The sequence below is a fragment of the Mauremys reevesii genome, linkage group 4, assembly GCF_016161935.1.
Source record: "Mauremys reevesii isolate NIE-2019 linkage group 4, ASM1616193v1, whole genome shotgun sequence".
Taxonomy (NCBI): Eukaryota; Metazoa; Chordata; order Testudines; family Geoemydidae; genus Mauremys; species Mauremys reevesii.
This window is the reverse complement of record NC_052626.1, coordinates 13,503,644-13,575,732: the sequence shown is the minus strand read 5'-3', so window position 1 is coordinate 13,575,732 and position 72,089 is coordinate 13,503,644. Positions and strand designations below refer to the sequence as shown.

The window sequence follows — 72,089 nt, the reverse complement described above, 5'->3', positions numbered from 1 at the left end:
GTGGGGGGATGGAGGAGGATGGAGCGGGGGAGGCGAAGAACAAGCCGCTGTTCAGATGCTGCAGGAGAAGCCTGGCTTGCTATTGGACCGGGCAGATTGGCTCCCCGGTTTCCATGGAGGGGGCTGCCACTCACTGTCAGCCTCTGCCAATCAAGGCGGGAGGCCGCGCGCCGGAGAGATTTCAGCACCTCCCAGGACTCGACAGCGCCCAGCGCCCTTCGGAGAAGAGTTTGACTTTCAAAGGTATTTGCAAAAGCAGGAGGACACGCACCCACCCACCCACCGGGCCGGCGAAGGACTCACGCAGGCAGAGACGTGGGGGGGATATTGTCTGCAGCTTGCCCCAGCAGCCCGCTGCTCATCAGTCCTCGCGTGCCGAGAGCTAGGAGACCTTTCCCAAATGGCAGCCTGAAGCAAACCAATCCCCGCCTCCTTCCAGCCCCACAGGCACGCGTGGGAAGGCTTTCTTGCGTGGAGAGGGCACCCTAACAAGGCCGCGAAAAGGAAAATAAACAGGGCACTTTGTGGAGCGGACGCTATCGAATTGCACAGGAGACTTGGAGTGAAGCATGCCAATGTGACCACACACACACACACACACACACACACACACACACACACACACACACACACACACACACACACACACACACACACACACACACACACACACACACACACACACACTCTGAGAGAGCTGTGCAGGCTGCTGCTGGGTTCCAGTGAACCAGGGTTCTTCTCTAGCTTCTTTCGAAGACTGCTGCTCCCACCCCTGTCTCCTATAGAGCCATCCAGTCCAGGAGTGAGCCTTGCACTGCCTCCCAGACTGCTCTGCAGTCTATTGCCAAGGAAAAGATGAGATCAGGTCCAACCAAGAAATCAGAGAATAAATGAAGCAAGCAAGCAACCATAATGGAATATTGTCAGAAGCACTCAATGGGCAGCCGATAATCGACAGATCAACCTCTCCATCTCCCTCCCAATAATTAGGGTGAGGGATTCATTTCGGGGAGTCCAGCTCCCTCCTTTGCCCAAATAAAGCTTTATATGTTTGCATTTACAACCTAATTGGTTTCGGTTGAGTGGCCCTGAGTAAACACCGAGAATAGCCATGGAGAGTGAGAAGTCATTTGTAGGTCAGGGCAGCAACTTAAAGCAGATTTTAGGAATCTTTTACAATATTGATCATCTTCTAATAATCAGCTCCGACTGTTCCTAAACTGAGGCTGATGAGTCTAGTCCTGGAAGAGAAGCGATTTTATTAATATCCCTTCCACTCCTCCCCAAATAAATAAAGAGATGTATGATGATCATGGCTGACAGGAAAAAAATGAAACCACTGTTAGGATCCGTTGTGTTTTCTGGAGGGGGAGGGAAAAAAAGAAGCAGCCAAGCTTAATTCTAGATGGGGCTGCTCAGAGGCAATTTCTTTGTGGGAACATTAGGAGCCAGGCTAGAAAAGGCAGCATATATTGGGAATTAAACTCAAGATGTTCTCTTACGCTCTGTGCAATGCAATTTTTTCCCCCCTGGAACAGTCGTCAAAAGAAATGCCTTCCTAATCTGATTTTCTTGCGTTGTTGTTTCTTAAAACAAAACAAAACAGAGGGGATCCTTTGCCAGTTGCCTATAGCCTGAAATTAACCAGATTTACATTATCTCCCATCATCTCTCCGCAGAAAGGCACCGGACCGGAGCTCGCCGTCTTTTCTTTAGTATCAAGTACAATTTGTCTTTTGCTTGTGAAGCTTTGGTAAATCAGAAGGCGGATAGATAGCGCAGATGGTTGGAGGTGTCGGGTCAGATTATGGCATGCCTCAATACAGTGCTAAGTTCATTCTGACGGAAACCCCTGATATTATTTTCACAGATCTACACAGTTCACTTGAAAAAAAAAACAACCTCGGAGCCATTTACATCATTTATGTGAGGCTCACAGCTAGCGGGATGGAAAGGCTTTCAATATTGCTCATTTTCATAAAAACCGACATGGCTTGGGGGCGGGGGAGGGAAAAATAAGAAAAGAAGAAGGAGAAAGAAGGAGGAGAAGCCAAGCATGCACATAAACTCCCGAGCTCCGAAACACGCCCTAGAAACTTTTGAAAGAGAAGACTTCTAGGCTTCACCGTTTACACCAGTGTTTAATTTGCGATCCCCCTGAGGATGTGTATAAGGACAGGGCAGCAAGAAGACCCAGCTTGTCAACGCTTCTGAAACTCCGAAATCCAGGAAGAGATTCCCCTCCCCACGCCTCCCCTCCAGCGTTGGGCAGGAGAATTAAAATGCGTGGCACAGTTAAGACAATAAGACTCGGTAAATGAAACAAACAAACAAACAAACAAACAAAAACACCCCCCAGCACAAATCATAATTCAAAAGAGCATCGGAGGGTGTGAAAATATTGCGGAGCAAGCGGGTTACAAGGTGCTCGAGGTTATAGAAGCTGGCAGGTTTCCTGAGATTATTTTCAGGTTCCCCCCACGGTACCTAAAGTGCCGGTAACTCGCCCCAACGATTTCTCTTCCCTGTCTTGCCATTGTACTTTGAACTATCTCCAGACCCTGAGTTCATCTTAAGGTGAACGAGGCAGGTTGTCCTAAGCAGGTATAAGTCACCTTCGAGCCTCATTTACCGGCTGCTGAGACCTTCCTGCTTCGGTGTGGCCGGGGAGTCTGTCTGGTTCACTGTGCTAACGCGGTAGTTCTTTAGGCTGGTCAGATTTTTCAAAACAAAACAAAACGTAGGTGGGTTTTTAATATGCACATGATCTAACAAGGGAGTTACTGAGATGCAGTGTAATAGCCATGAACAGAGTGGAGGCAGTCTAGATAATGGAAGTCAAGACCGTAGGCTAAGGAAATTCGAATTAAGAGATCCGATGCAGCTAGAGAGGACAAGAATCAGTACAATGTTTTGGAAGGCTTCTTCCCCATGCCCCAGTTTTTCTTTCCCAGAGCCTGAGCTGGGTGAGAAAATGCTAGCAGCCCGAAGGGGACGTTCAGCACCTCCCTGAGGGGAAATAAAAGGCATTGTACAGATATAAACCCCAATCGACCAGCTTAAATATGGCACTAGCTTTCAAGAAAAAGTTCGGATCTCCAGGGAAACTTCTGGGCATTCAGTGTCCACCCGCCATGAGTAGTGGGTCTTAAATTACGAGAATTAAATGCAAACCTCTGCGTTTCAATATTGTTACAATTCGAGACAAGCCGACACTGTTCTGAACTCGGTTGTGTCTTTGTAGGAGAGGAGTTAAAGAAGGCGCACCGAGGGACTGCTTTTCTTTCTTTTTTTTTTTGTTTCTTTCTTTTTCCTTTTTCTTTTTCTGTTGTTGGTGGGGCTTGTGTCACAAATGAAACACTACTTTATAAGTGCATTAGTTTATTTTCTAAATAGATAGGACTTCCCCGACCCCTTCGTCTTTTAGGGGATTTTTTTTGGCAACTTTCTGCGAAAGAAAAAATTAAGGACTGAATGGTAAAAGTCTTCATTCTCATGCTGGGAACTTCCACAATATTTGCTATACACCTGTGGGGGCAAAATGTTGCTCTTTGGAAAGAAAACCCTGCATTATAATAGAAGAACAATTCGGGGGGATGTATGTGTGACCAAGGCATTGTAATACAGCGTATTCGCCTGCCTTTAGATTTGGCTGCGGACAGGGTTTCTAAAGCGCACATCTTAGTACCAAATAAAAGGTTTTCATATATGCTTTTTATGTGTACAGTGTGTCTTGTTCGGTTTTCTAGTCTGATCAAGGACACTAGTAATAAATCACCTCGATGTAACAGATAATGGATTCGCGTCTCTACGAGTAGCTTCATATGAAAAACAAACGATCTTTAACTGCATGAAGTCTAAACACCATAGCCATCATATGTATGACCAGGAAATACCATCTCTATATGTACTGTTTGTGATATGTAGGCGTATATATACACAGAGAGAGAGGGAGGGAGACAGGGAGAGGTAAATGATTATTGCATTTATTCATAGTTTTTATATTACATGAATATTCTCATTTTTGTTACTATTACATAACAAGGATAATGATTTAGAGCCCAGTTCTGACTCAGATACACAGGGATGGCTGTGGGGAATTATCCTTGTGTAACTGAACTCAGAATTGGGCCCTACATGAAGGATATTATTGCATATTAGAACTGAAGATTATCATCCCTTTTTATCTTTCACAGATGAACATAATCCAATCATTGGCCTGCGTGGGCAAGACATCCATGAGGAAGTGCCACAAAGCCAAATTATGCTAAGGAGTGCTAGATTTTGATCTTTAAATACCCTCACATGCAGAAACGGTTATATCCCAAGGGCTGTTAATTAGAGTCAGTAGAGATGTATAAGCAGCAAAAAGTCTTGTGGCACCTTATAGACTAACAGATGTTTTGGAGCATGAGCTTTCGTTGGTGAATACCCACTTCGTTGGATGCGGGTTGCATCCAACGAAGTGGGTATTCACCCACGAAAGCTCATGCTCCAAAATGTCTGTTAGTCTATAAGGTGCCACAAGACTTTTTGCTGCTTTTACAGATCCAGACTAACACAGCTACCCCTCTGATACTAGAGATGTATAGAATTTTAGAAAATATATTTTGCCTTTCAATAGGCCAAGATGACAGCAAATGATCGGTATTCTAATAAAAAAAAATTATTGGGGGAGGAATACTCCACTTTCCACTTCAGATTACACAGTATGACTGAGGGGGCATAGATACACTACAGATTGAGAGGTGGAAATTCTTCCAGAGATGCTAAACAATTTTATGTTTACTGTTCTAGAGAAAGGTAATAACATTCCATTGACTATCACAGAAGTTACCATTCTACTGTACCACTTTAGCTGACATACATTCTTTTTAGGAGCAAAACTTTAACTATAGTTAAAAAATAAAACTATATACACCACTCCTGCACCGCACATGGCAATCACATAACAGCAGCAAACAGTTACATAAAATAACACAAAAGTGGCAGAAAAAGAAAGTTATCAGGTAACACATTTTCCACTTTTTCATAATATCTCTGTTCTTTCATGATGAATAAGTAGCAGCAAGCAGTGAAAAAAGAAGAGGAAGGAAAAGGTCCAAGGAGAATCCCTAATGCCAAGAGGACTTTGTGTTATCTAAGGACCACTAACTGAAGCACCTTCTTTCCAAATAGACATCTGCAAAGTCCTTCAGGCCTATCTGATAGTATCTCCTGAATTTAGTGTGTAGGACCACATTCCTGTTTTCCATATCTCCTCTGTGGATGCTGAAGTTCCTTCTGTCCAGGAGGTAGTTGTGGACCTGATGGAATGCCCTCAGAAACTGGTTTGTCTCTCTATTTATAGCAAATAATAAATCTTGATATGGTTGGTTTTGAAGACTTTGTACCTTTACATTTTGGATGGAAGGAAATGAGAAGTACACAGGATCTCCTTATTTGCTTGTATGCTTTACATAAATCTTTACTGCTTTTCAAACTTGAAAGCTTATGCCAAAGCTCCCCTCGAGGGGCATAAGAACGGCCATACTGGGTCAGACCAATGGTCCATCTAGCCCAGGATCCTGTCTCTGCAGTGGCCAGTGCCAGGTGCTTCAGAGGGAATGGACAAAACATGACAACTTTGAGTGATCCATCCCCTGTCCTCCAGTCCCAGCTTCTGGTAATTGGAGGCTTAGGAACACCTGGAACATGGGCTTGAGTCCCTGACCATCTTGGCTAATAGCCATTAGTGAACCTATTCTCCACTAATGTATCTAATTCTTTTTTTAACCCAGATATACTTTTGTCCTTCACAACTTCCCCCGGCAGCGAGTTCCAGAGGTTGACTGTGCATCCTGTGAAGAAATACTTCCCCTTTTTTTTTTAAAACCCACTGCCAATTAATTTCATTGGGTGACCCATTTCTTGTGTTATGTGAAGGGGTAAATAACTCTTTCTCTACACCATTCATAATTTTATAGACTTCGGTCATATCCCTTCTCAATTGTCTCTTTCCCAACCAGAATAGTCCCCGTCTTTTTAATCTCTCCTCATGTGGAAGCTGTTCCATACCCTTAATCATTTTTGTTGTCCTTCTCTCTACCTTTTCCAATTCTAATATCTCTCTTTTAAGAGGGGGAAACCAGAACTGCATGCAGTATTCAAGGTGTGGCAAGTATTCATGGATTTATATAGTGGCATTATGATATCTTCTGTCTTATTATCTATCCCTTTCCTAATGGTTCCTAACATTCCAGTAGCTTTTTTGACTGCTACTGAACACTGAGCAGATGTTTTCAGAGAACTACCCATGATATTCCAAGATTTCTTTCTTGAGTGATAACAGCTAGATCCCTCTAATAATAAAAATAATCCCTCATTTTTGCATGTATAGTTGGGATTATTTTTTCCAATATGCATTACTTGGCACTTATCAACATCGATTTTCATCTGCCATTTTGTTCTTTGGATTTGGACAAAACAAGAGAACAGTTTATGGAGAATTGTGGAATGAAGTGCTACCTTAGAATGAAAGCAAGGGATGTACGAAGACTTTTTTGTCTTTATGAAAAATACAATATGGCTCTTCCATGGATAATACTGAAGTTATTGATATTCCCTTGCTGGAGTTGTGGGCTATAATTAGAAAAACATATTTTAATAGAATATAGGGCTCTGCAGAATTCATAGGCTTAAAGACGGTAGAGATAGTTGAAGAACCAGATTTAAATCCCCTAGGAGAATGTGGTATCTATGTGGTTTTAGCGAGTTTAATTGCTTTCTGCATTCTAAGTATTTGGGACTGTGAAGTCAGGAAGAATAGCAAATTCTTCCCAATGTTAGAATGTTTCTGATTTCCAGATACCCTTTTGGAAGTCAGTAGGATTACATACATGAGGTCATGTATATATCCTGTTTCACATAGAATCCCCATTTCTGTTTCCATACAGTTAGATCCAGGGAGAATGGTGCAGAATGGAGCTCTGGGATAGGAGAGTTGATCTGTGAGGCAGAAGAATATGCCAACTAGGGCATCTTATTAAATCTGAATACCAAGGTCTTCTTGGCCAGGCTGGAGTGATTAATATGATTGATGCTTTTTCTGTTTGTTGTTGTTTGCAATTTGGGAATTAAAGGTATGGGAAGGAATGCACACATGGGATTTTGGCTATTGATGAAATAGGACATCTACCGATATAGACTTCTGGGATTATTCTCTTTGTTACTGCTTTATTATAAAGGAGGATATGTAATAATGGAAATCCCCTTCTGAAGGAATCACCATTTCCTCAGACAATGTGACTGCTGTGTCTATTTTTGGGATAAAAACTGTGGAGCTAAGGGGTGCCTTAAGTTTGTAGAATTGCAATGCCTGGTAGCTTAGCTTCTTTCCATTATCTGGGCATTCTCATTCTGATTTAATTACATCCTCAAAAGAGGAGAACAGAGGCATGCAGGATTCTGATTTGGATTTAGAAGGAAGTTATTTGTCTGGGACATTTTTACTTACCTCTTGTTTCTTTAGCTGCATGCCTATGGTGTTAGCTCCCTTGTCAGCATATAATTTTTAAACACGCTGGGGGAAATAAAGTTTCTATTTGTCATGGTATGATTGTTTAGTTTGAGAGTCTAATAATTCTTCCTCTTCAGGAGGAGAAATAGGGGAGGACTAAGAACAGAAGAAAGATGATGCTTCCTTGCTTTCTTATAGGATTTAGATTAAATTTTCTTGGTCTTTTTTAGTTATTTTTTTTAATCTTTTTAGACTTTTTGAGAGTATCATTGACCTAAAGACTTCCTCAGAAATAAATTTCCTATTACACTGGGATTGCACTGGATTTGGTTTTGTGTTTCCTGATCATCTCCACTATCTTGAGTGGAAAGGAAATGAAGATCTGAAGGCAGCTTTCCAGAGGACAGCTTGCTGAGGAGATAAATATATGTATGTACTGCAAAATGAGAGGAAAAAGAGCATGAGTAATGAAGAAAAGAAAGTTTAAAGAGTGGGGTGTATTAGAACTGTCTGGTATCAGAGGCAGAACTTCTGGTCATTTGCCTGATATGTGGGATGGGATCAGGTCCTGAGAACCTTTTCAAAGAACTGAACTGCCCACATCTCTCTTCAGAGGAAGTCAACCTACTCTTTATTGATTAGTGAAGATATTATGAAAAAGAATTAACTCTTGCTTTCCGACTTATAATTGTGTTAGTTATTAATTGCTAAGTAAAGAATGGCATTTAAAAATATCAGCTTAAGATATTACAGTTTTAGAAAAATGTCTATTAGGCTTGCAGTAATGACACCTGGGTCAGGCATTTCCAAGCAATCAGTGAATCCTGGATTAAAGGAACTCTTGGGCCATCAAAAGTTCCAGTAGGGAGTTGATCCAGAAAGTCCTTACTTAGGTCTTTGGACTCTATTCCAAAGTTTATTGAAGTCAATGGTAGTCCAATGACTTCAGGCCCTGGACCATTAACTTCAGAGAAATGCCCTTTCCAGTGGCCACTGTTGCTTACATTCAAAACTAAAAATCACAGAGATGTTCAAACTAGCATTGCTATAATTGAAAGTGCCCTACATTATTTGTATCACAGACTCCTATTTCTAGAAGTTTATAAGATTCCTGTTGACGCTTGAACCAACACTGAACAAACCTGAAGCCATTTTTAGTGGATTTCAGATTCTAAAGCATTTTAGAGCAGTGATGTAAAATTGGAATTACTGATGCTCTACAATCACCTATGGAGCAAAGAGCTCAGAGATGGTCAGGTGTTATGGGCTGCTTAAGCCCTCGTGAGTATGGAGACAAAGTCCTGGCAGGATGCTATAGGCAGCAGTGATTCTTGGAGGTGACTCTGGATTAAATGGTTGGAAAGAGAGAGAGTGCGAGACTCTTAGGTAAGAAACTAAGTTTACTGAAAGTTCTGAATTCCAGATATCAGGGGCGGTGGACGGTAACTCTCTTAGAAAGTTTTTGAATAGATATTTCTTCTAGAAATAAAATGTTTATAGATGTAACTGTCTTCTACTTTGTTTCTCTTTTTTCCCTTCATTTTTGACTGTAGGCCAGGTAAGTCATCCCTTCCCCTTTGCACCTGCATTTCCTGATGCTTGGTTTAGCTTTCCCTGAGTCAGCATCTCCTGTTTGCAATTGACAAGAGGTGCTGTTTATGGCAGAATTAATTCTCTGCCTTTTTCTTCCATCTTAACATCTGCCCTTTTCTTCTTCAATTTTTAGCATCCTTTCTTCTTTTCCTGCTGGTGTGTCTTCTCTCCTCCTATCTGTTTTATTTTTTCTCTTTATGTTCAAGTATTCCCCCATTATTTCTCATTTATTTCCATTATTTCAATCTTGTTTTCAACCCATCTCTGCTCACTCTCTATATGCTTCTACCTTCCTCCACCCTCATTCCATCCATTTCTTCTGTACTCCTTTACTTTCTCTGCTACATCTTTTGAGCACCAATCTCCATATTACCTTGGTGAGTAATTCCCAAAATGCAGTCCATGAACCACTATGATCCACAATGGTCACATGATGCAGGCTCTCCTCTTTATTTAAACTGCTTCTACTACAGGTGTAAAGGATTTTGAGGCCTGATCATGCAGCTTTTGCTCATGTCATTGACTTCAATGGGACTGTTTGCATGAATATGGACTACTCATGTGAATAAGGGCTGCTATATTGCATCTCATGGTTGTCCATACTCATAATACCCCAAACTGCTTTGATTTAATGTAAAATTACTGTTAAGGCACTAGCCCATGATGTAAGCTATAATACTTTAATGTATTTTTTAAAAATCTGTTAAACTGTTTGGGCCAGATCCCTGGGTCTTGCCAAGATGCGCTATTGTGTAGGATCCACTGTTAATGGTGAAGGTGGCCCAATGGAACCTTTCTGCTTCTTTCCTGAGGCTTCTGGGGTGTCATTTGGGACCCTGGTGTAATTAGAGCAGCATATGGCTTGCTCTAATTTAGGCTGGCAAGGGACACAAGGCACTCCAGCCATGCTTCCTGTTCCTATGCTGGGCAGCAGGCTGGGGGAAAGGGAGCTAGGAACAGGTAGCACAGGCTCAACTGCATCAACTTTTTGCTACCAAATCATGCTCATCTATATACAAATTATAGGCCTGAAGATACTTGGCTATTCACTTTATCTATGGAAAATATACTGGGCTTGATTCTCCTCTCATGTATACTCCATTCACTTCTCTAGAGTTACTCCTGATTTACACTGATGGAAGTGACAAGAGAATGAGGCCTTTTGCTGTAAAAGGCCAAAGTACCACCCACAACTAAAAGCCAGGTTATCATATTAGGTAATAGCTTTTACATTTGTTTGCTCAGAAAAGGAGCCCAATCCTGCAACTTTTATCACATGTGTAGTCCCATTGGAACTACTCCAGGAGCAAAGACTACAGGATTGTACAGTCCTGTATGTTTATGTAACATTTAGAAAACAGATTGGATTTCAAGAAAAGATTTGTCATTGTAAATTACTTTAATCCCCTAATTTTACAAATTATCATTATGTTTTGTATAGTGCACCAGCACTTTCTGAATCTTTAATATCAGTCAAACCTTTTTATTATATATGTTACTTTTTCAGAAAAAATATTTTCCTTTAAAAATGACTTTTTATTTTTGCCTTGGTCAAAAATCTTATATAAGTTGCATAAAACACCTAGAATAACTCAAGAACAGCAAATATTAAGGTGCACCATATGGACATTTTTTTGTTTACTTATTGAGTTTTTGTTTTGAGATATATTGCACAACCTCTCCAGTAGATGGAGCATGTTCATTGCTTTTCTTGAAGTGCTTGCAAAGAGAAAACGGTACTCAAGGCAAAATTTATCCCTCCCCCCAAATATTAATCTTTTCCTTGTTAGTTAAGATTCATTGTAAGAAAACAGAATTTCTGTTTTGGGAACTCACAGAAGCTGATCTTTCAGGGTTTCCACAGGCTGGAACCAACGGGCTATGTTGTAGGAGGCCTCATCCTGCATTTTCTTAACTCCAGTTACAATGGGCATACTGTGTCTTCAGTGGGAGCTGGTCTGCTTAAGTAATGCAAGTTCAGGCCTTCTGTTAGTGCAGCCTTCTGTGGATATCTGGACCTTTTTGACTTGCTCATATGAAAAATGTCCTGACTTTTGTTTTCAGTCAGGAGGAGATCTTTCAGAATTCACAACTCAAAGCACAACCCTGTGTTATTGCAACCTTCCCTCTAGCAAGGAGGATTGGAGGCAGCTTCTTCCAGAGCCCGTTAACGCTGCAGTGAAGGGTGACATGGGGTGTTTTGACTCCCTGGGGGCTAACCAGTCAGTAATCAAAGGACCCGAGCTTGGCTTCTGAACCTGAATACCTTAGGTGGCAGCATGCTGCATTGACAATGGATACGATCCCAGTAATTCCAACCCCAAGCATTCAAAACCAGGAGTCAGATCCCCCACAATAAGAAGATTGGCATAAATATCATGAGTTTTAAAATAAAAATCATGTCTTTTGGGTTCTTTTTTATTTACTCTTTTGAAAACGCCCCTCCGAGGCGAGGTACCTTTAGGCCCCATTTTCAAGGCCTTCCTATGCAACCACGAGGCTTAGAAACTTCTTTGAGTGCCAACACAAAAGTCGGAGGGGTCTCAGGTCCCGGCGCGCCTGTAGGGGCGCAGATGTAAAGAACCCGCCACCCAATGTGGCCGGCCGGCAGCCCCGCGGTTCTTGCCATTGCGCCGAGGGCGGGGGTCCCCGGGGAAGAAGCGAGCGGACAAGCAGCGGGCAAACGCCAGCGGTGTCAGGAGGTCGGACCCGGCGGCCGGCAAAGGGCGGGGGCGAGAGAGCGTCGGGCTCGGGCGGGGCTCGCCGGTAGGCAGAGCTGACGGGACGGGTCTGGGGAGCGGGCTCTGTCTGGGCGGTGAATCCCGCCCAAACCTCAGGACTCCCGGGTCTGGATCCTTGCCCTCCCCCCACCGCGTTTGTCTCGCCCTTTGTCCAGACCCCCTGCCCGGCTGCCTCCCTCGGTGCCCCCGTCGGCGGGCAGCCGCCGTCCCGCCTCCTCCCCGCGCTCCGCAGCGGCGGGCCGGGCCTGGAGGCGGCGCTGGGAGCGCTGAGGCGGTGCAGCGGCCTGGAGGGAGCGGCTGGGGGTTTACCGCTCTCAGCCCCCTCTCTCCGCGGTGCCCTGGGGCGGGCGTTCGCCTGCCTGATCCCGCCCTCAGTGTAGTGCCTGGGCTGGGGCAGGCCTGGGTATTTACCCCTGTGACCCCCCATCTCTTCCTCACCGTGCCCCGAGGGGGGAGGGGCTGAGGCAGGCCTATGTATTTACCCCTGTGACCCCCCCCCATCTCTTCCTCACCGTGCCCCGAGGGGGGAGGGGCTGGGGTATTTACTCCTGGGACCCCCTATCTCTTTCTCACCGTGCCCTGAGGGGGGAGGGGCTGGGGTATTTACCCCTGTGACCCCACATCTTTTCCTCACCGTGCCCCGAGGGGAGAGAGGCTGGGGCAGGCCTGCGTATTTACCCCTGTGACCCCCCCATCTCTTCCTCACCGTGCCCTGAGGGGGAAGGGGCTGGGGTATTTACCCCTGTGACCCCCCCATCTGTTCCTCATTGTGCCCTGAGGGGGAAGGGGCTGGGGCAGGCCTGGGTATTTACTCCTGTGACCCCCCCATCTGTTCCTCACTGTGCCCCGAGGGGGGAAGGGCTGGGGTATTTACCTCCGTGATCCCAGCTCACTCCCCATAGTGCCCTGAGGGTCTGGGGCAGGCCTGGGTATTTAACCTGCTTCTCTGTCTTGTTAGCATGCTGGAGGGTGGGGTTTTTTTTTTTTTTGTATTTTATTTTTATTCTCATGGAAGTTGGGGTTTTCTATAGCATCCACAATAGTATCACCACTCCTGGGTCTCTTGTCAGTGCACCTTGGATGAAGGGGCTCTCTATACGTTTATTTTTTAAGGTCATTACTCCCTTTTATTATCACTCTTCATTAAGGCCCAGAGCCCCCATTGTCTCCCCAGGGCTGGACTCAATTCATGGGACTCTAAGCAACAGTATTGTGATGTCACCAGGTAAAAGTGAGGCTTTAAGTTGCTAGAGGTGGAAGATTGTATCTATACATTGTCTCCCTCCCTGGTCTTGCTGACGGGAAGACTGGGGTAATGTGTGTGTTGAGGAGTCTCCCCTAGGTGTCAAACATCTATGTTGCTTCTGCCTAAAGGTAAACCACAAGTGGTGCCTGCTGCTCATGAGCAGCTTTTTGTTCCATCATCTCTTCTGTCTTGTCCTTGAAATCTTTCAGAGCCTGTAAAGTTCTATAGTAGACCATGGCCTGCTGATTTTTCAACACATGGCCTAATAAGTACTCCCCAAAAGTATATACAGCCTTAGCAGTTGCACCTGTAAAATTTTGTGTCTGCAACTGGCATCCAGGCACACATTCTTGGGGGTGCACCTTTTCTACCCTGCTTTGAGAATTTAGCATATGATGGTTAGTATTTTAGTGCTTATCCACAACCAACAAGATGGTCTGCAAGATTTTCTTTTTAATGCTTTTCAGACAGTAGACTCGGTTTTCAGTCCTGGGAAACTTCTTCATCAAAATCCTTCTATTTGGCAAATTTCAGCAGAAACAGAACATGTCGATCAAGTGATCATTCTGATTATGTGAGGATTTTAGGGATATGTTGTGCTGGCAGATATTAATGTAGAAATTGCACATGAATGCAAAGAAAACCTTTGTTAATGAAATACTCCATTTGGAAATATAAACATTACAATTTGGGAAGTTCATCAGTCAAGGTATCCCATGGTAATGGTTGCTCTGCCACATTAATTGTAATTATGAGTAGTCATATGAATACTATGACTATCATTAACTGTAATTAATTGTAATCTGTCAGCAAAAGGACCTATATGTCACTATTGACAGCTCAGTGAAATGATTTGTTTAAGGCATAGTGGTAATAGAAAAAATCCCCACAGGATTCTAGGTTGTATTAAGAAGGAGACAGAGAATAATACTGAAAGTATAATGCAGTTACATAAATATATGCATGGCCCTTACCTTGAATATTGTGTTCAGTCTTATATCAGAAAGTATATGAAATAAGTAGAAAAGGGTTGGAGAATGGCAACAAAAGTTATTAGACATATGAAAAGAAATTGAAAAAAAGATTAGAACTACTACATTTAGAGAGATGTACAACAGAAGATATAAAAGAGTCAGTAATTAACAGCATAGAGTAGGTGATGCTACCATCTCCTATAGCATACAAGAGGAGTTCCAATGAAATTTAAAGGCAGCACAGTTAAAATTGATAAAAAATAAATACTTTTCACAACACATAATCTGTGGAACTCACTACTGCAAGATATTACTGAGGCAAATATTGTAGTTGGATTTTAAAGAATAGAGCATCATATGAATACTATGAGGACTATCCATAGTTACTCTAGCTAGGATAAATATTTGTAAGGGATGTTATTCCTCATAAACCAACCACTAACTGCTAGAGATTAAGAAGAAACTTGTCCCATAGCCATGCTATCTGCTATGGGTATTTTTCACCTTTATCTGAAGCATCTAATATTGTACTGTGCTAATACTTAGTATATAGGGCTACACTATTCATATTTATTATTAGTATTATGGTGGTGCCTAGAGACCCCAGTCAGGCTAGGTGCTACATAAACATACTGTTGGTCTGATCCATTATGCCATTTCCTAAGCATACATTGCAAGTATATGGTGTTTTTATTACTGCTTATCCCGCTAACTGGGGCCTTAACTATGCTACAGCTACTCCGGGAGATGTGTACAGAGCAGGGAGTAGCCTCTTCCCTGTTGGGATGGCCTTTGACAAACTGGCTAAACTGGGGGGAACAGTGGGCTGCGCCTTTTGTACAGGTTTAACAAGGGGCACCATTCCTTGCACTGCCCTAAGCCTCTGAAGGTAAATATGTGTTTCAGAGGTATAATTCCTCCAGACAGCTTTGCTCAGGTGGTGCATTTCCTTCTCTCCTCAACGTGGCGCAGAGTCATAATGGAGCCCATTACCATTTGAATGAAGTACATGTGAGAGTTCTATCAAAACTGTTTAGACAGTTTATTTACAGTGTTTAAAATATTCATTTTCTTTTTAGCTTAAATATCTCTTATTTTGTTGTAATTTTGTCTTGTTTATTCTATTAATATGAGCTTTTGAATTTCTTTCTGTAAATCCTTGTATTGCTTTTTTTCTTTTGCTATAGTCCACACAATGAATGACACTCTCTTAAGCAACTTAGACAAACTTCTGCTAGAGCTTGGTAGGTCACTATATATTATATTGAGAGTTCTGGAATTAAGTAATATTTTATGTAAGGACTAATTTATAATGAAGATTTCAACTTTAAACCATCATTCTGCATTTAAGTAATCAGTTTTTATTTTTGTGTCTATTTTATTCTGTTATGTATGGGGTTTTGTTGGTGCTAGGAGTTAGTTAATACCTGGGCTATTAGTAGGGGGAGATAATGATTATAGGTAGCTCTTGTTAAGGTATAATGTTAAAAAAGATCAAGTTGTGTTGTGAAATGTTAATTGTTTAATCACTCAATTTCTGTTTAGAAAATGATAGTAAATAAAACATGAATATTTTTATTTCAGTTTTCCAGCTTGAACAAACTTCCTATGCTAAGGAATATGTGAAGCACCAGATAAATTGTGAGTAGTCTTACATTTGGCCTGTGATGGGATGATAGATGAGGTGGGATCTGAGTTACCACAGATAATTCTTTCCTGGGTGTCTGGCTGGTGAGTCTTGCCCACATGCTCAGGGTTTAGCTGATCACCATATTTGGGGTCTGGAAGGAATTCTCCAGGGCAGATTGTCAGAGGCCCTGGGAGTGTTTCGCTTTCCTCTGCAGCATGGGGCACGGGTCACTTGCTGGAAGATTCTCTGCACCTTGAAGTATTTAAATCATGATTTGAGGACTTCAATGGCTCAGACATAGGTTTGATACAGGAGTGGGTGGGTGAGATTCTGTGGCCTGTTTTGTGCAGGAGGTCAGACTGGATGATCATAATGGTCCCTTCTGACCTTAAAGTCTATGATTCTATTAGACTTTTTTCAGACATTTGAACACATTGCATTTAACCCATTAGTCCTAGTACATCAGAGCTGTTTTGAGCTCAAAGGGTGGATGAATTAATAATGAAAGTTGCCTGCAGTTACTCTTATTCTTACTCCTCCAGCAGCCTTTGCTTTCTCCTTTCACTATTATCTAGTGGTGCTCAGTTTCTTCTGTACAGCCAGTGGCATGCTGCTCAAGCACCTGCCCCTGCCCTGTTGGCTGGCACACAGATGTAGCTCCTCACATCTGGCTGGCACTCCTTCCACTCAGCTTTTAATATCTCCCATACCTGCATCTCTTGTTTTCTTCAGCCTTTTTGTAGCGCTGGAGAGAATTTTTTTTATTTTGTTTTTTTTTTGGTTGGTTGGAAAATGCTGTTTTGTCAAAATCAAAACTTTTGATATCTGTCAGTTTAGACATAACTTTTGTCAGGAATGTTTCTCCAAAATGGAATTTCTGGTCAAAACCAGAGAGAGAGATACTTACCCTGGAACAGACAATTGCCTGGTTAGGGTGCTCACATGGGATATGAGAGGGTGTGTGTGTGTGTGTGTCCCTTCTCCACACCCCTAAACATATCTGCACAGGGTTCAGGGTAGCTCTTTCTTCTTTTTAAAAAAAGTTCATCCTGATGTGGAATGGGAACATGTTTGAAATCTCAGAATATTTTTTGGAACAGGAAAATTGTTTCTACCCCAGCTCTAGTTTTTGCCGTGTTTGTGTCTCTGTCTTCCTGTTCCTTCTGCCCTCACTGTCTGTGTCAGATGTTTCTTTGGTGTGAGTTCAACTAGGATCAAATTTGGAGATGTAACAAACACTGTAAAAAACAGAACCAAACTGCAAGTGATCTGAAGTATTAGAGCAGTTGTTCTCAAACATCCATACTCAAGGCCCTCCCCAAGACTGCTTTCCCATCTAGCGAAGACCACCTCCCTTTAGCAATTTGTGAAGAGCAGAGGGTTGTGACTGCCTGACACCTGTTTGTGACCCAGTGCTCTAGAGCAGCAAGGACTGCAGGTAACAAAATGTGATTTGGTACTAATAAATGTAAAATCCTGCATGAAAGTATAGGAAATGAACTACACAATACAAAATGTCCAAGCATCTATGCTTATCACATTAAAATGAGGGCTTACATGATAGATTTCAAAGCTCTTATTTATAAAAAGGAATATTGCACATGTCCCATGTTGATCTGATTTTGATCCTCAACTAGCCATTTTTTATAGGAATTATTTGTTTTACATTAGGATGTTTATTATGGAAACATGGCAGCATCAAGGCTTCTTGTGCCTCCAAATGCTCCTCTATTTGCAGACTCATTATTATAGAATGTTTGAATAGTCTGTATTTATTAATTCCTGTCTTTTAATCAGTATCCGAGCTTCCCACTCAGTACCTAACTTGTTCTTCAAGTAAATTCCCTTTTTGTGTGGATTTATTCTGTTGCTGGCTTCTCACTCAGACTTCCTTATGTACCTGTAACAAATTATGCATTTCCTCCTTCCTGTACCCAGCTTCCCCAATCAACACAATTGTACAGCTGGCCTATTTGCAAATATCATCTGATTGGACAGCAATTTATAATTGATTTCCCTCTGCCCCATTTCTAGTAGTATGAAGCCACGTGCTTGCAAGTAATTCTGCAAAATCATAGGTCAGCTCTGACAACAAGTAAAATTACTTTGCCCCCCACCCCACCCAAACAGTCACTCTAGTTTAATAGGCTGAGGTTCAAATGGATTTAGGAACAGCACAAATTAGTATTTTCATATTCTCTGTTTCCAACTCATTGCTTTGACAACATTACATAAAAATTAAAGTATTCACCACTCAACTCAAACTTTTTAACTGTTGGGACTCTGTTGCTGCTTTGCTTAGTGGCAGGCTCCCTGGTCAGCTGGTGTTGCTGAGCTCAAGTGTGCTGGAAGAAATTTTGAATCTTCCCGAATTTAGGCCTTTCCACTTTATATGGACATGTTGATAATGCTTATGCACACAGCTCACGGGCTCCAAGGCTTAAGGAGCTTTGAGTGCATGGCCTCTTATGAAGAATGGAAAGATCCTGTTCCAGGATTTTTGTCCAGTGTTTCTCAGAGAAGAGACTATAAGAGAATATTATTCTTTCAAAGAAAAGCCTAAGATTCTTGATATGATATCCTGTGACACTTTAATTCATAATGGCTCTCTCCATTTATTTTCGACCCTTTCGGAGATCAGAATTTTTAGACTCCTTGCAAGCCCCAGCCTCAGCTGCAGGAAATAGCCTATTCACTGCAATATATAATCATTTATCCAGTCTATCTACAAATACATCAAGTTATTTCTCCACAGCTATCTTTATTAGTAAATTGTGCAAAAAACTTACTGTAAAAGCAGCAAAGAATCCTGTGGCACCTTATAGACTAACAGACATTTTGCAGCATGAGCTTTCGTGGGTGAATACCCACTTCGTCGGATGCAAGAGACTTGCTCATGCTGCAAAACGTCTGTTAGTCTATAAGGTGCCACAGGATTCTTTGCTGCTTTTACAGATCCAGACTAACACGGCTACCCCTCTGATTAAAAAAAAAAATTTACTGTATTTTGCAGAAGGTCAGAATAATACAGATTAAAATGATAGTTAGAATAGACAAAAGTAAAACAATGGAAATATTATAACTACATGAAACCTCTCTTAAAGACCTTCCTCATGTCTTAGAAGACTTTTTTAAAGAACCCCTAATGCATATAGGGGCAGATCCTCAACTGAAGTAAATTGATATAGCTCCTTTGCTCTCAGAGGAGCTACATCAGTTGCCGTCAGCTGAAGAGTACACTTTTCCTGCACCTTTATTCGGAGGCCACCTCCATTAAGCAACTTGTTTTTGTCAGTCCCTTGGGATAGGTTTTGCTATACTATGAATTATGTGACAGCAACTTAAATCTGCATCCCAACTTAAATGTCACACTTTTTCTGAGCATATTTACTTGCTGTTACAAGAAACACTTAAGGCTACTATAACTAACAGATTAGAGTAAAATATTTTACTCATATTTTTCTCTGTTTTTTGTTTGTTTTGCTTTGTTCATTTGTTATTCTTTATAGTCAGTGTCACCGTTTCCCCTGTACAAAGAGAGAATCACATTCCCCTGTTTGTGTGGGTCATTCACACAGCAACAGGGGAAAGAAAAGCATTTTAAAAGAGAGAGAAATGTGAATGGAAACCCATAAATACTGACATGAGAATTCAGAAGGAGCTGTAATATGTGAAACTACTTTTTAGTTACTTTTAAAAACTGTCTAGATTTTAAGTTGATGTAATCCATTTAAATTCTCTGCCAATTTATGTAACCACAGAATAATGGGAATTTCTTATTCATATTACAGTAGCGCCTGGATACCACAATCAGGATTGGGGCCTGATTGTGCTAAGATGATTCCTACCTGAAGAGCTGATTTTATAATTAAATCTTGTGACTATAACATGCAGAAATACTGCAGCCGACAAAACCTCCGTTTATATTTTATTGATCCCTCCCCAAATAAGGGAAGAACAGAAAAAGTAAAAAAATGGGAAATGGGGGAAAGGTAAGGAAGGAAGAGGAGAAGAAGAGCAACATTTCAGGTTCCACCCACTAGGAATTAATCAAAGGTTTCTAAAAGGTTAGACCAAATCTTTTCAGATTTGTCTGATCTCTCTTCTTCAAGACTTTACCCGATCTTTATCTGCCAGGTCAGCCATGTCTTGGTGCCAAGCTTCTGTCTCTGAAGGCAGTTGCTCTTCCATCTAAGCAACATGAGTCATTTGGCTAGATGCACTGCTCTGGAGAATCAACTTGGATGATGAAAGATGGAATATAGTCCAAAATACAATTTTGGGACATAATTTTTAAGGATATATCCATTATCATATTAATTCTCCTGTCTACTTCTAGCCAAAAGGATTGTATCCTGGGAAATTCCCAAAACATGTAAGCCAGTGTAACTCTGGGAGACTCACATCTCCAGAAGCAGTCTGTGGCACTGTAATCTATGTGGGGACCAGTGTGAATGAAATATAATTTTCTGCTAGATCAGCCTAACCTCAAATACTTCCTTGTAATTGTTGGTAATGTCAGTTAGTGTAACATACTATTTCTTCTTTGAGTAGTGTCCCTATGGGTGCTCCATTTCAGGCATGCATGTGCCCTTGTGTCTTTCATAGGAAATTTTTGGTAGCAGTGCCCATTCAACCTGTGCATAAGTCCTACACATACTTGTGCGCTGTACCTAGGATGTATAGGGCTGCATGGGCAAATCGCCCTCTGTTCCTTCGGAACCACCTTCAGCCTGAGATGGAACATCTTGTGTACCCACTTCAGTTTTACCATAGCACAGTTTGGATAGATGGTTTGGTTTAGTTTAGCTTAGTTTTAGTTACTATAGATGGTAGGTTGTTGCTGTTTTTTCTCTTTGTTTGCTCTTTCCTCATTTGAGGGGTTGTTCTGAACTTTTCATTATCTGGGGTATCCTGGGTTACCTGGGCTTTAAACATTGTCTTTCCCGCTGGGAGGCTCTCCCTGTGAGTGATGGATGTTCCTGCTGTCTCCGGTGTTTGGACACACGTATACTTGTTAGATGTATTCAAGAGGAGATCTTGTAAAAACAGGAAGATAAAGTTGAAGCTCTTGATGATGGAGCAAGCCCTATGATCAGCTTCTGATCTAAGCTCTGAGAACCCCCTTATACACCAGCCTTCAAGCACATTTAGTGTCATGTCCACCTCTGGATCCTGGTTGCTGAGAGCCTCAATGGACACCATGGCTGGTACCCCATGCACTTCTGGGTCTTGGTCACCAAAAGCCTTGAAGGATGCAGCATCGTCTGTGCCACAGTACAAAGAGCCCCACATAAATACGTGGATACTGACAAGAGGAGTTGGAATGTTAGATCTCCTTCTAAGAAATCTTGGTCACCAACTCTGAAGAAGGCTCCAGACACCACAGGTCCCAAAGGGAGTAATACTGAAGCTCTGAATTATTCCTCTACTGGGAAGAATCTAAGGCTACTTCTAAGAGCCATGCCCCTACCAAACAAGATTCAGTACCGAAGACCTCTTCTGCTTTGGTTGTTCGTCCCCATATTAGTATGAACTCTACTTCAAAGTAGTCTGCACTATCAGACACCTCAGTATCTATGCTGGTGTTGTCAACTTCTGCATAGGCATTGCTTGAATTTGAGTCTGGATGGAAGCATTTGTTGTCCATAATACTGACACACTGCAGACAGGTACCTACCTCAGTACTGAAGTCAGCCTCCACAGGATCATATTCAGCCCCTGCTTGTGTACCATTGGCACCACAGGAGTTTAAGTATTCAAAAGATCCTGTGGTGTTGAAGGAGCTGGAGTCTCCATTACTTACTGGTACAAGACAGCTCTCTGAATTGAGGTCTTCTGGGATACCAACTCCACACTGAGACCGTAAATGTCTGTGTTTCGAATGAAGGTGACCTTAGACAAATCCAAGAGCTGATGAAGCACATCACTGATAAGTTTCAAATCCCTCTGGAAGAGGTCCAGGACTCTCATCATAAACTCCTGAACATTTTACATATTTCAGCTACTGCATGTGTGATTCTCCCTGTAAATGAGGCTTTACCAGAGGCTGCAAAAAAATCTGCCGACAAAAAATATTATGTTCTGGCCAAGGACTTGGAGATTTTATTTTCACAATCAGAACCCAATTCTCTGATGGTGGAAACAGTGAATGAACACAGAACCGAAGTGACTCAGTCTTTTTGAACACAAGAGTTACTGCTCTGCAACATTGTATTTCAGAATAGCAAACCACCAAGCACTCATGTAAAAATATTACTATCTGAATTACAGTAAATTCAACACCTTTACTGATCAGAGGAACACCATGACAATTTAAGGCCATCATAAATGAAGGTCAGCTCTTAGCGAGGACATCATTACAGGCCTCCTTTGATGCAGCCGATACTACAACCTGTTCCATTTCCACTGCAATTGTGATGCAATGAGCATCTTGGCTCCATTTGTCCAGCGTCCTTATGGAGGTACAGAGTACTACTGTAGACCTTCCCTTTGATGGCCACATGTTGTTTTCATTGTCTGTGGTTGACTTGCTTTGCACCTTGAAGGATTTGAGGGCCATACTTGGATCCCTCAGGTTTTATACACCTGAAAATAAAATAAAATTTAGCAGGTGTCAAACAGCACAGCGATCTCACCCAGTTCTCTTCTATAGTTTCCATAGGCCCTCTGAACCAGCTGCCAAAGAGGCCTAGGTACTCAAAAAGGAAATCAACATTTGCCACATCACAGATACTTCATCCCAGCCATCCACTCCAAATGCCAGTTTTGATCACTTGGTCTAGAGTCCAGACCATCCACTCCACAAGAATCTACTGCTGCACTGTCCATCTTCCTTCCCCCCTGTGGATACTGTATTTTCCATTTCCAACCTGCATGGGTTATGGAGGTCATAACTGATTATTCAGTCCATTTTACCTCCCTCCCACTCTCCTTACCCATCCTCTTTCAGGGAGCCATCTCATGATCAATTGCTGAAACAGGAAGTCACGTTTCTTCATACTCAGGGACTGTAGAACCAGTGTCAGTCCAGCACAGGGGAAAGGGTTTCTATTCCAAGTATTTTTGGTCCCCAAAAAGAATGGGTGATGGAGACTAATATTAGATCTCAGACATCTAAGCATTTATGTAAAACAGCAGAAATTCAGAATAGTGACTCTTATAGCTATAATTCCTTCATTAGATTCCAGGGTTTGGTTTGCAACTCTCAGCCTCCAAGATGTTTTGTCATATCACAATTCACCTCTCTCACAGAGGTTTCTTCATTTTACAGTAAACCATGATTACTTTCAGTACCAGGTTCTTCCTTCTGACCTCTCCTCTGCCCCCAAGGGTATTCTCAAAGATCATGGCAGTCATAGCTGTCCACCTATGTCGATTTAGGATAATTGTCTTCCCTTATCTTGATGACTGACTACTCAGGGCTCGATCTTAACTAGAGGTTCTATTGGCAGTAAAATTACAAGGTCTCTGTTCCACAGTTTAGGCTTACAACTCAATCTCAAAAAGTCCACTTTGACACCTGTAGAGTGGATAGATTTCATAGGAGCTTCTTTGGATGGCATGATAGCCAGGGACCTAAGAACAGGTTTGCATCCCTAAAAATAAAATCTAATTTCAAGGATTCAGCTAAATCATCAAATCTCAGCAAGAAATTGTTTCCAACTATTGGTCATATGGCAGCTTGTACCTTCATAACCCAATATGCCAGATTCCATCTTTGGTGCTTCCAGGGATGGCTGAGGACAATTTATAAACTGAACAAGCACAAGGACAAGCACAGATCTGTTCCCTGTTGGGTTCTGGACTTAACTGGTGGGATGAACAGAACATCTAGTGTCTCACATCATCCGCGTCAATGGACTTCCCAAGAGTGTCATCTTACACCAATCTTTTAGAATTGAGAGCAGTCTGCAGTGCTTGCATTCATTTCTTTCCACTGATCAGAGCCAAGTCTGTCAAGGTCATGACAGACAACATTGGCTGTATGTTCTACATCAATCACCAGGATGGTGCTTGCTCCCCCTTGCTTTGTGGTGAATCAGTAAAACTCTGAAATTGGTGTGTAGCCAACCAGATTGTTATCTCAGCTTCCTACTTCCTCAATGCACAAAGCCCCACAGCTGTCGACCTCCTAGTGAATGGGAGTTAGATTCATGGATCCTCAGCAACATGTTTCTAGCATGGGGTTTTCCAGAAGCGGACCTCTTTGCCTCCACCATCAACACAAAGTTCAAGCAGTTTTTATCTAGAGGGGAACTAGACCTTCAGTCACTAGAGGTTGCCTTCATCATTTCATGGGAAAGGGATCTTCTTTACACATACTCACCAGCATTGTTACTCTTGAAAGTACTGAACAAGATGAAGTAGGTCAAGGTGAGGGTCATTTTAATTGCACCAACTTGGCCGAGACAAGTTTGGTATCCTTATCTCATTCGACTTGCTAGTCATCCACTGATGAAACTTCCAGTCAGTTGCCATCTGTTGTCTCAACATGCTGGTCAGACACTTCACTCCCGTCTGGAAGTTGTGCAATTCAAGGCATGGCTCCTAGATGGTTCTCGGGGATAGAGACTTCCCTTCAGCAAATGTGTAACAGATGTTGTTAAACAGCAGAAAAGCATCTACATGACATGGTTACCTTCAGAAGTGAGGATGTGTACCCATTGACAAATTTTTCTTGTTTGTACTGCTCTTCCCACCATCCTAGACTATCTGTTGAAATAAAAAATTCAGGTCTTACTATGAGTTCCTTCAAGGTTCACTTGGTGGCTATAACAGTCATTCATTCATCTATTGAAGACTTTTTGTTTTTTTGCTCACCCGACGATGTCAAGATTCCTTAGAGGACTAATGGATCTTTTTAGTCCAATATGTGACTTAAACTTTGTTCTTAATTGCCATGTGAAACATCCTTTTGAGCCATTAACTATGTGTTTGTTGCTGCACCTATTCATAGAAACAGATTTCTTGGTGGCCATCACTTTTTGGCTTTTAGTGTCAGAGCACTGGGGGCTTTAATGGCAGATCCCCCATTTACTGTGTTCATCAAGGAAAAGGTTTCATTATGATCACATCCTAAGCTTCTAAGTGTTCTCCAAGTTTCGTATTATCCAGACGATTCATATCTCTTTTTTTTTCCCCCTGAAACCACATCAGACTGGGCAGGAGATTGCCTTCCATACCTTGGATGTCAGAAGAGTTTTAGCCTTCTATCTAGACAGAGTCAAGCCATTCAGAAAGTTTTCCAAACTGTTTCAATTGCAGACAGATCCAAAATGCCCACAGTCTTTACCCCAAAACTCTCAAGGTGGATTTCTGGATGTATTATCTCATGTTGGGAGTCTGTCAACATTCAGCCTCCTTCTAGAGTATTAGTCCATTCTACAAGGCCTCAGTCTACTTCTTTGGCACTACTCAAGCATGTTCCAGTCTCTGAAATTTGCAGAGCTGCAACATGGACCTCAGTACATACTTTCCCTAGACACTATGCTTTGGATCATGCATCTAAATCAGATGCTACAGCTCTGACTTCAGTATTAGATTCTGTGCCAAAGTTCGTTCCTCCCTGTGGGGATATTGCTTGGGAGTCACTTGCAGTTTAGCACCCATAGGGGCACTACTTGAAGAAGGAGAGGTTACTCATCTTGTAGTAACTGGAGTTCTTAGAGGTGTGTCCCCCTATGGGTGCTCCACTAACCGTCCTCCTTCGTCTCTGCTTTAGAGTTTTCTTTGAGGACTTTGTGGTAGAGAAGCAACTGAAAGCAGTTCACCTGTGCAATCCTATATTTCCTTGGTAGGAGGCAGAAGAATGTGTAGGTTGCATGTGCGGGCCAAAAGGGCTGTCTGTGCTACCGAAAATCTTTGATGAAGGTGCAGGGGCACATGCACATTTGAAGTGGAGCATCCATAGAGAGACAAATCTCAAAGAACTCCAGATACTGCACAAGGCCAGATCTTAGTACTATGTACATCCAGTCTATTATTTTGTATCTGTTGTGGGTGATATATAGTAAATAAAATAAACATATTCTTTATTTCAGTATATGCTGCAAGTATTGTGGAAAGAAAGAATGAAGTCTGTAGATTACATGAGAATATAAACAGCAGTAATGATGCAATTGTTTATTTGCACAAGCATAACAAGAGTAGTAAGGACAATTGCAATGTGTAAGTATGATATAAGCTGAAGTTTTTAATTACAGATGGTTGTAATCATAGAACCATAGGGTTAGAAGGGTCATTGAATCTAATGCAGCAAGAAGCTTTACCAAACACTAGTTTAAAAGTGTGTGTGTGAGAGAGATTGGAGAGTAGGTATTAAAAGAATCAAATACAGGTGCTTGATCAGTCTCTTTGGTATAGAGTGCATGATAGAAAGATAGATAGTTTTTTGTCTGTAGTTTTTTCCTGAACTTATTTTTAAGATGTAAAATATAATTGGTCCATCATGTAGCAGTGGTAAAATAAAACAGAGAAACATAAATGACGTGGGAAGTTTTCTGTCAGATATATTTATTAGGGCTTTATTGGAATCAGTAATCATCTGCAGAGTTCACAGATGCCATCTTTGTAGCATTCCCATTTATTCAGTTGGTTAGGTAACCTGTGAACATCATTGTCTTAATTTTACATGTGTCTGAGCCATGGATAGTTTACTGGGAAAAGAGAGTTCAGACATATATTTGGGGATCTTTATGCCAGTTTCCTTAGTTATTTTAAATAGTCTCTTTCTGTGGAAGACATTTTTATATGGGAAGGAACGTTATTCTAGCCTAAAACTTGATTAACTCCTTCCATAGCCATCAGATCTTTACAGAGCTAGATGGCTCGGTTTCCAAAGCAGTGTTTTAAATGGTAAGCTTTTAGCTCATGCAGTAGAAGCTCATGCACTAAGCTCCAGAGATCCTAGGTTCAATCCCGCCTGCTGATAACCAGGGTCTGTCGGTGTTACATTTTTTTTTAAAATACCAAATGTAGTTGCCTGCTGTTGGAGAATCTTCCTCTTTCTGGGAAAGGGTCTTTTGCTCACCATTCCTTCTCATTTAAGTATTTGTTCTCATATTTATTGTCTTTTAATCTGTCACATAGCTGAACACACACACACACACACACACACACACACACACACACACACACACACACACACACACACACACACACACACACACACACACACACACACACACACACACACACACACACACACACACACACACACACACACACACACAGTGTCATTTACTCCACAGATTTTAAAGTTGTTATTCTGAATTTAAACTGGTGTAATTGTAATCAGACTTTTTTCTGAAGGAACAGAGTCTGCTTAGAGACGTGAGAGGGATCTCATTGAATAAACTCATTGACGTCCACCAAGTATTTAGTATTGGACCAATTAACCTACATAGCAGGAGGATAAGGTGCAAGTTACCGGATAAGCTGCAAGTAGGAAGGTCAAAGTCAGTATTTCATGGTTACCAACAGTTTATTTTCATGGCCACAGAAACAAGCTTCGGTTGTTCTCAGATTGAAAGCTTCCAAAATTCTGCAGGCTAAATATTTGATTAAATTTGATGGGTCCATTGGGCTGGATTCCATAGACATCTGCATGCAGAATTTCTTATTAAGTTAATAGGAATTTTGAATGCAGATCATTGTCAGGTTTGAGTATCTAGAAATTGGTGAGAAAGCAAATATCTGACTGCCAAGTTTTCTCCCTACTTCCTTAGGATGTCTTAATTTTTCTGAATGAAAAGTATAGGTATCTTTTATAAGGATATCTAGTAAGAAAGATTTGTGGTTGACATGTATAAAGTATGGGTAAGATTCTGTAATCCTATCCCTTTACATCCTAGTGCTTCTTCTCCCTGGTACAATGTCCTGGTTTAGCTCCTATGTAACTCAATTGATGTTTTATTAAAAAAAACACCTTGTTTCTTTTGTTAATATTTTATAATTAAATAAAAATGTTTGAATAAAAAGTATGTAAGGTATATTTGAAAGACTTTTGATACTAGAAAAAATTGACTTTAATTTCAGACTTTGAATGAAAAGTGTAAGTAAAAGGAGAAGTGGTGAGAACATCAAAGTTCTTGTTATGCCTATTAGGAAAGAATAAGTTAGTGTTAGAACTATCTAAAAGCCTTGAGAGGAAGGGGAAGGAGTGGAGTCATTGGTGACCAGAGAAAGGGAAGTGGCTACTTGGTGGAATTAACTATCATTGGATACTGATCAACGATTATGCCATGAAAAAAAGGGAAAGGAAAATACTTGAACTTGTCAGGAATGTTGCAGCCTTCTTTTATATTAACAATATCCCCTCTAACATAGTGCACAATGAACAATTTTAATAAAGTATTGAAACATTTTACTTTGAATGTATTCCTCCAGACAGGTTTTAAATTCTCAGGTCCACTGCTGAACACAGAAATAGAGACAAAAGTAAAGGAAGAACTAAGGACCTGATTTAAAATCCATTGATCTTCAATGGGCTTTAGCTCAGGCCCTAAAAAAAAGAATAAACTTTGACATTAACGCAGGATGATTGGTTGAGCATGAGAAGTGACTTGTTAGTGGCTATAGCATCCATAATGTATTCAGAAAACTGCAGAATATTGTGTTTTAAATTGTTGAAGGTGGCATTCAAGAATGCAGTGAAAAGTATAATAAAGAAGCTTTTGCCATTTATTCAGACAATAAAAATAAAATGAAAGAAATAAGAGATCTGCTCAGATAGAATCCCTCTAAACTTCTGAAATGTGGTCAGCACAGTATTTAAAGATAATTGAGAAAGTAGGAGCACCCTGGCCTCCACAGTCCTGCTATACAGGATTAACGTACTAGCTTGTAAATAACATTCAGAAGAACTTTCAAGAAGATAGTCTCTACATTTGTATACAAATACCATAAGCAGTGCTTAATTTGTAATGAAAGAGGTGCCAGGGCTTAAGCAATTTTTTTTTTACTTTCATAACTGACTTGGCAAGCCCAGAGGAACCGGGACTATAAACTGCAGAGCCTAGAGGTGCCGGGGCTCAGCCCTGGCAAGTCCTGGAACAAATGAAGCACTGACCATAAGCATACTGAAATTTGCATTGAGTATGAGAAGACTTTGAACGCAACACTGGATTCATTTTACACAATGGAGTCTACAGAAAAGGAGGTCTCTGAGAGCTTTGACAGATTACAGGTTGATGATACCTATTGTCATAATCTCTGTGGAAATCTATCTTGATCTAATTAACAGGAAAGAACTGGAATCATACAAGAACAAAACTGAAAAATGATTTAGAAAAACTTAGGTAACTTTTCCATTACCTACCTACCATGACCAAAAGAAGAGGATGAAACAAGGTTGATGGAATCTAATCCTGGTCTTCCTCCTTCTCTTCTAGCATTTAAATGTGAAAATCCAGATATTTATCCCAATTTTTTGTTTGAGAAGGCGACTATGTCACAGTGTGTTGCATCAATATAGTAGGAACTTGTGGAAGTAAAATCATAGAAGACAAGACATCCTGCTGGCTAACTAACAATCAAATGTATTTTTAGCACATTTGGACTGGTTTGGTTGAAACTTTATAATAGGCTAAGTGATGGTAACAGCATAGTAGTATTTAAGGGGAGATAGGAAAGTGATAAGCCTAACTTGTTAGACTGGTGTCTCGAATATTGCATGCCTGTGTTTTACTTCAGAATTCCAAACTCTACAATTTGAACAGTGTGTCTTTTTTTTTATATCTGAGGAATAAATATGCTTGCATAGTGAATTTCATAATAAACGTTTTGTGTTTCATTTAATAAATGCTTCTTATTTTTTTTTTCAATGTTAGTTTTTCTCCAGAAGAAAATCAAGGTTTTTGTTTTTTGAATTGAGGAAAGTCACAGCAATGCCTGTGTGTGTGTGTGTGTGCGCGCGCACTATCAGTCTCTGCTGTTTAAAAACTTTGCCCTTTTTTAATGTGGCTTTTTGCCCAATTGTCACTACATGTAGTGATTTGTAATTACATTTTTAGTCATAAATAGTATCAAACATTTATGACAGTAATATTAAGTTGTCTGGATGGATAGTGCATTTTTCATTCACTTTTTATTTGCAATTTTAATGCTGTGGTAAATGTTGATTATATCTTCTTGTGTCTTCTCAGGACCTGGAATATATTATTTCTTATTCAAGATTTTTGCAGTCCTGTTCAGCAAATTAAATGTCAAGTCCTTGTTCTTTAAATTTTTGTCTTCTTGCTAGCAATTACACTAAATTAGCTATTGTTGAAGTCACTATTTTGATAACAGCCATGAAACCAACTATTTTTCAGGTTTTGGTTATATCCTCCATTTTTAACATTATTTATATAGTGCTATATGTATATATGACAATATACAATAAGTGAGTTTCTGCCAAGTAACAGGATCTTGCCCCAAAGACCTTACAACAGAAGCAGGAACAATACAGCACAATACAAATTGGGAAGATTCTTTGAATAGATGGATATTATTGTTTTTTGAAAGAGAGGCAGGGATCTTGATATATGTATATTATTCAGAATAAAATAATCTAATTTAATAATAATATATGGAGATATACCTATCTCACAGAGCTGAGTCCAGCCCCCTGGCTTCACTAGCAGGACCAAGTACTGATTTTGCCCCAGATCCCTGAGTGACCCCCTGAAGGATTGAACTCACAACCCTGGGTTTAGCAGGCCAATGCTCAAACCACTGAGCTATCCCTCCCCTGATTATAATTTACCCATATATGTTTTATTATAATTTACTGATTATATTCCTTAATCTAATATTTTTACAACTAGTAAACAATAAACACAAGAAAAAATGAAGCCGTCCAAAATATTTTAAAAGAATTAATTTGTGATTTTACAGACTATCACTCTGCTGTTCTGGAGCTGTAGAATCTACTGCTGCTGCTGAATTGTGTAGCAGAATATCCACTTTCATTTAAAAAAATAAGTTTCTAACTTTCTGGTTATGAAGAAAATTTTCATTATGGGAATGTAAACTGATGCGATGCTGTTTTCTTTTGTCTGCAAACAGACTGTGAATCAGTACCTATTTGTGATGTGAACTGCCCTATTTATGTCACTGAGGTGTTACCTCTGAAATCTAATTACGATGACATAATTGCCCACAGTGTTAACTACTTCATGATGACTGTTTTAGTTGCAACATCAAACTGTTATGCTTATCTCACAATTCCAAACCAACCCCTATGTCTTTCTAAGTGCCAAAAGCCACAAAAACTTCCTACTAGATTTCCAAAACATCTGGATTCCTCCCTGAGAACTTTCACAATGCAGTTGTACATTTTCAATACAAAATTCTGCATCACATTTAAAACTGAAGATTTAGGGGCAGTGTAAAAAAATATTGAAATAAATACCAATAAATAATTTAATGATAGGATAATAAAGTATGCAAATAGTCCTAACCAAAGGTGCCCATATGTTAATTTGGTGGTCTTAGTCCCATTAACAAATGACAGGGCCCACATCTCAAAAATCAGCATTACAGTTGATGCCCTTGTTTCTAGCCTTAAGAGAAGCCAGAGGTTCAGTGAGCATATGGATCAAGTTCTCTACTTACTCACAAAGGTTGTTCTTTCAGGTAATGTTTGAGATTTAGCAAGGTTTAATCTTGATGTGTTTAATTCTGAAATGACTTAATTAATAAAAAAAATCATTAATACACTTTTTAACTTGTGCCATAGCTGGAAACCAACATATGTAGTTCTTAGCAAGCATGAAGAATATTTGAATAACCAACTCAAAAACTGCCAAGAAACTACAGAAAATGACAAGTAAGTATGAGAATTTGAGATTATTGTATGTTAAGAATACTTTCAAGCAATGATAATAAGCACTCTAGCTGCTAAGTGTAGAAATCTGCAAACTACATTGCAGGGAGCTATCATTTTTTAATCGATACTTTTAATTTTCAGGACAATAACAAATGTCTTCATAATTGAAAGAATATTCATTAGAGATATATGAGTTCATGCATATTCAGAACGTTCAGGCTTATACTAATTTTGGGACACATTTTATCCTTACGCTTGTACAGCACTCCAGTTGATGTAAATACACAAAAATTAAGGGTCAAATGTGGCCCTTCATTAGAAATGACTCAAAATCCTCACTACTTCCCAAGTACATATCGAAATTTTTCAAACCCTTGCTCTACTGTATACAATTTAAGGAAAAAATTCCTCGTTGAAACAGAGACCAGTAACATTTCAGATTTGGCTGGCATATGATGTAAAAAACGGCAAGTACTAATGAGAAACCATTTAAACAGTGTTAGCCTGATGCCTGCCATGACTTATCTGTCATCACTACATTTTTCTAAGTACACTGCAATGTCAATAGTTTTAGGATAATACAGTAGAATCTCAGAGTTACAAACACCTCAGGAATGGAGCTTGTTCATAACACTGAAATATTTGTAATTCTTTGAACAAAACATTATGACTGTTCTTTCAAAAGTTTGCAACTGAACATTGACTTAATACAGATTTGAAACTTTACTATGCAGAAGAAAAATACTGCTTTTAATCATCTTAATTTAAATGAAACAAGCACAGAAACAGTTTTTTACCTTGTCAAATATTTTTATTTTAATTTCCCTTTATTTTTAGTAGTTTACGTTTAACAGTACTGTAATGGACAGCATTTGCTATCTTTTTTTTTTGGTCTCTGCTGCCTGATTGCATACTTCTGGTTCCAAATGAGGTGTGTCGTTGAGTGGTCAGTTCATAACCCTGTTGTTCTACTGTAGTGAAGTAGTTCAAGTAGTTGTTTTAAAAAGCATTCAGAAAATACAGAGGCAGGTATAAATACACAGCATATGAAAAGGTGGGAGTTTCCTTACCAAGTGGGGGTTCAGTGCTAACGAGCCAATTCAATTAAAGTGGAAGTTGCTGGTCACTACACACTAGGGTGATGAGATGTCCCGATTTTATAGGGACAGTCCGGATTTTTGGGTCTTTTTCTTATATAGACTCCTATTACCCTCTACCCCCGTCCCGATTTTTCACATTTGCTGTCTGGTCACCCTACTACACACCACACAATAAAAACACTAACCCAGGAACCAATCTCTTCAACAGACCCCGTTGCCAACTCTGTCCGCATATCTATTCAAGGGACACCCATCATAGGACCTAACCACATCAGCCACACCATCAGGGTCTCATTCACCTGCACATCTACCAATGTGATATATGCCATCATGTGCCAGCAATGCCCCTCTGCCATGTACATTGGCCAAACTGGACAGTCTCTACGCAAAAGAATAAATGGACACAAATGTGACATCAAGAATTATAACATTCAAAAACCAGTAGGAGAACACTTCTGTCTCCCTGGACACTCAGTAACAGACTTAAAAGTGGCAATTCTTCAACAAAAAAACTTCAAAAACAGATTCCAATGAGAAACTGCAGAACTTGAATTAATTAGCAAACTGGTCACCATCAAATTAGGCCTAAATAAAGACTGGGGGTGGATGGGTCACTACAAAAACTAATTTCCCCCTGCTGATACTCATACCTTCTTGTCAACTGTTTGAAATGGGCCACCTTGATTACATTGGCCTCATTAGCACTACAAAAGTGATTTTTCCTCCCTTGGTATTTACCCCTTCTTGTCAACTGTTGAGAATAGCCCACTTCCACCTTAATTGAATTGGCTCTTTGGCATTGACCCCTCAACTTGGTAATGCAACTCCCCTCTTTTCATGTGCAGTGTATTTATGCCTGCCTCTGTATTTTCCACTCCATGCATCTGATGAAGTGGGTTTTAGCTCACGAAGGCTTACGCCCAAATAAATATGTTAGTCTCTAAAGTGCCACAAGGACTCCATGTTGTATTTGCAACATGGTTTACCTTTATTGATTTAACACAGGATGATTAACTTTCTATGCAATGCTCCTTTTCTTTCCTGTGGTTTCCAAAGATGATATTGTTCACTTCAGCACTTTTTGTGCCGAATTGCTTCCACATTGTCTTTATTTTCTGTTTGTAGTAATGCCTACAAAAGCATTCCCAAACATTGTTGATTTAAATTAGAGAATGAAATATTTTTTTAATGTGGCCTTTTTTTACTGATGCTACTTATTTTTTTTAATTTTGGGGATGTGTCCTCAGATGATTTCATTGGACTTATACCAGCATAAAATTGATTTTGGGGTTAGTCTTGCCAGCGGTGAGTGTTCTGGCCTTATCCAGCAAAATGTTTAAGCAATGTGAATAGTTTCATTTAATGGGACTAATTTGTGAGCTTACAGAGTGCTCAGTACCTCCTAAGAGAGAGCCTTTAAACCAGTTATGAATTCGGCCCCTGTTTGTTAACATAGAAAGCTGAGAAGCGCTTAAGGAAGCTGGGCCATAAATTGGTTCAGCTCCATTGAAATCAGTAGAACTGTGCCAATTTATGCCAGCAGAGAATTTGGTCAGCTGTATGTTTTATGTTAAGCCATATACAAATGAAACCATCTGAATGCTGCAAAGCTGTCTTTGGACATGTATATTCTGTATCACTTTCAGAATAATGAGAACCGATTGTTTTCATTTCACAACTGTGTACTCTGTTTTGTACTGCATAGTATTCAATGAAAGAGAATAATTACAGTCAAATAAGGTTGTATTAATCGTAACTTGACCTTTTTCAACAGAGTAACAGATCTAATTGAGTTGATTTTTTTTTACATAATTTAACTTCTTTCTCAAGTTAAATGACTTATAATCCATTAATGCAAGAAATATTCTGAATCAAAATATTATTCCACTTTGTTGTTTTAACAGGAAAATGTATCAGGATCACATGAACCAGTATAAAGAGATTTTGAAACAACACAAAGCCAAATATTCAGAAAATTCTCTAGCTCAGGAATATTATATGAAAAAAAAAGAGATTGAAGAACTCCGGAATAGAGTTCTGAAACATTCTGAACAATTTAAATGGAAGGAAGCTACCCTTTTGGATATTTTAGGTACCAGTATTACCATATTAATACCAATAGGGTCCAATTTAAATAATAATAATTTATAGTCCATTGCAAATTCAAAGCATTGTACAAACATTAACTAATTAATCTCCTTCATAGATAAGAATTATTTTCTCCATTATACAAATGGAGTCAGTGGCAAAACCTGGATTTCAACACAGGGCTTTCTGAGTGCTCGTCACTGAGTCACATGTCCTTTGGCTTGTGGTAACAAGTCCTTAGAGTATTCCATTGCACCAGAGGCTTCTTTTACTATTTTGAAGTTAATTTTCAAACATTTATTTTATGCTGTTCCTAGTATTGTTGTTATTCTACGTGTCTGTAGAATATTGCAGACACGTAGAATAACAACAATTCTCTTTCTGCACAGCTCTTTCTGTACAGCACTTTAACACAAATGCAGAGTGCTTTCCCGACCAATTAATATTATATATTAATTGTCTTTGCAAAAAATATGTACATTAGAGAATGAACAACCTAAAATGCAACTTTATTTTTTCAGAGCCTGCTCCTTTTAGGTCACTTTCTGATTGGGCGTTACAGATGTATCCATGACACATTCTCTATATTTACTGGCTGGTGGGTAGGAAAGTTTATGTTTGGCTTTTTCACTATCTTTGTAGCCTTGAATGTGGTGGTGATGATGTGCGATCATTCGTTATCGAATTTGATCATCTTTCATGGGAGTTATTGGTCCTCAGGTGGCTAATAAGGCCAATCCTTGAACCACAAGTTCTATTGCAATGAGGGCAGATGTTTTCAGGCTCAGCAGGAGGCTGTTGACCATGACTGGAAGCCAGTCTCTCCTTCCTTCTGCGCCTCTTGTCCTCTTTGGATTGTTGGCAAGCAAATGTGATAATAGCCACAAGAAATTACTGTCATTAAATTACAACTTTATGCTTAGATGTTATTTCTGCAGGAGTTTTGCCCGAGGGAAAATTGAGGGCCAAATAATACCCTCCATGAGTGAGGCCGGGAGGAAGAAAACTGAGGTTCCTTTCATGAAGTTTCTATCAAAATGTTCCATTAGAGAAGGGTGGGGCTTTGCTACACCACGGAAGAATAAGATTTAGTCTCCAAACCTTGACTCAAAAGTGTGCTGAGGCTATCTGCACATATAGCATGTGCCTCTGCACTGGCTCCAAGGCCTCCTGAAGCAACCCCGCCACCTCCCAGCTGCATAACGACATTGTAGCTGCACTACAAGGTAACCTCCAGAGCGGCTTGCGGGAGGAAATGCTTTTCTCCAATCCACAAGGGTTCCGCTGAACCTCACTGTCTCACCAGTGTGGATCTAGAACCCGAAAGGGCTTCGGGACATAGGTGTGTGTGCGCACACATGTAGGAAACAGTGCTGTGTAGCTGGCTGGACGCCTCTTCCAACTTATTGGTCAAATACTGCCATTTCTTACCCGTTTGCACCCCCTTTTAGTTACAATGGCAGTTACATGCATGCAATTAAGGTAACATCTGGCCCTCAGAACTTACTCATACAAAACTCCCATAAAGAGAGTTTGCTTAAGGGCTGAGTAAAAATGCTGGGCCAGATCCTTACCTCAGAGGGGTTGCCCTTTCATGAATCTCCCCTTTTCTGCACATTATGGGAGATCAGCCAACTCTTCAGCACCCCCTACCACCACCTGGGCGTGGCAGAGCTCTTTCTGTATATCCAATATCTGCACTGAGGGGATAAGGGTGTGATTGGGTGGGCTGGGACTCCATGGACCTTATCTGGAAAAGGGAATACAGTCCTAGAGTACTTCTAGTGCACAATCCCTCACTGTGACCAGCAGGGAGTCCCTGTTAGTGCAGCTCCACTGGGTTCAACACTAATGTGGAGGCACATAGCCTGCACATAGATGACCCTGGTCTCCTTGATTCTGCAGGTTCGTGCGTGGCCCTTGCACCCTTTTTTGTGAGGGGGCACACTCCATTCCCCTGACAGACAATGTAGGGAAATCTCCAGAAACAAATCCTCACTAAGATTTCCTCCCACAAATCTCCCTACAGCAGGTTTTAACAGTGCAGGGGACATTCAGGCCCTGAGTATAGGACTTCAGCATATGACCCAATGGGAGTTTTGCCCCTTATAGGGATCATATAGGTGTAATTCATAGACTGTGTAGATATAAACTCTTTTCAGTATAATATACATACAGATGTAATAGTTTAATATCTGTATTCTCTGACATGACTGTATGTCATACATACTATACTCACTGATTCTTTAACATAAAAGTGCTTATCTGAGGCAAAAAACACAAGACGTCCTCAAGCATGCTGCAGTTTTTACCCAGAAATCTTCTGAACTAGAGAAAGAAGCAGATGAAGTAGAAATGAAAATTAATTATTTCAAACAGGTAACAGTGTATTCATATATAATTTAATTATATACAATTGTGTTTTACATTTGTATATGCATGGATATACACTAATATGTCACTGTGTCTTTTTGTAGTGATAACAGTACATTGTGTTTCCTAGCACACAGGCATACAGGATGACCCCAGAATTAGTAATTACTGTATTGTTTCTGTTGCATTGTAAGTGTTCTATTTAGGAAAGGGGGAAATGTGACTCCATGAATTTATGGACTCTTGAGGATTGCCTTATATTGATCTCAGCTTACACCATCGTTTCCCTCAAGGGACAGTGTCATGGTGACCTCCCTTCCAGCTCAAGAAGGCTAAACCTATCAGTGCCATTCCTAAATGAGCCACAGTGCTCCCAGTTCCTGCTGGCATTTAAGATGTTGCAAGTTAACCTTGTGAATATTAATGAATTGTACCTAAATCTGGAGTTCATTGTCAGAATGGCATACATTCCTGTTCTCTTTTGAATAGATGTAATGCTAGATAATTCTCTGTCTCAGATGATCCTCATCTCTACAGCTTGTGCCTTTGCACCAGAGCTAAACGTAGTCCTGTTGGGTAGCAGAAGCACTGCTCCCAACTAGGACCACCTTCTTAACAATGTGTGTGTGTAAGGACAGAGCCATGGCGCCACACTCCTAACACACTGCCCAACTGAGCTGGCTTGGTGTGGAGGAAGGCACACTGTATACCTGTCAGTGGATGCTGAAACTGTTACTCCAGCATGCAGTGCCCAGGAGGCATTTTGGCTAACTTAACCAAAATTCCTTCTGTTGCCCTGTGGCCCCTCTGTACCTCAAGAGTGTGGGCAGTGGCAGTAAGGCATAGTATGGCCCATAATATCCAGGTTAGCTCACTGTCAGTAGCGTTTCATCCAGAATGCTTTTAGCATAATAAGATATACTGTATGGGAATTTGGAATTCCTTAAATGCCTGGGAAATATTCTCCAGTCTAGGACCTCTTGGTGATGTCTTCCTGAACAATTTATCCTGAGTTCTTCCTGAAGACTCCCAAAACTTTAGAAGCTGGGGAATTAGTCTCCAACCTGAGTATAGCATTATGTAGTTGATGCCGTGTTGGAATTATTGTAATACATTTATGCACATTAACCAAATAAGAATTAAATGTTAATGATTTTTTAATTCATACTCTTATAGTCCCACTATGAAAGAGTTTGCTTTAGGACATTGTTAAAATGATTTTTAAGGACTTACATAAAATTCCCAGGCTGAATTTCTGTGATACTTTAGGTCACGTTCTAGAATGTAAACTGGTAGGTGTCTACAAAAAATTGTTGGAGAGGTATTTGGACGTTGACTACATCCACTCTAGGTTGGGCTTCTAGCTTGGTGAGCTTTTAGAAGAAGTGGAGATCTGGAAGTCTTGAAATATTGCTGAGCTACAGTGAACTTACATTTTGCCTTAGAGAAGACCTAGAGAGAGAGAAGGTGTGAGAATTGGAAATCACAGAAAAGGATTGGATTATCTAAAACATACACATCACTTTGTAAATGTGGAAGATATGGGAAGAAAGATTATTCTCTCATGCGAAGATTTAGCATTAGGACAGATATTTTTGTTTCATCTGATATTGGTTTCATGCTTCCTGTATATATTATTCCAGTTCTTTATTATTTGCTCTTCTTTTGATATATTACTATTAATTTGCTACTTGCTGGCTTGCTGCAAATAGATAAAGGATTTAGAAGGGGAACAATAGCCTAAATTGATCCATCATTGAAACATAATTGTATCAGAGGCATAAAAATGATCAAGAAGCTGCATTGCAGTTCTATAAACTAAGGGACAGTCCTGATTCCATTAACGTCAATGGCAAAAGTTAAGTCAAAACTGCAGAGGGAACAGAGTCAATTCCTACCTGAGTGTTATTTATTTATTTATTTGTATTACTGTAGTGCCTAAGGATCCCAATCAGAGAAGGTCCCACTGTGCAAGGCTCTGGATAAACACTTAATACAATGGCTTAGGGACAGTAATGTTATAATAATTAAGGAGACCATCTAAAGAGCTCCTATCTATGAATGGATTTAGCAACATCAGCAGACATCTGTGGCAGGCTGTTAATATTTTTCAACTTTTGACATTTATTTTATTCATTACTTTTTAAGCAGTTTGAAAGGAGTACAGAAGATCAAAATCATTCTAAAATTATTGAAGGAAAAAGTAAAAAAAAATTAGAGAAAAGGAAGGCGTTTAAAGAAAGGTAAACTTTTAAACTCAGTTCTACAGTCTGCAGATAAGTGAGATGGGGCAAAGCCTGGAACCATGCATAAAGTCTGACATCTCTATGGCACTAGAATTTTCCCTCAGTCCGGTACAGAGAACCAGCTCAACTTCTCCACAGTGGCTTCACCAGCCCATTGGTGTAGTTTGACTTCTATATTGGGGTGGGGGAGGGGGCAGCTCCTGTCAGGCAAACAGAGCCATGCGTGGGGCAGAGGGACAAATTTTGCGCCTGCCTGAGGCTTGCAGTTTGGGGGGACAACACGCTTCCTGCCCCCAAAACTACACCCATGGTTGTGGCTATGACTGCTGCACTTCTCATCCCAACACAAATGGATTTAATTATTTTAGTAAAAGCTGGGAAAAACTTGATTTTAAAAAGCTGAATCTATCTGAAGACATCTTATTCAAATCTGTTAAGTGTTGGTCTTTGATTCACACCGCCACTGCTTAGATTTATGTATACATCTTGCAGCTGTTGAATATTGCTGCAGTTATTGTGAAATCAGAAGTTACAGCCACATCATCTTTACTACACAAAAAGAGTTGTAAATATTTGGTGCATAACTAATAATCTGGGTTTTATAGGCTTCCAAATGTCATCTGTGATCAGTTCATTTTTTGAGCCACTTAAGAAATCTAAATCCTAATTTAATTCTTAAAAACATGCATGATTGAAAGCTGTATAGACAGGATTAATGGCTTAGTAAATTAGTCAGTGGTCATTTACAACTGAGCCTTAGTTTAATTTCAGCTGATTTACAATTGACTGAAAATCATTGTCAGGGCCAGCCTGAGTTTATATTGGACCTTTGGTGAGTACTAAAACAGGGACTTAACGCCCTATACAAAATTGCAAAACTCTATTTTAACTCCAACTATGTCTTAAGGACTTGGCCTGATTGTTGTGCACTAAATTGTCTTGCATTATGATCTCCTTGTAAAATGAATGTGATATATTTTTAACGCTTTTAAATTAGTGTTTATTAGGCTAAAAATGGAAGCATTTATCATTTTACTATCCTTGAAATCTCTTCCAGAAATCCCCACTCATTGAAGTCTCTGTTTGTGTCCTCTCACAGACTTAGGATGTGTTCAAATATTTGATTTCTGATGATTTGGACATGTATATCAGTTACATCTGCATGAATATGTTAGCATGCATCCCTGTCTCCTTTTTTTCCCCTTTTGTTGGTAAGACTTCAGAAATAAAGAGAAGCAAAAAAGGCTAACAGTAGTCAAAATTAAATAAGAACAAACTGAAACTCTTCAGGTGGGATTTCCAAAAAAACTTAAGATCCAGATCCTCCAAAGTATTTCTCTGATTCATTTAAGTGTGAATTAGGTACCTAAATACCTTTGAGGACTTGGGCCTAAGTAAGTTCGGAGGACAGATTCCTTTGATTTTTCAAAGGGACCTGTGCTCCCAAGTGACTCAGTCTCTTTTGAAAAATCCCACCCTCCATTTATCAGTTATAGATAATGTGCTATTGCTCAGGAAGGTTGAAGTCTTAAAAAATGTCAGGTTTCAGAGTAGCAGCCGTGTTAGTCTGTATCTGCAAAAAGAACAGGAGTACTTGTGGCACTTTAGAGACTAACAAATTTATTTGAGCATAAGCTTTCAAGGGCTACAGCCCACTTCTTCGGATGCATAGAATGGAACATATATTGAGGAGATATATATACACATACAGAGAGCATGAAAAGGTGGGAGTTGTCTTGGGGAGACATGTAAGTATTCTCACACTTCTTATCAAACTGTATGTACTGGGCTATCTTGATTATCACTTCAAGGAAGTTTTTTCTCTTACTTAATTGGCCTCTCAGAATTGGTAAGACAACTCCCACCTTTTCATGCTCTCTGTACGTGTATATATATCTCCTCAATATATGTTCCATTCTATGCATCCGAAGAAGTGGGCTGTAGCCCTCGAAAGCTTATGCTCAAATAAATTTGTTAGTCTCTAAGGTGCCACAAGTACTCCTGTTCTTTTTAAAAAATGACACTGACATATGTAGTGTTATACTCTAGGTTTTCCAAAAGTGTTTGAGAGAGAGAGTGCACAATTGTTTCTCAGTTTGACTAGAGATTTTAACTCTCCCTTTGAGTATCTAAAATATTTTTTTCCTCCAAATAAGAGATTTTTGCCAAAACTGTTTGGAAAGCATGTTCCATGGACTGTGATTGTAATTCTTTCATCCTCTCTAGATCATGACTGATTAGATTTTATCTACTAATGAAAAAAGTTCATAATATGTTTGAGAATAAAAATATTCATAAGGGGCTTGTCTGTACTACGAAATTTAGAACATGACCTTGAAGAGTCAGTGCCAGCCATGAAAGCACAGGCGCTGTAGGTAAGGACAAGTCATGTTCAGCATCATGTCAGTTAGTCATGGTTAAAAATACTCAGCACTACTTGTCTTTGTCTATGCTGACTGCAAAGTCACCGTGAGCATTGTGTTAGTGAGGCTCTTCAAGGTTGTGTTCTAACACAATAAATATTGTAGTGAAGACAAGGCCATGTTCACTGATGTCTCACAGCTTTATCAAGCTCGGATAAAGAAATTACTGCTGTGGACAGGAGATTTTATTTTGGCTTTAGAGCCTCTACTTTTGCCATTTGAAGTTCACCTTGGCAAATAACCAACAGAATTATCTGTTTTGCAATTATGATCAAGATAAAGATTTCTTATCTACTCAGATGACTAATAATATAGCTGAAGTAGATACTGAAGACAAATAATCTTTTTTGTTCATGCTGCAATTTTGAACATTTTGAGCTTCAGTCTGTAGTTTGATTTTTCTTTTAATGATTATCAATTAAGTCAGAGAGAAGGAAAGACCATATGACTCCTATGGATTTTTTCAATAGCATTTTTAGGGGGGAAATATATAACCACCTTGTATTTGTGTTAAGTTTAACTCCAAGCTAATTTGAGGGTCTTTATTCCTAAGACTTCATTTAAATATTTATCTTTGTCATCTTAAGAAATTATGACATGTGACTGAAGTCTTGTTTCAGTAGCTCTGATGGAAAGAAGTATTTTCCTGGAATAATAAATAATGTAATAATACTTTATTACCATAGGGCCGGATTGTTAAAGGTATTTAGGTACCTAAAGATTTCAAAAGCACCTGGATGCCTACCTCCCACTGGCTTTTGAACATCCCACTAGGCACCCAATTGCATCTTTAGGTATATAAATACCTTAAAAAATCTGGCCTGTAGTATCAGGTAGTTTTTGCTCAGAACCGCTATTATATCACAGCCTTGTCCAATTCAGTGCAGAATGAAGGCCTCAACAAGGTGTCACTAAACAGCCTAGTCCTGAACAAGATGCAACTAAGTAGTCCTAGCAAAAGCTCTCAGTTTATCTCCAACTTTATCCCTGGTTGCTTTTCAGCACTTGCCATGCATTGATTTCCATGACATCTTAAAATGACACCATCAGCTTTAATATCACACTTCTTTTGGAAGATATAGTATCTTGCTAGAAGTAATACCTATGATTACTATAACCGAAAGATTCTCTTTTTCCCCAGTTTGTTTATTTTGTGCATTAGACAGCACTTGGTGTATGGTCACCTGTTTAGTTCATTATGCCTCAATACAGCAAAGCAATAAGCATATGCGTAACTTTAAGCCTGTGAGTAGTCCCATTGACTTCACTGGAATTATTCACTTGCTTAAAGTAAACACTTGCTTTCATGTGCTTAAATGCACTGATAGATCAAGGCACTTTCCTCTTTTGTATGTGTGTTGCTGTGTTATGTGGATCTTTCAGACAGCAACAGGGAAAGAGAAACTTTTTTTTAAATTAGGAAATTTTGATTTCAAAATTACAAAATAATGCAAAGGGGACTTGAGAGCAGATACCTGAAACTACTTTTATTTTTTTTCTTTTATAATGACAGACTTTCAAATTGACTGTGTCCCTTTAGTTATGATCAACCCATTGCCACTTTCACCTTCTGCTATCTTCAAGACCTCTTTATGCTTGGTTTGCAAGCTTTAAGGAAAGTTTAAAATTTGATGGATTTCTGGGCTAAAAGGGTTTGGATCTTTCTTGAAGTGTGGCTCTTGGGAAGAAAACACCTTTGAAAACTCCACTTAGAATAGTCATGTTTTACTAAATTTCATTTTTAATTAACTCCATTTTTAATTTAGGATGTTTGAAGAGCTTGGAAATCTACATTTATTAAATGGGAAACATCAACAGTATAAACCATTACATCTGCCTTGCATTCCTCAGAAATTAGTCCAATCTGTACAGACTTTTAGCCTGTCTTCGCAAAGAACAGAAACAGGTGTAGTGTGTGTTTCTAATGGTATTCTTTCTTTTATTTTTTTTGGTGGGGGGGGAGGGGTGTGTGGAATTTGGTTAAAAAAGTAATGAAAATATAGAAACCATAGTAACTTATCTAATCAACAGTCTTTACTATGGCACTTAATTCGGACTTTCAATGGGAGTTGGACGCCTTACTGCCCTTTGTGCTTTGAAAATCTCCCCCTACCTCTGATTCCTGTCTCTTCTCTGCCACAAAGGACATGATAGTATTTTACTCATTTTAGGTAAATCCAGTACACGGTATTGAAATATTTGAAATTTTGCATTGGTGAAATTTTTCAAATACAAATAGAATACAATAACTGGATACATTAGTTTACAGTAAATGGCCTGGTACTTTCATACTGTGTGATACATTTCTCTCAGATCCATATTAAATGCCAAGTTGATTAGTTTTATTCACAAGTTCAATTTAATTATGGCACACTGTTTAAATATAATACTGCTAACAATGTTAAGTAATGCTTATTGAATAATGCAGGTGAAGAAGAAAGAGACAATTCCATGGACCATTCAGGTATTGCTAGTATTTCCTTGAGCCAAGTGGACAGTGAAACACAGGTATGCAGTTCTCCACTTGAGAAGGCCATGATGCCACAGAATGTGGTTTATTTGTTTAAATTAAAAGCACTTAAAATATTTCCAGTGCTACTGTATCTTAAAACTAGATAACATAGGGAGGTAGATGGCTCAGGATTTGGTAATAGGATAGGGGATCTTTCCCCCCTAGGTTGCTGTTTCAAATCAAATCAAGTCACTAGCGACTGAATGCTTTTACTCTGTGATGGCCATTATGAAATGAGATTGGTGATCATACTAGACATTCTACCATTGCCTTCTTTTCAAAATCCAGGTCTATAACTATGCCTTACCCACTCGTACATGGTATCCAAGTCTTTTAAATGACATCAGGAGAGTCACTTGCTTATGTTTAGCAAGTTCTTGGCATCCTAAAACAGGGGCATGTTCTTGAATCACTGAACAATCATCAGTTGGCTCCCTCAATAAAGAATTTAATAAAGAACTGATGCCTCGACGCATTAGACTCTCTTTGGCTGACAGCTCAGTTTTGAAGATCAGACAGGGAAAATAAACCAAGGCCCCTATATCTTAAAGGCACAGACAGAGCCTCTCCATACACTGGAACAACCTGTACTTACATTTTGTCTCTCCCTCCCATGCCCAGAAAAACAGCTTTTGTAGTATATTGAAATGTATTACAGCTTAAAGCACATCCAGTAACTGATTTTTATGGAACTAAATATTAAAATAAATAGAATCAATAAAATGTACCTAGCATTCATATTTATATTTAATTGTGAATACAGGCTTTCCATTTGGAAAGCTGCTTATTTTATGTTGCCCTCGAATGTCAAAGTGCTGCTGCAGAATTTAATATTAATAATACATAACTGCAACAGATAATACATTGAAGCATTTGTCAAAGGAAAAGGTAGACTTATGGCAGCTAGGTGTGTGGTGAGGCTGGATTTTTGCATTTTGAGAAGAGTGAAAGAGGAGTAGCTTTCAGCACTAGAAAGGTGATGGGGGCTTTCTTTTCCTTCCTGCTTTTGGCAGTTTTCTTACCTGTAATTCTTCCTTCTAGGAGAAAGGAATTTTCCCTGTCTCTCTATAGAGAGAGGGGTATACATGGATCCTTTCCCTCTTCCTCTTATCAACCCCAGCATTCTCTGTCCCTATAGGGCAGTGGGATTTTCTATTGGCTTCTTCTTTCAATACAGTCCCAGAAAGTTCTCATACCACTGGAGTGCACTGTCTCATGGTATGTTTGCACTGCAAAAACAGGGTTTGTTCTTAATTTGGGTTAAAGCAGCAATGAAGACATGGAAACTCGGCTTTTAACTTGGGTTAGCAGCTTGAGTCAAAGCCTGTAGAGGAGCCTGGTATTAAACTGTTAACCTGAGTTAATAGCCAAGTTGCTGTGTTTTCACTGCTATTTTAACCTGAATTAGCCAAACTCCAGATAGCTAACCCGATTTAAGAAAGACATTCACTCGTGCATGCATACACACACAATGATCCTAGTGTTTTGAGGTTTTTTTCAAGCCAATCTATAATTCAGCCCTCAGATCCACCTACTGCCCATCGTGTCATCCCTTCAAGGACCATGCAAAGTATTATTCCAATAATAGTGTTGATTTCTGGATTTCATATATGCCTTTACAGAAGAGTGAAAACAGCAAATGCTGAATAATGATTGTTTTTGTTTTCTGACACTGGCAGCAAAGGTTTACACTGAAATCAGACTATATACACTATTGTAGCATTACAAAATTAATACAGATTTTTTTATGTTCTATAAGTTTTCTCTTCATCAATTTTTTGTATTTATTGAGTTAAGTTCCATTCCTATTTCTCCAAACATTAAGATAATTGACAGAATAACTGGAACTAAATAGTTATACTAGTTCTTTCCAGGGTACAGATTAGTTCCAAATACATACAATACTAATTAAGGCCCTGTTTATGCAGAGGCTTAATATTAAGCATGTGAATAGGCCTATTGACAAAGTTGAGCAAATGTAAATGTTTTTGCGTGATTGAAGTCTAAGAGGTCTTGGCTTAGTTTAACACACCATAATAGAACAAAGTGGGCTAAGCAGAGAAAAAGTCCAGTTATTTAGTAGAAACACAGTATACTGGTACTTAATACAGGGTGTACTTTGGACTCACTGTTCACTTTGAGTCTAGTACATCAGTTTTGAAAATGTCTCATAACTAAAATATTTCAGATAGTGAATCTAGAGATATGCTGAACCACAAGACTATCTAACCCATGAATAAATTAGGTGTATTTTGGCCCCACACCACTTAGCATCCACTAAAGCACCTGGTTCCAGAATTATGAAATACTTCTGAAAGATTTTAATGATCGAAATATGTAAAAGTCATACATCAGTTGCAGGATAATGCTTCACAGGGCAAAAGATGTAGAGAAACAGGAAACGCACAAACTCAGCCATATTCTGCCATCTGTTACACCTGTACAACCTCACTGGTTTAAAAAGTGTTGCCCAGGAGTACCTGATCTTAGAATTTGGCCCATTAACTGTATTCTCTAAAATCCCAGACAGGTGAGATAAGTTAATGAGTGTCCTCTATTTGGTGCTCAGTTCATTTTGTTATGTGCTTTGCAAATAAAAAAATCCTTTAAGCGCCTTATAAAGTACAGTGTTTCTGCTACGTAGGCATTTCATTAGGCTCTTAGTGCTACACTGTGCCATTAAGGCACAGACATGTGCTTCACACAGCATGTAGGACCACCCCAGAGGGAACTCTGGTGGGCGGTATTAGTATTCTGCTTTCTGGAACTCCCCAACACACAGGAACTGCAGGCTCACTGTACTTCACTTTAGGAGTGTGCCTATATCGGCCTTTAGAGATGGAGGCAGGCCACTCTCTCCATGGTTGTGAAGGAATAACTACCAAGAATGATTTGGGTTTGCTAACAGACAAATCAAATGTGGGCATGGAACTTGATGCTGCCACAAAGATGCCAATGGGGTTTTAAGAGGGAAATTATAGTATTACTTTAGGGACCATGAAATATTCCCCTCTGTACATCATTGATGAGGTCATATTGGCAAAAAACATCATTTGGGAATCCATCTTATAGAAAAATGCTCATCTGGAGGTAATCCAAAGGAAAGCAGCAAAACCAACAAGGTTTGGATGTTATGACCTATAAATAGAGGTTAAGAGGACAGAATTTGTACAGCCTAAGGAAAAGTCAAAATACCATTGCTCAAGTACCAATTTTGTAAATACCTTTGTTTGAAATATTTCCTGTATTTTAGAAATTTAATGAGACTGCAGGGACTAACAACCCCAAAATTGCCAAAGTTCCATCCATAGCAAGCTTGCAAAACCAAATGCAATTCAGGTAACTTTTTTTAGTAAACCAGTTTTCATTGCTGAAATTATAGATGAAGATGGAAATAATCCAAAGTCAGACAAACAGCAGCATTATTTCTGTTTTCTTAGATTGCTAGTTCCTCAGGAGCAAACAACTTGCAAGCAATGGTTTGAAAATGAAGCTACCATAATAGGTAACGGGCTATTTGAGGTTTTTGGATGGAAAGTGCTATCAAAATGCAAGCTCCTCTATACCCACATAAAACATATGACAAAAAAAAAAGATGAGAGGTCAAATTTTCATCCTGTAATAAACTGGGCTTCCATTTTTGCATCTGCAATTTTGGTTACTTAGGCAATTTAAGTTTGTAGATGCAGTGAGGTACTGAGACATCCAAGTGACCTAGAAATTGTGGACACAAATTGGATGTATAAAAATGGAAGCCAATGTCTGAAACAGTGGCCAGAATGGTGTAAGAAAATGGAAAGTAAAGAGCTGTAAGAAATTAAGTGATTTAGGAGTCAAGAATTGTCTAAGTAAGATCTGATAAATAACTTATAAAAAGAAGGGAAACAAACACAAAATAAGAAAATAAAAGACATAGAAGGGCAAAGAAGAACTGGGAGAATAGGCACAGTAACTGTAGTTTTCTTGGTAAATTGTAAGAGAATAAGAATTTATTTGTGGGATACATGCAGAACAGGTACAAAATTAGAACAGAAATGCCAGAAGAGAACCAATAATTTTAAAATCACAAGTCTTTGAGTTTTGGTTTCAATTGGATTTCCATGGTATTGTCAGGTTAAACCCTTGTCAGAAGTTGTAGTGCAGTTTGTGTATGTGAAGATTCTACCTAGACCTCCCAATACTGCAATGTGGGATCAGGGCCCACAATATGTGGGACATTGCAAGTCTGACATTGTAGGTTCTGAAATTTAGGACAAAAAATCTGATAACATTTCTAATTTCCCTCTAGCTTTTATCTTTCCCATCTTGTTTTTTCCCTCTCCCTAGAGATTCCTCCATCACTCCTTGTATGGGTGTGCTGTTCATACTGCTTCCACATCAGCAGGTCTACTACTGTTCTTGTGTCTGCTACTAACATTCTCAGAGAGCAGTAGCATCAGTCAGGAGGAACAGAGCAAGCCAGGCATTATGATAGCAGCCTAAGCAGTGCTTCCATAATATTGGAATAAGTGGCAGAATGATGGGAAACTACTTGCAAAATGGCCACAAAGTGGGATTCCATTAAGATTACAGGACACTTGAAAAGCATTGTCATGGAATTTGAATTGGTTTGATCGTCCTTTTCAAAAGCTTTGCAGAATCAGTAGGATGAATATACAAAGTCAGCAGCTTCAATACAAACTAGTGTAAACTAGTGTAAATGGTGGAGTCTCTAACTTGAAGTCTTTGGCTATATCTACAGTACAGACCTTACAGCAGCACAGGTGTACTGCTGCAGCTGCGCTGCTGTAAGATCTCCTGTGTAGCTGCTCTATGCCAGTGGGAGAGAGCTCTCCTGTTGGTATGATTAAACCACTGCCAATGAGTGGCAGTAGCTGTGTCAATGGAAGAGCATCTCCCGCCAACATAGCGCTGTCCACACTGGTGCTTTTGTTGGTGAAACTTATGTCGGTCATGGATGTGTTTTTTTCCACACACCTCACCTGACAAAAGTGCTAGAGTAGACATAGCCTTTAAAGCATGATTTGAGGACTTCAGTAACTCAACCAGAGGTTAGGGGTCTATTCTAGGAGTGCGTGGGTGAGGTTCTGTGACCTGCGATATGTAGATCATGGTGGTCCCTTCTGGCCTTAAAATCTGCAAGTCTATGAATAGCAATGTAAAGTTAGTAAACATTTTCAAGTACCCTTTTCCCATATCATGTTTCTCATTTAGCTACAAGAATTGTCTTTTTAAAATAAATGCTATTTGTTATTTGTGATACAAACAATGCCAACTTCTTTTTATAGGAAACAAAGATGCTGAATGTGCAGATAAAGGAGCAGCAAGTAAGTCAAAGGATTCTGCATATATATCTCAAGTAAGTTAAACATTTTTCTTGTTTAACTAGTTATTTTATTTAGAATAATGAGATCACTCTGCCTGAAATGAGACTACTGGCAAGAACAAGGAGAGCAGGATTTGGTCCTAGGTTTTTACAGCCTTCAATACAATCCTTTATCTGCATATTAAAGACTTTTTTTCAGTGTTTAAATGATATTTTCCTCCAATATCCAAGTCATCCTTAAAGATAGCTTAAGTTCACTACACATCTTCCAAGATGTGAAAATTTTTTAGTTAATATACTAATGATACTTGTAAAAAGTAGAGCTTTCTGTCAGGGCAAGAAAATTTTTGGATAGTGATTAGATTGCTATGAAATACCATGCATTCTTTTGGCACAATTAGCTTGTTCGTGAATCTAGGACCTCAATAAAATGACTTACTTCTATAGTTTTATCAGGGAGGAGAAAATGTGGTTACTATAATATATGAGTATCCCTGAGATTTTGTTCTGTGGCTGATTGGACAGAGGAGTTGTTGCTGTAGCAAGCAAGCTTTAATGTCTTCTTTTGTTTTGGATTATTAAAGATTAGTCCTCCTGGAAGCAATTTTTACTGAAAGCCATATCAGCTAGTAGTGAGAATTGTGCATTTTAGATCTATAAGAGCTCTGAACCTTTCTGTTGTCAAATCTTTCTTCAGGAGGCACGTGATCTCTATGGGCTTTTTGTTGCACAATGAATTCCAGGTGGCTGAATAAAGAACTTTTATTAGGAAACCAGGGACTTCTTCCTTTTTTTTTTTTTCTTCAGAAAAGTGTGTTTGGGCCAACATTAACTTGTGACATTTTCTGGTACATGTTCATGGATTTTGGTATTAATTAAAGTCACTAAATAATTGGAGTGTTACCTAATGTGAATCTATTTTGATTTATTATTAGTATTTGTGTTATGGTAGAGATGTGCTACATTCAGATTGCCATTGGACTAATAGTTTGGGTATTAATTGTATACAGAGCCTGGTTCAAATAAGGTGGTAGAATGAGGTACAAATTATATTTCCATACAACAGTTGATTTCTCTGCGCAATACAAGGAATTTACCTTGTGTAAGGACAGATGGTGATACTTACACTTATGCTTCCTTGTTCCTTTTGGTGCATGAAGGTCATTTAATTTCTACAGAGGATAGATGTTGAGAGGATGCGCTGATTCATCACATACCTCAATCATCCTGCCTACATGCCCCTTCTTCAGCCAGCACTGGCCAAGTTTTGGGCTATACTGACTTCTGTCATCCCCCAGCTGAGTGGTGCTTGTAGCAGCTTTCAGCCACCACGAACTCTTCCCAGAGATTTTCCATCTTGGGGCCCCTGTCTCTACACTGGCAGAAGCTCAGGTTGAAGCTATCCTATAAAATATTAAACATTTTTGTCATTTCTACTTCATTATGTACAGACATATCACAGTGGCACCTAGAGGCCAATGCTTAATTTGTGCCAGAGCTTGCCAGGCACCTCTAAGTGTGGCAGATCATAGCCTGGTACCTCTGGGCTTGCCACATCAATTATGAGAGTAAAAAAAATTGCTTGAGCCCCAGCACCTATTTGCTTGAGCAGGTCAGACTTGGTCCCTTCTGGCATTAGAACCTATGAAATGGTCATCCACAGGTTTCTGAATCCTTAAATTGCACAATCTAGACAAAGGTGGGGAAACTGAACTTTAACTCTGTTAAACTACCAAGATTGCACTTTGCAACTTGTCATGGTAAAACTCATTGCGTTTTCAGATCAACGCAATTTTTGCCTGAGTAAGGACTGTCGAATTTGGTTCATTAAGAACAGGCAGCAAAGACCTCTTTATTCATGGGAAAAGAGTTACATGGTAGAGGTCAGTTTTGACTAAATAAGCAAAATCCTGGAATCCTTAATCAGGCTACTGAAACTTGGAGTGTGTTTATACCTTTTTATTTCATAGCCAATGTCCTATACAGTTATCACAGTAGAATTTTTGTAGTTGTTCTACTTGGCTCTTTCTTCCAAATATAGGATTCCATTTATTGAGGTTCATAGATTCCAAGGACAGAAGGGACCAAGTCTGACCTCCAGTATAACTCGGGTCATAGAACTTCCCCAAAATAATTCCTTTTGACTAGACACAGCATTTTTTTTTTTTAAATCCAGTCTCGATTTAAAATTTGCCAGAGATGTAGACTCCACCATGATCATTGGTAAATTGCTCCAATGCTTAGTTACTCTCACTGTTAAAAGTTGACACCTTATTTTCAGTCTGAATTTGCCTAGCATCAACTTTCAACCATCAGATCTATGTTTTAAGTTCTATTAAAAGCTCTCATTTTGAGTGCTGCTTGTGGAGAAGGATCTCCTTTACAAAAATATCACCTGTGTCCTGGTGGAGATTTCCTGCTCAGAGTTCAAGTGTCCATTCTCATCTAACCTTTTTCTTTGGGAAGAGAGAGTCTCAGTGAAATAAAGTATGTTCTCATGGTGATGTCCCCTAATTCTGCTGGAGAGTACTGAAAGGTTATCCCTTTCCACTGCTATTAAAAGCATTACATCAAAATAGTTCCACTATTAGAAATGTAGTGCTCTGTTACAGATGGGTAAGGCTGAGGTGGCTCTTCCATTCTAAATCCCTATTTTCAGTCTTTTTGTAAGTTTCCCAAATTTCTTTTTGTGCTGCAACTTTTAATATATGGTGTCAATCCAGATGTGATTTTTTTGTAAACCACATACCTTAACATGCAAAGGTAACTATAGTGTGCATATGTAGTGGTGTTGGTCTCAGGATATTAGAAATACCAGGTGGGTGAGGTAATATCTTTTATTTGACCAACTTCTGTTGGTGACAGTGACAAGCTTTCAAGTCCTGTGTAAACTTGAAAGCTTGTCTCTTTCATCAACAGAAGGTGGTCCAATAAAAAATAAAAGATATTACAATTTTAGCAGTTTATTAAATAGCTTATTAAATAGTTGATTAAATAGCTTATTTTTCATGACTATTTAACTTTTTACCTAAACAATGGAGACAAAAATAGTCAATATATTTATTGATAAAAGGACTATTGACATTTTGTAAAAGATGTAAATGCCATAAGCGTGCTTTCTATTATGTGACATTTCTTTTTTAACAGAATGTACACACAGAGTGTTTTATTAAGTCAAGTGAGGATAATCCTGAAGCAGCAGAAGGAAGTACTGAACATTTTCTGAAAACCCCTGAGATGCCTTTATTTATAAGACCATCAGAATCTAATGGGAAGAAAGCCCAGTTTCCTAAAACTCCTCCATTTGAATTGTAGGATTTTAATTTTATTGATCTTTTATGAGCCATGTCATGTTGATGTGCATTTTATAAACATTTTGATTAATTTTGCTATGCAAAAACACACTCTTTTCCTGCAAGACAGTGCTGAACAATGTTCAGGTTTTATTAAAATTATTATGATAGCAAATAGAATTTTGTTTCAGAGGGACATTCATACTGAAGCAGACTTGAAAGAGAACATTTATACGTTCAACAGTGTACTGGGCACTTATTCTTTGTTTTTCTTTTGTTTTATTTGAGGCATTGATGTCTAAATAAGGGCCTTCTCCCCCAGAATCTAGCTGCTTATTCTCTGAGATACTGAAATGAAATCATAATCCTGCATTTATGATCTTACACTCTATTGCCATGGAAATGATTGGGAAGACATAAATCTGATGATATTTCTTAACTACAGAATCTGCAGGAGAAAAAGATCTGCCTGTTTATGTAGCCCAAAATTGCACTGGCTTCTTTTGCTGCCATATTAGATTTGAAATTCATGTTTAACTAGCTCTCCAGCACACAAAATCTTTTTTCAGCATTACTACTTTCCAAATAACTCTCTTATTGAGAATTTGCATATGTGACATTGTATTTGTTTGATTATTTTTTTGTTTTTTACTTCCAATTTCTTGCCACACATTTGTAACAAGTTTGAATGTTTCCCCTGGTATGGAAGGCCTTCTGTTAAGGGATATTTTTACAGTATATTATTGATTTTGGTATTACAGCATTTATCTGTAAATAAGATATTTTTTGATGTTTGATCTTTTGCTCTGACTGGCTACAATGAACTCACTCTGCTTCTCCTGGTGGGAAAGAACTCCATAGACAGGGGTTATTTATGACTGTGGGAAACATTCAAAGGATGAACATTTTTTTTTTAATCTAATGAAAAAGTTGCTAGACTGTGTAGTTTTTCTTTCTTAAACTCTTTGCTTGGGGCATCTGTTCGGGGGAGAAAACATGTGACATGCTTAGAGTCGCTCCATCTCAAAAAAGATATACTGGGATTTGAAAAGGTTCAGAAAAGGGCAACAAAAATGATTAGGGGCATGGAACGGCTTCCATATGAGGAGTGGTTAATAAGACTGGGACTTTTCAGCTTGGAAAAGAGATGACTAAGGGAGGATATGATAGAGGTTTATAAAATCATCGCTGGTGTGGAGAAGGTAAATAAGGAAGTGTTATTTACTCCTTCTCATAACACAAGAACTATGGGTCACCAAATGAAATTAATAGGTAGCAGGCTTAAAACAAATAAAAGGAAGTATTTCTTCACACAATGCACAGTCAATCTGTGGAACTCTTTGCCAGAGGATGTTGTGAAGGCCAAGACTATAACAGGGTTCAAAAAAGAACTAGATAAATTCATGGAGGATAGGTCCATCAATGGGTCCAGGTTCAGGACTGATGTCCCTAGCCTCTGTTTGTCAGAAGCTTGGAATGGGTGACAGGGAATGGATCACTTGATAATTACCTGTTCTATTCATTCCCTCAGGGGCACCTGGCATTGGCCACTGTCGGAAGGCAGGATACTGAGCTAGGTGGACCTTTGGTCTGACCCAGTATGGCTGTTCTTATGTTCTTATGAGTAATATTCTTACCTACATTGTACTACAGGAAGCAAGTGTTGGTGTAAGGGCTAGGAATTAATGACAGAGGAAAGTAGAACAAGAAGCCTGGTTCTGATTTCACATAGGTGTAAATCAGGAGTAACTGTTTAAAGTCAATGAAGTTACACCATCGTAAAACCATTGTGAGATCAGAATCAAAACCAGTGTACCTAAGGGTTTTTTATTAAATCATAGGGTCTGTTTTATAACTCTCAATATAAAATGCTTTCATACAATGTTTCTTCCTTTCTTTCATTACAGGAGTCATAATTTAGGTTGTGCAGGACCAGCACCAAAATCACCTGCTTTTTCTTTTCTTATGCCCTGTACCCAGAAGTCACCTGGCTTTAATTTATTTGACTCATCTGTATTCGGAGCAGAAAATTCATTAGACCAGGTAATATTGAATCTTAAAGATATGATCAGTTGATTTTCACAAAGTGAAGTATTCTCAGAAAACTTCATTGATTGTGTAGAAGGTTTCCAGCATCCTTTGTGTTCACTTACATTGTCACTTGTTTACTAGCTTGTTTACTTTTATAAAATAAATCCTTTGGCAGTGCTTTTCTACTGCTAATCCCAGTAAGAGAATTTCTAATCAGGTATGATTTTTTTCTCGCTGGGGCTGGCCCTTGTGCTTTTGGTATAATGGAAGGCAACAGGGCTCAGATTCTCAAAGGTATTTAGGTGCCTAATTCTGATGGGAATGAGGCACTTAAATACCTTTGAGGATCTGGGCCAAGGACCCTTCTGCCACTTCTGGCTCCTGAACAGGGGAAAGAGGGGGTGGTTCTGCTACTCTTCCCTTCCTTCAGCCTTGTCTGTTGTGTCCCCCTCTCCAGGGCATAGCTCAAGTGCCGGCCTCTGCTTAGGTTTCCAAAGAGGCAGCAGAAAGAAATTGCTTTGATTCTTATCAACTTGAAAAACAGCAGTGAAAACTGACAGGCCTTTGCAGATACAAGCAAACAATGCATTAGTAACACTCAGTTCCAGTTTAGAAGGCTTACTTTGCAACCATACATTAGGGCTTTTTTTTTTAAAAAAATTTTTTTTAAAGAAAGCTTAGCTTCTGCAAAAGGTGATATCATTTACATGGGAAAGTTTCCTACTCATGCAGAGCAAATGGATTTTTCAAGCCCTGAATATGAATCTGATGTCACCCCAAGTTATCTTTTGGTTGAGTTTCTGTTGTGGGATGGCCCTGTTGTGTAGTCCCACTGCCACATGTAAGCCTGGCAGATCTGGCCTGGGGCAAAAGGACATAGCTAGAACTCCACGGAGAGCTTAGGCTGTTTAAATTGCACTGGGAGCTGAACCAGCCCCCTGCTGCTCCCAGGGATGGGGATTCACAAATGTAGCATGGAGCCATTTTTGCCTCCCTGTTCCCCATCTTCACACCTCAGCTGCACAGAGCAGCTGAGGATTGATCCCCTCATGTTACTTGCTCAATAGAACTTTTCAGAAGCCATATGGAAAGATTAGTAATTAATCAGAACATCTGTATAAAATGGCTTACTAGAGTATTGAGTGCTTGTGCTCGAACTTCATTCAACAAAAGAATCATAGAATTGTAGGACTGGAAGGGTCCTTGAGACCATCTAGTCCAGTCCTCCGTATCCATGGCACGGAGATCATATTACAACAGCATTTTACTGCAGTCAGGGCCGGCGCAACCCATTAGGCGACCTAGGCGGTCGCCCAGGGCACTAACATTTGGGGGGTGGCGACTGCGGCGGCTGGATCTTCAGCCGCCCCGGTCGTCGTCGGTATTTCGGGGGCGGGACCTTCTGCCACCTCTGTCAGGGGTGGCATTTCGGGGGTGGGACCTTCCGCCATCTAGGGCGGCAAAAAAGCTGGCGGCGCTCCTGACTGTAGTAGTTCTTTGCAGTGTATGATATAGCTTTATACACCAAAGAGTTGTCATATAAAGACTATCCAATAGGGTGACTTTGGATGCCGTCTTTCTGTGAGTTGTTGTTTACTTTTTGGAATTAAAGATGGAATGATAACAACAACATTAGCCCTTTACGGGAATATGCTGCTGGAATTAGAAGCTGGTCAAAAGTTGATTTTTGTGTACTGTAGTTTTACTAGTTACCACTGTAGTGAATCATTTGTATCTTTAAATATTGACTGAAGAGGTAAAACACACTATTTTAATGTCTTTAAATGTATAGATAATTAAAAACTTTAATCATTATGAAATTATGTAAAATTAATCAATGCTTATATCAGTATTATAGTTTATATTATAGTTTTCTTATCTGTTAAATATAATGGCTACTGTGTTTCAGACCGATGAAAGTTATTCTGCAGGAAACTTAAACCCTATTTCCCCACACAAAGATATTGGTAAGCTTTGAAAGTGAAAAGTACTTTTATATACCAGTTTATTCTATTCATATTAATGTAATTGATGATTTAAACTTGTGGCTCTGTTCAAGAAGAGATCCCTGATTTACAGAAATGTTGTTCAATGATGGTGTAATGGTAAAACTGTAACTGTGTAATTTGTGGTGCATTGTATATATGTGTATTTGAAACAGCACAAAATATGTCCCTGAATATTACATCAGAGATCCACAAAGACTGGACAACATTTACATGAAAAAGGTGGCAAGAAGATGTGGGAGGAGAGAAGCGGTGGAGGGGCAGTGGGAAGTCTGGCATTAGATGTACTTGGAAAAAATCAAGAGGTAGAACACCAAGGTGAAAGGAGCAATTCTGAGAGCTTTGTCACTCATTAAAAAACCTTATTTCTGTCCTATTAAATGTAAAACAGCCATAGCACAGCTAAATGCCTATGGGTTACCCCAAGGCTTCCAGTTCATTGTAATTACACACTGGGTCTGTTAATAACATTTTGGGCTATCAATGTAAGAAGGAGAAGTTGTGTATCTTTGGACATCTCTTTCTAAAGTGCAAGTAATGTTTCCATGTTGTTAGTGAAATCCTTGGACCTGACTCTGCTCTTACTTCCTTCTGTCTAAATCAATGTAAAATTGATGTGAATGAGAGGAAAATCAGACCCTCTGGGCCAGGTCCTCAACTGGTAAAAATCAACATGGCTCCAGTGAAATCAAGGGAGCTACTCTGCTTGTAGCCTCTTGTTGACAGCCTGCCCTCACTGAAGTCAATGGAAGCTTTGTGCCAGGATTTCACCCTCTGTCTCTCTCTAACATCATAGTGGGAATTATCATCTCATCTCATTTGGAGCACTAGAACTTCACAGGCCAGTCATTATCTGTTAGACTATAGCAAAGCATGTATATATAATTATATACATATGTGTGATACAAGACTCATCTTTATCACATGTCGGTGGGATTAAACTCCTTTTTAAGATTTTGTATTGGTATGGGAAAGTGTGTAATTCCATGTTATGAAATTCAAAACTCTGATAGTTAAATAGTTCTTTTATCTGTAGCAGTGGTTCTTCTTCAAGTGTTTGTTTGTGTCAATTCCAATCAGGTGTGTGCACGCCGTGTGCACGACAGCTGGAAGATTTTTTCCTTAGCAGCGTCCACAGGGTCGGCCTGGGCGCCCCCTGGAGTCATGCCTTTGTGGCGCCCAATATAGGGCCCTGCCGCCCCGTCCTCCCCAGTTCCTTCTTACCACTGGTGATGGCTAGCTGGAATAAACTGTTGCTCTTGCTTTGCCAGCGCATTTGGGCAGTGTCCACTTTTCGTGTTTATAGTTCTTAGTAGTTACTAGTGTTAGTTAGTATTAGTAGTAGTTCATAAGTTTCCTTTCGGGGGTTCCCCCCACCAACGCTCCCTCGGTAGAGGAGTATGCCCCAGTCCCCAGGGTTCAAGCTCTGTGAGGACTGTGGAAAATTTATGCCTAAGAGCAACCTGCATCCTTCCAGTCTGCGGTGTCTCGGGGAGAGCCACCAGAAGGAGAGGTGCAGAATTTGCAAAGCGTTCTGCCCTAGGACCTTAAAAGACCAGGAGCAAAGGCTCAAGATCCTTCTAATGGAGGTGGCACTCTGGCCACAATCCAATCCGGGATCGGCAGAACCCACGCCCAGCACCTCCTCGTCGGTGCGCAGTGCTCCAGCACCGATGGTGTGTGAGCCGGTGCCAAGGAAGGACCCCAAGGAGTCACAGCTCCGCCCGTAGACAATCTTCTGTCAGGCACCGGTCTCAGTCCCTGGTGCCTCAAAAAAAGAAAAGTCCAGAGAAGGGTTGCTCTCCCCTCTCCAAGCTCAGGGAGCCTTCGTCAGGGAGACCCGACTCAGGCCATGTCACCTCGACTCCTCTGCCTCTTAGGGTCTTGTCAACTCCTGCTCCCTCTGGGGTCCTGTTGAGTTCAAACCCTCACCACTCTCTGGACTGACATGGTGGGCAACTCCAGCTCCCCTCAACGCGGGAGGCATTTGAGGCAGCTCAGGACCTTATGCGCCTCACAGTGCCTTCCTCCCCGCAGAGGAGAGACAAGTCACCGGTGACCACCCAGCCCCTGATCCCATCAAGGGGCAAGCCAGCAATGATGGTGTGCCGATCCTCATCTCCAACACATTTCTCCCCGGCACAGTCTGCCCACGTGGGGGAGCTGCACTGGTCCCCCAGTTCTCGGCACCACTCGCCGGCACCACGGAGTACCGCTCCTCCGTGGTCGTCCTTCTTGGAGACCTCGGAGTCGGAATCCTACCACTTCAATAGGACCAGGAACAGAAGGTCCAGGTCCCAGCATGACAGCCTGCCCTATCCAGCGCCGTGGCTGAGAGCAGTGCGCCTGGCATGCCAGACTTTCAGAGCCCACCTAGCAGGGAGATGTGTCTCAGTCATGACAGACAACATCACGGCAATGTTTTAGATAAACAAACTGTGGGATGCACGCTCCTTTCCCTTGTGCCAGGAAGCCTTCATTCTGTGGGACTTCTGTGTGGAGCACTCGATACACCTGCAAGCATCGTACCTCCCTGGAGTACAGAATGAGTTGGCGAACCATCTCAGCAGGTTATTCCATGGCCATGAGTGGTTCCTTGACCCAGACATAGTGGACTCAATCTTCCATCAGTGGGGCTTTTCATTTTGTGACCACTTTGTAAGACAAGAACTTTTTTATGGACCACCTCCCTTCTCAACACCCAATCCCTCTACAGCTTGTCTCAAAATATTTCATTCTGTGGACCATCAGGAAGGGCTCTATAGAACACCTTGAAAGGCTCTAATCCATTAGATGCAACTGTCTTGCTAGACTTCATTGAACGCAGTGTCTCGATAATGGGAGCTCCATTTCTAATGCATGAATAAACATGCCATTGTATGCTGATATGCAACAGGATGTTAAAGTACTGTACATTATTTCAGAAATACAGCCTATTGTTGCAATTGTCTTAAAATAAGATTTCATCTAATTTGACAGATTAATTAAAATATGTATTCCCTGTAGGAAGCTTATTTGGGAAATCGGAAAATGAAGATGCGTTTACATTTTCCTTTCCGTCAGAGTCGTCGTCTCATGAATATGGGGATGGAAAAGATGACTTCAGCTTTCCATTTGCATTTGGACAGGATCAGAGATCATCACATTCTTCCTCTCTGAAAGATTTTCACTCTTCATCACAAAATACAAAGCCATTTACACTCTTTTGAATACATTTCTTGACTTCCTATTGTATATTTTTGCTGCTTAGCCTTGACCCTTGTTTTCAGCAACTTAAGAAAAATCCGTAACATTTCACTTCTCTGTCATTTAATGTAAGGTGACATTACTGTACTTGCATCAAGAGCATTTAAATATTCTCCACTAATCATACATGCTCTGAGATGTTTTTATTTTTATCACTTTTAATGATTTAATGTTTTGTTTTCAGAAACCTTTTGATAAGCTCTCCTTTAACGTGCACACGTTAACATAAACAGCAAAAATGTCAATGGGCAATAGCATATTCAGTTAATTCAGTACCTTTTACTGAGTATTAAACCTCCATGTTGAATACATTAAATGTATGATATAAAAAATGGAGGCTGGTTTTGGTGTCAGTTATAGCAACAGAACACTTGCTGTCAGTAGTATAAATACTGTTTTGTATGTTTTTAATTAACTCATTTATTGTAAAAAAAAAAAATTAACCATTTTACTGCATCATTAAACACTGTTTGAATTTGTTTATTGGGCTAAATACAGCATTCAGAAATCGGCTGATTGTCTCATTTAAAGTAAAAATGTACACATTTTTAAAATAAACTTGTTTGTCAATTATCATATATGGTTTTGTGAGTGAGTGTTTTAGTCAAGTTTGCAAACTGAAGTAATTCTGTAATTAGAGTATTTGGTATTTTGGCCTGAATGCACAAAAGGCGTTAGGTGCCTAAATCCCAGTTTTGGGACCCCTGTGATGCATTAAACACCCACTTAAACCCCAGAGCAATTCACAAACCCAGGGAAGACAGGCATTTGGCCACCTAAGTTGTGTGTGAAGCTTGATGATTATTTAAGTATTTATCCATGGTGGAACAGTCGTTGGGCCAGAAAGAGAGAGAATGATTGTGTAGCCCAGTTGTTAGGGTACCCACCTGTGAGGTGGACACCCAGGGTACAGTTATCCTGCTCCAAATACTCTTTCATTATTACTTACGGGGAACACTTGTGGGTAGAAAGCTTTGGAATATGCTACAGCCAGAAAGTCTCCCAAGTCCAATATTGGCCACATTTAGAAAGCCTTGCAAAACGCACCTATTTGTCTAATTGACTCTTGGTTTCCTCTGTCATCTAGTCTGTCAATGTCATCCTTGTCTCTATCCTTTTAAAGTTGCGTCCCTGGAAGTGGAGGAGACAGGGTTGGTGTTATAGAGTATTAGCTACATACATGGGAATGTAGGAAGCTTATTTGGGAAATCGGAAAATGAAGATGCGTTTACATTTTCCTTTCTGTCAGAGTCGTCGTCTCATGAATATGGGGATGGAAAAGCAATGTACAGTGCTCTCAGACATGGGTATGTCTACGCTGCAATTAGACATCCGTGGCTGGCCTGTGACAGCTGATTGGGCTCCCAGGATTCAGGCTGCAGAGCTGTTTAATTGCGGTGCAGACGTTCCAGCTCATGCTGCAGACAGATCTGGGACCCTCCCACCTCGCAGGATCTTAGAGCCCAGCCCAAACCTGGACATCTACACTGCAGTTGAACATCCCCTTAGTCCGAGCCAGCTGGCACGGGCCAGCTGTGACATACTCTATGATGAAAAGCACCATATAAATGCCTGTAATGAATACTATAGGCCAAATTCTCTGCAGGTGTAAATTGGTATAACTCCATTGACTTCCATGAAGCTGTGCCAATTTACACCCACCGGGGACCTAACTATATTTCAGTTGTTTTTTTAACGCTCAGCCGCTGTCTGAGGTTTTACTTCGTGCCCATCAGCATAGAATCTACGAACTGTTAAATACTTTTTCTGTTCTAAAGGAAACATTTAATAAAACTAAGCAGCACACATAAGTCCAACTTGTTAGTAAATATCAAGGTATTTAGCTACAGTTCTTGTATTTGAATCTATTGAATACAATATGTATATACTATAGAGTAACGTTATCCTGTTACCCACCCGCTGCTGCCAGGAGGAAAACCCTGCATGCCTCTCTGTCATCTTTCTCACAGAAAAATACCCACAGAAATATGTCAGTCTTCTGGTATTTCAACCAGAAATGCCACAAGAATAATTTTCCATGATATTTACTTCAAAAGGAGTTTTTACTGTCCAGAAGAGGCTTCCACTTAGTACAAGGATGTCTGTATCCATCATTTAAAAAAAAAATTAAGATGAGAAAGGAGTTAATGGGAAAACCATGCAAAAAATAACTTTCTCCATCCTTCAGCAATGAGCAAGTTGAGTTATTTGTCCACAATAAGCCCCTTAAAACAGGGGAGCCCAAACTTTTCCTCTTGCACCTCCCCCCACCAGTGATGGAATGTGTCCCCACCTCCCCGAGCTGAGGGCGGCGTCTCAGCCAGGCTGTGGGCTGGGAGCCAGGAGTGGAGCCACAGCCAGGGGGCGGGGGCTGGGGGCTGGTGGTCGAGAGTGGGGTCTGGCAGCTGCACAGCGGCCAAGAGCGGGGGTTGGGGGTCAGGAGCAGAGCTGGGACTGCATCTGCATCTGGAGAGTGGGAGCAGGGGTGGGGCTGGCACAGAACTGGAGGCAGAGTGGAGCTGGTGGTGCTTCCCTCCCCCCAGGCGTGCCCCACAGTTTGGGGACCACTGCCTTAAAAGGCTGAAGTTTGTCAAGGGACATCACCTTAAAGTTGGGAATTCATTGTCATTATTTATTTATATGGTGGCATTGTCAAGAGGGCAGGGGTGGCTCTAGGTATTTTGCCACCCCAAGCACGGCAGGCAGGCTGCCTTCGGCGGCTTGCCTGCGGGAGGTCCCCGGTCCCGCGGATTTGGCGTCAGCCTGCGGGAGGTCCGCCGAAGCCGCGGGACCAGCGGACCCTCTGCAGGCATGCCACCGAAGGCAACCTGCCTGCCGCCCTCATGGCGACCAGCAGAGCGCCCTCCTTGGCTTGCCACCCCAAGCACGCGCTTGGCATGCTGGTGCCTGGAGCTGCCCCTGTAAGAGGGTCTGATAAGGGGCAAGAGCCCCAGGCAATAAAGATAGTCTCTGCCCCATGGATCTTAGAAACTGTATAAACAAGGCACAACATGTGCATAAAGCAAATAAATGACGGGAGGACAAGTTGGATCATAAAGGATGAATTTCAAAGATAAGAGAACTGGGAAGTCTCTGTGCTACAGTCAAGCAGTCTCCTCCTTGTATATAGCATTTACTTTGCTGTAATGCTGTTATATTATGGTGCACTGCACAGTGGATATAAAATTGGACGCTCACAAAATTGTTTTCGCTCAAAATTTAGGTTTCCCAGATAGCTGCCGCAGTTCGCCTTAAGTCATTTCGTGATTGACGTTCAAACAATACAAAATGCGTTACATTAATATTCTTCACTACAAAGTTTTTGTGATAATTAAAAAATGCTTAAAAATAATTACAGGAGCACCTGGATTTTACATCAGGGAAAACTTTAGCACTGACACTTGAGAACATAGTTTGCTTACTTTCAAATAATAGTGTTAGAATTCACAACTGGTTCATTGCCACATTTATTTTTTAATGACAATGACCAGTCAATATTTTGAGAAAAATTCTCCCCCTGGATTCATGTTGTGGTTCTCTGTCACATAATTATTCACTCATTTCATGTGTGAAATGCCCATCAACAGGAGATCTGCGTTTGGAACAAGGGATACAGCACTGAGCTTTAATCCAAAATGGTGATTGGAGAGAATGTTAATTGTTAGTAGTGGTTTTCGTCACCATTATCTGTTGAGAATATTTTAAAATGCAAAAATACGACCTGACACTTTACGATATTAATCAGCTAATTAAAAGGCTGTTTTCAGTTTTAGCTGTTTAAGGCCTGATCCATTACAATCAATGGAAATTCTGCACGTGCACTGCTGGCAAGATCAGTCCCCTAGTAAGGAGAGCTTTTGTTCCAGAACTTCTCTCAAGAGTTTGAACATAAGTAAGACTTAGCTACATGTGAGAAGTAAAGTAGCATCTGAATCGGAATCCTTCCCAGGCATGACCAAGGGTCCACTATCCCTGTCTCTCTTGGGCTGCTGTTTGCATGTCCTATAGTTGTTCAGGCCCATACGTTTTCTTTTGCTGAGTAGTGTTCAATGGAGGAATTCTTTTGTTGGCACCTTTTGCATGTCCTTCCAGCAGCACAATGGTATTCCTGCCATGGCAGATTCTCTGACTTCATTCTTAACACATCCCCAATTTTTCCATTGTCTTTTCTGGATAACTTTAGAGATAATGGACTATTGACCCTCTGACAAATCTTGGCATTTGCTATAAATACATTCCATTTCACACTGTGACCCAAGAACCTTTCAATTCCAGCTGGTAAGGGGAGGTGCTGTGTGATTACAGGAATCTCATGGGTCTGGTGTGTACATTCTAGTTCACCAAAGTGTGTCTTGTGAGGTCTTGAATACAAGCCTGTCTCTTATGGGAATCAATATACTTGTGCAATGTATGTACAAGTATTATATAAGGAGTTATGAATATATACTGAAAATATGGTCTTAAAGTCTGTAGGAACTGGTGAAAAGCAAAGGTGAAGAACAGGTATTTCTATCAGACGAGGCATTTTCTGCATCTATCTGTTTACATGTACATTGGCTCATTCACAGTGCACTTCCTATTACCATTCTGCCCTGAATGCAATTAAAGGCTTGTTAGAAGCTAGGAAAGAATCTAACAGGAAGAGCAAAACAGCAAGTGCAAGAGCCTTACCTGGAGGTGCACATCAGAGGTTTGCTTAGAAGGCATGGAAGACTCCCAGGCACCCTTCAATGAGGAAGTAAAAAGGATGGAGTTTTGCTCATGAGAAAGGGGTCAACCAGGCTTGGTTGAAAATGCTGAAAAGAACTTTGGCAAAGATAAAACTTCTGTAGACAGAAGGTTTAGCTGTTAGTTGTTTGGTCTCTAAAAAGTTTTATGCTTTTGTTTTACATGTAACCATTTGTTTCCAATATTCTGACCCACTCTTATTGGAATCTCTGCTCTTTGATGATAAATTTATTCTTGTTTTCATTATGAATCTATCTAAATGCTGTGGTGTTAAGCAAAATGATGGTTTTGCACTGAATCTTACAAGCTGGTTTGTGTTGTTCCTTTGGGGACAGTGGGCCTGATAATTCAGGCACAGACAATACTACCTAACGCTAAGGGCAGGTAGTGGTGAGGTACCCTACAACTGTGGGTAGCTCCAGGGAGCATCACAAATACCTGGTACTTTTCCTGAGACATTTACTTTCAAAGAGACAAGGCGGGTGAGGTACTATCGTTTATTAGACCAACTTCTGTGCATGAAAGAGACAAGCTTTTGAACTTTCCCCCACAGATGTTGGTCCAATAAAAGATATTACTTCACTGCCTTGTCGCTAGTATCTTGGGACCAACACAGCTACATCAGCACTGAAATTTATTTTCAAGGGCATTTCGGGCTAGAGGCACCTAAACCCCTTTGTGAATAACTGCAACTTTAGGCACCTAAGTCCAACTTTTAGGTGGCACTGGCATTCACAAAACCTCGCTAAGCTGCAGCCTGAAGTCCCTACATTTTGGCAGCTGGGTTTGTGCACAGTTGCTTCAGTTCTGCCACCGTCCAGTGCATAACCCCCCCCCCATGGCAGAGATTGATTAAGGTTTCCTGGGGTCCTGGGACAGAGCAAATGGGGAGCTCTCCCCACCTCTTTCTGCCCCTTCCCTGGGGCCACCCCCATTCCATCCAGCATCCCCCCATTCTGCCACCCCTGCCCTGCAGCCCCAAGACTGGAGAAGCTCTGTCCCAAGGCCACCACCCAGGGTCTCAGCGGGGAGGGAGAGTTCCTCCAGTCCCAGGGATGCAGCAGGGGTTTGGGGTTCCCCTTCCACCCTCCCAGGGAACCAGGGTCGGGGTGCTGGCAGTGGTTTGAGCATTAGCCTGCTAAACCCAGGGTTGTGAGTTCAATCCTTGAGGGGGCCACTTAGGGGTCTGGGGCAAAATCAGTACTTGGTCCCGCCTAGTGAAGGCAGGGGGCTGGATTCAATGACCTTTCAGGGTCCCTTCCAGTTCTAGGAGATAGGTATATCTCCATATATTTTTTCCTGCCTCGCCCACTGGGTGCTTCTGCCAGAGAGCAGGTCCGGCAGCTTGTCCTGCCGTGGCTTCTGCTGGGGATGGGGTCTGGGGCCACGGATGTGGGAGGGGAGCTTTTTCCACCCAGCGCTGCTACATGGGATTGGAGTGCAGGGGCTTCCCCTGCCGCACCCACCCACCTGGTAGCCAAGACTTCGGGCTTCCGCTGGTGGTGGTGGATTTTTTCAGGACCCCCCCAGTTGACCAGTGTCCCAGGCATGGGCCCCATCGACCCAGGGGCTAATCCGCCACTTCCCCAATTCCCAAACTAAGCATTGTCCCACCTATCCTGCTTTTGGGGCCCCATCTGGGGCTGTGGGCACACTTACAGCCATTCCAAGTACACCAGAGGAGGAGGCAGTGCCCCCTTCTGGCTTTAGAGCACATGTCTAGCTTCAATACCTTTTGCTGCCCGATGTAGAGCACCGATTTGAACGTGGATCTCCCACGTCTTCAGTGGGTGCCCTATCCCCTGGGCTATGGGGCATTCTGGCACAAGCCTCTCAATCTCTCCTGTGGAAGCGGTTCCCCTGTGTATAAATACTGAAATATTCATTGGGCCCCACGTGTATGAAAGCCTAGGGAACAGTACTCACTTGGGAGGTTGAACACTCAAGTTAAAATCCCTGTCCTACATCAGGTAGGGGAGAACTCAACCCAGGTCTCCCTGATCCTGGGGCTAGTGTTAGCCGGTAGGCTAAAGGGGGCACCACCACCACCCTCATAAAGGGCTGACCTGCTATAGGTGCCTAACTTCAGGAGAGGGCACACAGCTGTGAACCCAAGTGGGGATAGGTACCTCTCTCCAGCCTGGACATGGGTGCCTAACTCCCTTTAAGGCCGCAGCCCTCCCCTCAGCATTGGCCAGTGTAGGCTGCTTTCCATGCAGTGTGCTAGCTTTTGTGAAGCTCATTGTAGGTGCTTAGCTCTCCTCATACATGGGAGAGGGAAGCTGGGCATGCAGCACTAGGAGTTCCACGAGGTGGCAGGGTGCCTAGGCATCCTGCATCGCGCTGCTCAGCGTTGCAATGTCTGGTCGCTTTGTGAATCTAGCCCTTAGACGTTTGGCTGTAACTCTGTCGGATTTCCCGCTTTCGCATCCCTTTGTCAAGATGGAAATGACATTTAGCTGCCCCCTTGCTAATTTGGCATCGTTAAAAAACATCTTCTGGGAAATAGTGTAAATACAAAGTTTAGTCACAGTGACAAAAGAATCATTGCATCGTAAGAAAACAGTCTTACATACTACAGCATTAATACGCTTAAGCATTTCAAGGAACTAAGCTTTAAATGCTACTTACTGTAACAGCTTGGAATGTGTAGATTTACTGAATTAGAAGGCAGTAATCTCCCTACTACAAGGCTGATTGCATGGGTAGCAAGAGTTGGTTAATCCTTTTCGGTCAATGGCATAAAATGAGGATTAGTTTTTCATTTACTGCAACTGAGTGGGTCATTAGGATCCCCAAGACACTAATGAGCCTGAGCAGGTGATTGGATTCTGCTTTCAAAAGTATGGGCTAGTCTAAGACATAATCATAATTTAAAACATGATGTGTTAGTGATTTTTTTTTCCTGGGGGGAAAAAAATGAATGAATGCTTTAACCGTAGAACACAAACTTGGCACGTTGACTTCTCCCCTTGGAATTGGAGTTGTTGCCAGATTACTTGTCTTAGAGGCTGAATGGCTCATTTAGAAATATCGCTGTTGCCTTGGTTTTCTGTTTTTCTCTTGATGTCTCTAGAGTTGACACAAGTCACATGCAATCAAGTCTATATTCCTGGTGGACAGGGTCTGTCCTAATATTCTCTGACTCACACCCAGGTTGTTTGCAGCTCAGCAGTTCTGCTTCCAGACACATCACTTTCTGTTCTGATGTTAACATCTTGCTGAGAAATTGCCTCTTGGCACAGTGCTTCTTGAATCCTGTACCTTGCTTGATTTGATGCGAAGATGATGCTCTTTTTAGCACTTGTAACACTTTACCTTTGAAAAGGTAACTTCTTATTTGTTGTTATTACCTTCTTTTCAATAGTCTGTTGTTATTCCTTAGAAAAACATTTTTGCCCTGTACTTGTGTTCTTTTCAAATCCACAGATGCTGCTAAAGGATTGTTCAATCAAATGAAAAGATGGACATTTTTCAGTTAAAGATGTTTAAAAATACACAGTATACAACTAATTTAAGCTACAAGTCTCACAGAAGTAGAGCAACATACACTATTTTAGTAGCATAAATTTGGTAACCATAAACATTTCCCCAAAGGAATGTCCACAACCCACAAAATGGTCCAACCCCCTCCCCCAAACCCATTATGTGACACACTATATCCCACAATCCTTTTGGATTTGGGTCATGGGAAGAAATAACAGGCGGTCTTTGTGTGCTGGGGGCTAGGGATAATGAGGGGCAAGAAGCCTGGGTTTGAGATTGCTGAGGGTGCCGGCTGGAGAGGGTTGGGGGATTGCCAGTCCAGGTTGAGTTTGGGGCTTGAAAGGCTTCTCGTTTCTCCCATGTCTGCTTAGCAGACAGCCTGGAGCTAAGCACCGTCTCTGCTTCCTTTTCTTTCCCTCTTGAGCCACGGGAATGGCAAATTTTGCTTTCCCCACAAAATGCAGCTGGCTGTGATTGATGCTGCTGCCTTGCTACCATGGCCACAGAGCTCTGCTCCCCCAGAAGTTATGGACTCAACTTGAGCTGGTCAAAATATGTTTTCCTTCAAAATTTTCTCTGACAAACTTTTAAGTGACATTTTCCATGACAAATTTTTCATGGACGTTTCAAACACTTTTCTAGCCATGACCCAATCAGGACAGGTGTATGACCTGCTTCCAAATTGCGCCCCATGGTTCAGAGATATCACTCTATCTGATACATATTTTAGGGCATTTTTGCCTTGAAATGTGATAATCTTGCCCCAAACATTTGGCCCACTCATGCCTCTTCCAGAAGGGGCTTGCCACATGCAGTTTTAATGATAATACATGGGCACTATACCTATCTCATAGAACTGGAAGGGACCCTGAAAGGTCATTGAGTCCAGCCCCCTGCCTTCACTAGCAGGACCAAGTACTGATTTTTGCCCCAGATCTCTAAGTGGCCCCCTCAAGGTTTGCGCTCCCAATCCTGGGTTTAGCAGGCCAATGCTGAAACCACTGAGATATCCCTCCCGCCACATGGTAGAAAGAGGATCTCAGCTGCCTCCACTGAAGTTATGCCCCAGAGATGACATTTTACAGATGAGATGTAAACCTGAGGCCCTGATCAGCTATGGTAATTAAAGATCCCATGGCAATTTTTATTTTATTTCTGTTAATAATAGAGACGATAACCCTGGCTTCCTAGCCAATTTTGAACCCTAGTAATTACATTCCATCTATCTACATTCTCCCTCTATTTTCAATTAAATGTAGTCCTTATTCTGTGTGCATTGTCTAAGCTCAAATCCCCTCAAGTCATGAACTAATGTTCATGAAACATAAGGAGAGGTCAAGCAGCACTAGTTTATCTGGTAAACTAGATTTTAAATCACAGCTCACGTGGAGAACTTCATCACTGAACTTCAATGCAAGGGTCCTTTAAACTCAACTTGTCATCAGTTTCAGAGTGCTCAAGAGGAGTTAATTCTGAGGAGTGGGTAGCTGTTTCCTGTAAGTCGCCACTTCACCTTGGACTGTGCCCTTAAGAGGTCTCACAAGATAATCAGGCTTGGTATTAGCACAGGCGATGCAGTCTGATGCCTAAAGATATATTGGATACACATTGAATTTTTAGCCAACGCTACATGATTTAAACATGTAATGTTAATTTGGCTCCAGCAATTAGTATTTTTGCTACAAACTCTTTGACTTCTAGATTGTGAGTTCAAATTTAGCACTGGGCGGTCGTGTCTGAAGCATGGTTGTTTGGTCACTGATATGATACGAGCTTAGTGGTCAACTCCTTCCAGTGGGCGTCCATATCCCAAAAGCCACCACTGAAATTAGTAGTTAGAGAATAAAGGCGAACAATTTAACGACCATGATGGACTTACTTGCTCAGCTTCCCTAGAAATGGTCCTCCTGCGACAAGGTTCAGGGACATCAATGGGGCATGTGTGATATTGCTTCTTCTCCTGTATCTGATCTGTGGATCTATCTATCTAAGGTATTTTTATTGCCCTGTTACCATAGTACCTACACATCTTGTATCTTTAATGTATCCTAGAACTGAGGCACAGAGAGACTAAGGGCAGAATTCACAAAGATATCTAGGTGCCTAACTCCCATTGATGTCAGTGGGAGTTAGGCACCTACATACTTTTGTGAATCCCACCCTGAGTGACTTGCCCAAGGACAGGAAGTCTGCAGCAGGGCAGGGAACCTGACCCTCCTTCTGCTCCATGGATAGGTGGAGAACATCACTCTTCCTGACTGCTAATTTGGTAAATTTCACAAGCACTAAATACAGATAAAAAATCTTTAAAAATTAACCATTGGCCTGGCAAAAAGGGGCCATTGAAGCGCTCTTAACTGGGCAGCCATGAATACGGTCGCATGGGGGAATCCTCAGCTGGAGTAGAGCACCACCACTTCTCTCAGCCCCCTGGTTTAAGGGACAGGTTAGGGCTGTTCCAGGGTGCAGCACTGCTGCATTCTGGCAATCTCCGGCTTGTGTGATGGTCCCTGAAGCGGTTCTAGCTTGTGCTGAGGGGCTGAACTCTCCCTTAACAATCCCAGGGATTGGGGGAGCGCAAAGGTAAGCATTCAGCATTCTGTGTCTCTCCTCCCACATCGGGTGCTGTGTCACACACACTCACCTGGAATCCAAGATTGGTCCCATGATCTTAACATACTATACTTAATCTCTTTCATAGCCAGTTATTCGCATTATAGTTATTCAAAAATACCTTAAAGCTGGGACTTTGTGGCTCAGGAGTGACACGTTATGAACAGGCAGAAGGCCTGAGTGAGCTTTGTTGAGTCTCACGCCTTTTTGCTGAATGTTACTTGTGTTTTTCCTTTTGGAACAGTACTGTAGAGTGTAATGGGGACTTAAGAGCCTCTCTGTAGAATGGTTAAACTAGGCTGTAGAATTCTGTAGCAACCATACAATTCTCAGTTCAATTATAATGGCTTGTTTACTAATACTGTACAATAGATCTCATTCCCTCTCAAATTTCACAGAATTGCTTTTGGCTCCATTCCTACTAAATTCTATAGGATTTCTCCAAAGTCGTGAGACTAGATATAAATATGTACATGCTATTTTTCAATAAAATGGTTTATGTTTTATTCCAGGTGTTGAACAAGTGGGGCTGTTAACTTTCACCGTACACCATCATAATACAGTCGGGCGTTGTCAGCAGGTCAAACTAAAAGGTTAGCTGCAATTCCTAGCTGCAGCTAGGGCCTGGTCTACACTGGGGGGGGGGGGGTGTGAAAATCGATCTAAGTTACGCAATTTCACCTACGTGAATAACATAGCTGAAGTTGACTTAGATCTACTAACTGTGGTGTCTTCACTGCGGTGAGTCGACTGCTGCCGCTCCCCCGTTGACTCTGCCTGCGCCTCTCGCCGAGCTGGAGTACAGGAGTCGACGGGAGGGTGCTCAGGGATCAATTTATCGCATCTAGACTAGACGTGATAAATCGACCCTCTCTGGATCGATCGCTGCCTGATGATCCAGCCAGTAGTGAAGACATAGCACTATGAGCAGTGGGCGGGGTGACTGGGTGCTGGGCCAGTTCCCCATGTAGAACAGCCTCAGAGCTGCTCTAAATTATGCTGAATGCCGATGGCCCCAGCCAAGGATTGCTGGGGTGCAGGGAAGCCCTGGCCATGCGCCCTTTCTCTTGGCCACACCCTGATGCTGGTTGCAGAAAGAGGATGGCATAGAGGGTCTATACC

The 72,089-nt window shown here is 40.7% G+C and overlaps 1 protein-coding gene across 19 annotated transcripts; it reads left to right on the top strand.

Annotated features, from left to right (window-relative positions):
• Positions 1-11,638: 11,638 nt before the first annotated feature.
• C4H14orf39 (chromosome 4 C14orf39 homolog) lies at positions 11,639-60,474 on the top strand. 19 transcript variants are annotated; one of them, XM_039538000.1, is made up of 19 exons: positions 11,736-11,857; positions 12,981-13,057; positions 15,240-15,296; positions 15,637-15,693; positions 25,726-25,852; positions 31,407-31,496; positions 34,501-34,688; positions 35,206-35,248; positions 36,943-37,063; positions 39,206-39,300; positions 43,493-43,632; positions 44,155-44,234; positions 47,492-47,577; positions 47,679-47,743; positions 49,527-49,597; positions 52,712-52,875; positions 54,765-54,900; positions 56,798-56,855; positions 59,901-60,474. In XM_039538000.1, exons 2-19 carry the CDS (start codon positions 13,048-13,050, stop codon positions 60,101-60,103), a joined length of 1,791 nt encoding a protein of 596 aa, XP_039393934.1. In that variant the 5' UTR covers positions 11,736-11,857; positions 12,981-13,047; the 3' UTR covers positions 60,104-60,474. The 19 variants fall into 19 exon arrangements, with proteins under 19 accessions (XP_039393929.1, XP_039393934.1, XP_039393940.1 ...); XM_039538006.1 differs by lacking the exon at positions 12,981-13,057 and adding an exon at positions 13,546-13,652 and having other exon boundaries at positions 11,840-11,857; XM_039537999.1 differs by lacking the exon at positions 11,736-11,857 and adding an exon at positions 11,880-11,937.
• The last annotated feature ends 11,615 nt before the right edge of the window (positions 60,475-72,089 follow it).

What these genes read in the sequence shown, in the direction of transcription:
- C4H14orf39 (XM_039537991.1), top strand. Translation starts at nt 12,841, where the DNA reads ATGGAAGTTGGGGTTTTCTATAGCATCCACAATAGTATCACCACTCCT. An exon ending in TCTGATTGGGCGTTACAGAT is followed by an intron (nt 35,249 to 36,942) that starts GTATCCATGACA and finishes TTAACATAAAAG; the next exon opens with TGCTTATCTGAGGCAAAAAA. An exon ending in AAGTGGACAGTGAAACACAG is followed by an intron (nt 44,235 to 47,491) that starts GTATGCAGTTCT and finishes CCTGTATTTTAG; the next exon opens with AAATTTAATGAGACTGCAGG.